Below are 70,019 nucleotides of genomic sequence, written 5' to 3' on the forward strand. Positions count from 1 at the left end.
TTCCCCTAATTACATTTGTAATTAATCTTAACACTCCCCCTAATCTACGCTTGACCATGTAGAATTGTCTCACAATCTTCCAGGTAGGGCTATCATCTTAAAAGATTCTTCTCCAAAAAGTTTTTCATGAAAACTTGATGAGAACTTGGAACATAAACTCACAAAGAGATAGCATAACATGATGTCATAAAATAAGGATATCTCAAGAAGGGACTCCTCCTAATCACCGCTTGTCATAAGAATCCATCATCTTGATTAAGTCTCCTCCAAAAACCCCGTGGGAAAAATATGAGGAGTAGTGTAGGATATGTTGTTAAAACTTCTTCAAACCCAATGGAAAAGAAGAAGAAAAGGATGCAACATATAATGGTTATTGTCTCTTTTAACTCAATACGAGAAAACTCATAGAGTTTAGAGGACAATAATATGCTGCATATACTTTCCTAAAAAAAACCTATGGGGAAAAGAGAAAGTAGGGCACATGATCTTGTGTTGATATTACCTCATTAAAAAACTTTATGAGAACATGTATAATAAACTCATGAAGGGAAAAAGAGTATAATATGATGCATTGAACAGGAACAATTCAGGAAGATACTCCCCCTGATTCTTGCAAATTTCGAAGCCGTCACACACCAATTCCAAGAACATATATCTGGAATGTAGAAGTTGGTAGAGACTTCGTGAACAAATCAGTCATATGGTTTGACTTGCAAGATATGCAATATAGCGATATTGCTTATTATGTAACCTGTTTGCATCCGGATAACACAAGAAACATTATCGTTGAGATAATGGTTGGTGGATGTAGCCATGAGGTCTGTTTCAAAGACTCTTCATGAGGGGCTACCACACCTAGTAGGAACACTAAACTTGTCTACGATCTGTCATATTAGGGATCTAATCGATGTATCCAATGATATCGGTGTTCACATTTCTGTGAAACTGGAAAACCAGGACAAGATGTTTGATGCCTTGGAGATATCGAAAGATATTCTTGAGTACCAACCAATTGTGTTTGGTGGATCCAATGGCATTATGGAACGTTTAGTCCCAATATCTCATTTCCATCATCTCTTGGTCTAAATAGATCTTTCTCTTACGTCTAGAGAATGAACTACCATGAGAGTTATGGATGGATAAGATTTGTCCATAATGAGTTTCTCCAATATAATATGGATATAGACAACATGGTGTACCATAATGTCTGAATGAAGGTGCTCAAGTTGCAGTAACGAGCGGTGTTTTGGTTTACCCAAATCCTTCATTTTAAACTCCGTCATTTAGATGATTATATGTGTTGTCATTGTAGACACACAAACATGGATAATCATCATTATAGGAGTAAGCCTTGTGCATAAGGAACTCACTACGTCGGTTGTACCATATGTACCGACAAGAATAAATCGTATGGTGACTTACTGACTTTACACAATGCATGTTGCATTTTGTATTTCGATTCAGAATTGAGATTCCATCGAGAATCAATCATATATGTCTGAATCTAGTGATCCACATGGATTTGTAATCACTACATCTATCAACTGCAAAGATAGATGATTTTGTGCTGCCAATGATATAAGTTATCAGAAAAAGATTCCACCTCTGGAGAATAGTTGGGTATCTGCGTGAACCCTTGTGCTACAATACTTGCTCTATATTTCACCACCTTGTTGTTCTCAATTCTGTTTCTAGAAGAAAACTGGTGTAGGTATTGCTTATGAATACCTTTCCATTATTGAGTAAGATCATTTCTACCTAGATTATACCCTTTGCTTGAGTTCAGTCCGAGTGTTGTTCACACTTTGCCATGGCCATGGTCTTTGAATCTGAATCACTTGAAAGGTTTTTGCAATCTAGTTAAGAAATGTATGTCGACATTTGTAGACTTCCGATTATATGTTTCTCCAGAATCTATATATCAATATATAGTTGATGGAAATATCGTTACCCATGGTGACTGCTCGCGATTTCCCAATGCGATTGAGTCGGGTATTCTGATGTCCCGGTCATTGTGTGCACTATGACCTGGGTTGGTGGCGGTTTCCCGTCCACTGGGTGTATACTACCCATTAGGTGTCTGTCAACGTGAAGTTGACTTGCATTTACTGATTCACAGGCTTTGATATCCTTGCTTGTGAGAAGCTGAATCCTGATGTGTACTTCTGCCATACATCTCCCCCTGTTGCTTTAAACGGGGAGTGGAGTGGATTTTGTTGGTACCTCCACTCTTTCAGGCGTACTTTTGCAGGATAGTAGGATTGTGTGACACCTTTATAGTCAGTAAATAAATCTGGCAGGTTATTTGCATTGTGTTGCAAATCTTCTGAACGCATGGTTCGGATCTTTGAGTACGTGGATTTGAGGCAGAAATGTGTTGAACATTCCACTATTTCTTGGCATTCTTTATGGCACTTGAAATCTCCCCCTAATGCCTGGAAATGTTCCTCATTGAATCAGCATACTGGCATTGAATAACTCCCCATGGAGGGGCTTGAAGTATTGACAGAGATACAGTTATTCCTCACATAGATCCCAACTATATGTTGAGGGCCAATGATGTATGCCGGGCGGTGATATCGGTATGCAACCGAATTACTACAAATGGGAAATACTTGGTAGATTTCCACGTATCAAAGATAGAGGGGAATAACATTATGCAGTTTGGTCATGAGCGTGTAAGACTGCATGACTCCAACATAAAGTTGGTAAGTTGCAATTTCAAAGTAAAGATCATGTAATGAGCTCAATTCTTCGGATGGGATTCTACCAAACCATTTTGAGTCTAAACATCAGGACAAATTGCTAAACTTCAATCCGAGGGCCATAGAGAAGGCACTCAAGGAGAATTTTGCAATGATATCCATTCGATTTGCTTGAAATCGATGTCAGGATAATGAGCCAATGGTTTCGTGTGAATAAAGCACACACTTAAGACGATCATGTAGATATGTCTTTTAGAACCATGGAATACCTGAACAGTCTACTCAATGGTTGGGAAGAGCCACTTACCTCGACTTGATGCATTCAAGGAGTCTGAGTGGTTCAGCATACACTTTAAGGTGTGCGAGCCTTAAAATTTGCCTCCCTGTGTCACATGTAGTGCACACAAAATCCAAATATTATTAGAATTTAGCATCATAATAATCATAAACCATTGGAATTGCTCATAGTTTCGATTTCAACCCAATGTCAATGATGACCAAAGCTAGAATGCCAAGTTTGTCATGCAAAAGACACTCTGGAAAGCTATCTCGCACGCAACATGTGCTACGGGTTTTGTAGTATGTGTAGTACAACCCGGATGATACATAGAGAATGTGCTTGCCATATCCGTTGCATATGGTAAAGAGAAGTTATTTCTCTTTGTTGTCATCATAAGTTTCGCTATGGAAACTATTTTGACGGATACCTCTATAGTTTAGTAGGGTACGTGTTAAACCTGGGAAGCAATAAAGCATCCCGATGTTACTCGAGTACCCACAGGGATAGTAAATATGACTTGAGTTGAGCCAACAAATACCTCATCGCGTATAGCGATTTTAAAACATCCCCTTTCTCTCAATGAGAGTGGAAACATTGGACTTCCCTAAGTATAGAGTTTGTGGTTCATATGTCCACAAGGCACATCATTTTTCATCAAATTGACTCCCGTGGAAATCTATATACAGACATGAAGATTCTCAATATGAAAATCACTGTCAGATATATAGAATACATACAAATGTATTTGTACCAAAGTGCTGATACAATATATTATGATATACAATATATGATGACAACAATATGTTGTTGTTACAACATCATAAAATGGGTAGTAATAATATTGACCACTCAGGAGATTGAAAGACTATTCATAGTCTCCAAACATGTCGGTTGAGGCATATTCAACCATCACATTCTCCGTGCCCATAGGATCCCGTCATCACTGGTGATGTCGGGTTGAAGGTTGAAGTGAGATTCAAACCTTTGCCCTTGAGTTCATTGTATCCCAGGAATTGCTGATACAGAATAATCAGATGCTGAGATCTGAATCTAATGCCTTATAGTGTATAAGACAACATTTTTCTGTTAGCAGTGTGATGCTAACCAAAAGTGATACCTGGATTGCACAAATTATCCCACGAGACACAAGAGCGATCATGATGTCCATGGCCCAGATAGGTAGTGGTGGCCATTGAGGGCGAATGCCTTAAATTCTATAGCCATATGTTACCGCTATGGGTGAACCAGAGATAATCAATTTATGGTCGGTAAATTGAGGACCATCATGGTTGATGTTGTAATGAACTTAGCAAAATCAATAGGTATTTCAAGAAGTTATCTTGAAACCATTAGTGTGAATCTCAAATTGCCAAGTATGACATCTTGAAGATAATCTTCAAAATGAAGTAGATCTCATAGCACTAGGGAGTATAATCTGATGAAATCAGTAGATACTCACTCGTAGTGCCTTATGTCATGACTTAGTAAAATGTGTGGGAGAGCACTTTGTAAAGCAATCATAATGTCGAAAACGATAAAATGTATGCTTTATCAGTAGTCATCAATAATCTGTGTAGGCAGTAGATCCATATGACTACCTTGTGATCTCAAGCATCAATTTGACGAAATCACTTTGATTGTTGCATCTGTATTTGCAAGAAATTGAAAATTTCAATTGCAAATAGACGTATTAATCTCGACATGGGTTTAACATGGAAATAAATACATCATAGATATATTCCGAAATACATCGTACTCAACGGAGAAATAGTACTGCAGAGGTACTGAATTTATCTTTGCAAGAGATTAAAAATCTCTATTGCAAATGGACATGAACGTAATTAATCTCAACACGTGATAAACGTGGAAATGTATTACATCAACTTAAGATCTGGAATACATCTCAGTACTCAACAGAAAAACACTACTGATGTAGTGAATAATAATACTTGATGTTCAAGTGAAAAACTTGAATTGTATAGACCTCAAATTAAAATGAGATGATCTTGTATCAAGTTGCAAGATAATTCAGCGAGGTGAATTAATAATTTGCGAGAGAAAATTGATCTCAATCGCAATGAGATTGTTTTGCGAGAAAATAATAATTCTCAATCGCAAATTTATATTGTTGTGCGAGAAAACTTAATCTCAATCACAAAAAACATATTCTAGAGAATTTAGTCTAAAACAGGAATGGATCACTGCTAGAACCACTGTTGCTAATAAGTGAACTAGTATTAGTACCAGTGAAACGATCAAGCAACTAGTAGACAATAAACAAATACACGGGCTGCTGGTGATTCCCTGCAGCATGTACATGGCCTGGCCACGTAAGGCAGAGCGCACATGGCCACGTTCGGTAGTGCCCTTGATTTCCTGGTCCACCGCCGCGGCCTCGTCGTCGTCGTCGATTATGACGACCTCGTCCGGCTGGCCAATGCTCAAGTCCCGGCACGGCGGTCGATGGCGGCCATGGTGCGGCCGTAAAGCCTCTCCGCGAGAGTGCTCCAGCCCGCGTTGGCGGGACAGGTGCGCGCGAGGGCACGACAGAGCGCGGGAGCGCGGCGCGGCCAGGCAGCGGCCACGGGCAGGAGGGCGCGCAGCCGGGCGGCCGGGCGCGGGGGCGCGTTGCAGCGCGGAGGCCGTGGTCTGGGGCGCGGCGCGGAGGGCGGCGGCCGGCGCGGCCAGAAGGCGATGGCGCGACGCGCGGCATGGCCAGGCGGAGCCGGCCACGGCCTGGCTCGGGCGGGGCGCAGCACCTACGCGGCCCCGAACGGCCACGGCGCGGGCGGCCGGAGACGAGGGCACGATGCGCGGTCGTGCGGCAAGTTTTGAGGCCTGGTGCTCTCGGTTACGAGTGTGGTGATAACGTGTTTTGAATCTAAGTGATTGATTGATCTCATCGATGGTTACAGGATGCCATTTATATGGTCTGGAGGGATACGACGGTTCGGACAAGATATCGGTTCCAGACCAGATGCGTCTGTGCGGGAGGCAACCGCACGACGGTTGGGCAAGGGGAGATTTCCTCTAATTACATTTGTAATTAATCTTAATCTTAACAATATCTTCCCTTAACAGTAAGCCTTTTCCTTGATTAATCCATGTTTATGTCTCTGAGTTTAGGAATCATTTAAGTTTACAAAAACCACCCTCTTTCCGCCTCATCATTCACGAACTATATTTGAACCCTTCACTTTTGGAGGCTCACACCCTCTTTTTTTATATTAAAACGTTGTGGTACTTTTCTTTTTTTAGGGGTGGTACTCTCTTTTGGTGGAGTTTTAATTTTTTAGGGATAGAGTTTTGAACAGGTGGGCCCAGCATGACATAGCCCAAGGCCCAGGCCCAGTTAAAACGCTCTACGAATCCCTAAAAAAACATAAACGCTTTACGAAGGTGGAAACAGATCCCTCTCCTTCTCTTCCCTCCTGTCCTCCGCGACCTCTCCATGGCGGCCGAGAGGAAGCTCGGCAGGTCGCCGGCGGCAGCGGCGGCGAATGCGAAGGCGTAGGCCAAGGAAGACGATGAGGAGGGGCACTTCTCCTCGCGCTCCTTCGCCGACCTCGGCCTCCACCCCACCATCTGTGCCCGCCTCCAAGGTCCCTCCCTCCCTCGTCTCCTGTTCCTCGTGTCTCTGTGACCCTAGACCCTAGTGATTTGGTTGTCCCCTCGGGAAACTAGGAGCTCATCCCATAATGTTGTCCACATCTTTTTTGAGAAGAATCTGTGCATATGATTTTTAAATTTCCAATTGGAATGATCAAAATTATATGGAGACATGTGCGGGACGTCACCCACCTAGTTGTGATATGGAGAGCGTAATAATTCTCCCTCCACTTCAGTACACAAGACCACTTCATATTTTTATGTCTAACTTTGACCATTAATTTTATCCACCAAATGTGAGTTAGCCACGAAAAGTATGCCATTGGATGCACTTTTGAAAGAACTTTTTGATGATATATTTTTTTATGGCATATAACTCATATTTTGTTGACCAAAATTATAAGTCAAAGTTTGACACGACAAACGAAGAGGCTTTGTATACAAAAATGAAAGGAGTATGTGAACATTAGTGCATTCTATTGGATTCCTATTTAGATTAAGTCCAATTGCCGTCTTCAAATCAGAAATGGCAATCCTCTGATCTTCCATATGGCCAGTTTTGAGAGATATTCAGCGCAATGATCCACTTTACAGCAAATCCAGTGTCTAGGCATGGTATGTCTACCAATCTCATGTCTTCAATCAAGATGGCCACAGGGCCTGAATCCCGCATCCCCGCGGGTTTTTACCTTATTATTAGGGTACGGGGATGGGCTAGTTTCTATCCCCATGTATGGGGTTGCTGTTGAGTAAACTTTAAAACCCATCAGGTTTTGCGGGTGCAAACCCGTTCCAGTACTCCATACCTGAAACTCGTCAAACCTATGAAACAAATGACATATGGGCTAGAAATAGACATGGGCTGGCCAAAACCCTATTATCCCGCCCCTCTCCCTCGAAAATTATACTGCTAATTGCCCGCCCGCCTCATGTAAACCCTAGGCCTAGCCCAAAAAGACCCCGAAAAATGTTTTTTTGCTGGAATGTTGCTGCTAGTTTTGCTTATCGCTCACGGGGACGGGTTCCGCCCGGGTACAAAAAACCCGACGGGGCCGGTGATGGCAAAAAACTATCCCCTTGTACGGGGATGGGACGGGGACGGACTTGGATTTTTGTTACGGGGACAGGCAAGCAAAGCCCGACGGGTTTCGTCCCCGTTGTCATATTTGAGTGTTGAAGGCCCAATACAGTTTGTTCATCACAAATTAAAAGGAACTACAGAAGCAAAGTATTTTATAGTCACCTTTTTGTACACTACACAAAACAATGACCAAGTACACATAGTTAATATTCGTTTAGAAGAACACCAGATTCACTTGTAAAACTGTTCGAATCTTACTTATCATCATATGTTTCATTAGGTTTCCATTTAGATATAGCATAAAGTACTCCCCCTTTCCATCCTTATAGCAGCCAATCGCAATCTTCAACAGCAAAGAATTCCTTATAGAAAGTGAGTTCTTCATTTATACTATGTTCTTTAAGATGGCTGGATCGACAGGAAGCGGCTGGAACACAGCCTTGAGGCACCTTGCTTGCCACTGCCTTTAACTTCCTGGCCTCTCGGTTCTTTCCGCACTCTCACATGCTATGATGTTAAGTGGCTCCTGCCCGAATAGGATCCTCTCAATCATCTTTGTTTCTTTATTGTCCCGTGGAACATTTGCATCAAGCATGTCAAACATTGAAGTGTAATGGAACATAACCTCCTTGAACCGTTGTATGAAGAAGGGAGAACCGCGTAGCCAATTCACGGTGCCAGAGATAAAAATTCTTGGGTTCATCCTCCTCATAATTTTCAGCACCTTATCCCTTGCACTATTTACGGCTTCGGTTTCGTGACTGTGATTCTTCATCCGGAACATGCAGTTGATTATCTGAATTTCGTCCTCGTCAATGTTCAGATCCTCAATTTAATGATCTCCCATCTTGAAGCGGCAATGCCCCCTGGTACTGAAAAGGCACCTTCAACATGTGTGCATAATCAGCCAACCACTTCCCTGTCTCCTCGATCATTCCACAGGGGTGTAAACCTGGCTGGGGAACGTCTATACCTGTGATCCGAAGCTTAGGGGCTCCCTCTTGTTTCTATCCAAACCTCTGAATCATTAATGGCCACTGGATGCCGAAGCCAATGCCAAAATCGACGGTGTGCACCCTTGGTTGCCTTTGTGAGACATCAAGAATAATTTGGTTGGCAAAGTAGTATGACGCCATGTTGAAAGGGCAAGATGCAAGAAAAAGGCTGTAACCCCCTAACCAGTATGCAGTACTTGTTCGCCTCTCCATACCAGCCAAGCATGCCTTGAGACCATCCGCCAAGTAAAATGCCAGTCTATGAGTACAATCACCATCTGCAGAGGAGTGTTGTCTTATATTCTTTAGGAGTTCACTGGCCAACAGGTGGTTTTCTTCTGACCACCAGTTGCATCATTTGGAATTAAATAAATCATTTCACTTTAACTGCTAACTATGTTAATGAATCAAAGCTTCATGTGATGGTCGACCTTAATATATGATGGGAAATGGAACTTGTAGTGACGAGCAGAAGAAAGATTTACCATGGTTAGGCTCAGGTCCAGATTGTGTTCCCCTTTAGACTGCCAGCCATGTTTTCTCTTTGCTGTGACCGGCTGGGTCCACTATGATCCGGCTATATTTTCTTTTTGATGCATACAAGTTATGATCAAGAAGCTTGTTTCATGGTTGCATGAAATGTCTACTAGTACTTGTTTGAATATCCTTCTGTGCTGAATGAACTGAAGAATTGACTTGTCCCTTTATCAAGTTCTTTTTTCTTAGATTACCTGGTGATCTTCTTAATACTAAATATGTAGCCAGTATACTTTGGTTCCCTGTTTCTATGTTTTGTTCTGGCTGACAATGGAATCAGATCCCAGTATCCTAGCAAGTTGAACCTGATTTTCGGAAGAGCTTGGAGCACTGGCTGTTAAATCACGAAGTCCCAGCAAAACGCTCTGTTTCAATTCGTCCTTCTCCTTGTATCCATCACATCTGGTTAGATATTGAAATGTTCACACTCCCAACTGTCAGCCATCTGATCAAGAAGCTTGGTTCTCTGGCTCCTTTCTTCTCCGTAACAATTGGTGGAAAGCAGATTCTCTCAAGCGGGGCATTCATTTTGTTCTCCGGCTCTAGCTTGCGCACATCTGTAACTGGGTTTCCCAACCAGAGGGTGATTTTAAGCCATCAACTGGGTTACTGAAGAAGAGGTAGATGATCATGCCTAAGTTTCTTCTGGATCACACAGCCAAATCACTCCCACTCTACTGGCTTGCCAGCTACTATAAGAAGAAGCGCAAGGGCGAATGTTGATCAAAGTCATGCATATATAGGTAACCTATTTACTGCATAATTTTGTGTGATTAATCTACAGCTAGCATTGTGTTAACCAAGGATTTCTGTGTGCCTTTACCATGTTCATGAATATAGTGTCGAAGGAACTAGGGTTAAGAATTGATGAAGAAAGACACAAAATACCCATTAAGAAAAAAAAACTAGCAATCCCTTTTGTTCCAAAACATAATGATCTCTTTGAATTTTCACTGTCTCTAATGCATGATTAACTTTTTACAATAAAACTACTTTTACCTAGGGTCATTAGAGACATAATTACTTTGATCTTCCGGCTGCACCAAAACAAATATGTAACACAAATGCCAGGCGGATTTTTGCAGGCCATACATCACACAATGATATATAGTTCACACAACTAAGTGGGCACATGGTGTTGCCTCAAAGTAAGCAATAGTACGATCTCACCAAATGTATGTTCAGGCACTTATGCCCCATCATCATGCCTTTGTGAGGGATACAGCCAGCATAGTTCGAGATGTTCTGGCACGCTCCTCTTGCAAGCTCGCATCTAGGCTCCAATACAGCTCCGCGGCCATCGCAAATTCATCCATAACCTTTCCGAAATGCTGGACTATTATCGGCTCAAATAAGGCTCTTAGATTGTTCACAAACCTGGCTGGGGTGCTCAGGGTGGTGGTCATGTCTGTTCTAGGGTCGTGCACCCGCATCTCCCTGATCGAAAAAGAGCCTTCTGCCTCGATGATCTCCCTCAGCTCTTCGCTGAAAGGTCCATACAACGGCACATAGAAAGAATCAAACTTTGCTTTGTCGATCACACCCTGCCAATCATATCATAGACCATGCGTTGAGATAATGGCATGCTGGATCGCAAGAGAAAAAGGTGTTATGCTAGAAATGTACCTCTGCGACCAGGACACTTAGGATCTGAGCTACAATTCCCGGGAAAAGAATGAATTTGGAGGCAATTGCGTTAGAACGCGTCCCTACCAGGGAAATAACCATTCGGCCTCCTGAGACCAATTCCTTGGCTCTCAGCTCCAAGAAAAGTGAGAAATCTTTCCTGAATTGTTGTGCATAGGCCTCGCGGACCATAGGGAGCCTTTCACGCCTAGCATGTTCATCAATGTCGAATGCTGGGATGTGGTTCCTTATTAGATCTTCAGGAGCCTGTGTAAAGGTAAGATTTTGCTTACAATACCCACAATTAATTCAATTGGATCAATTTATCGAGCTCACACCTTTGAGAGCCAATGCAAGCTGTTGGACGAGCAGACAAGATGCAAGGAGTCACTAGTGAACAGTCGCTCGTAAAACGACCCCGGCGCAACACCAGTCACAACAATAGTCTTCTTGCTTTGACGGAGCGTGACCAAGCTCTTCACCACCGTGTTGAAGTCGTTGTCAGGCAAGTCGTTTAATAGCACACACACTTCTGGCGGTGGCTGGTTTATCTGAAGGCAGTGGTTGTGGATGGCGTCGATGGCAGGTGATATGAGTGCTAGCACATTTGGGCCAGAGGAGCAGCCCGCGTCCATGATCATCATCTTTCCATGCAACAAGGTGTTGGTGTTGCTGCATAAGTCAGTGATGGCCGCCTCTATTAGAGGCTTCATCCTCTTCTGCCCAGCATTCTGCAATCAGGCTGTGGTCCTTTAGAAAACCTAGTCTAACATTTTTGTTAAATGGTGTGCTAATTAGCTCCTTCGCTCAGTAGATTGCATATTCCTTTTATCTGCAATTTCAAAATTCTCCATAGTACTAGTTTCCAATGACTTTTCATCAGCACACAAGTACTATCAAGAAACAAATTTGTTTTGTCGTGAAGACATTTCTTTTCTCCTTTCATGTTGTTTAATTCACTCATGATGCAGAGAGGGAAAGAGTTTACTATCCAATAACAAATGCAACGAGCTGCAAAAGGACATACAGCGGAAATACCGAATGGGTCTCCGGTCCCATTGAAACTGATTTGAAAACAATCATTTAGAAATTGTAATAGATGTCAAAACATCCTGAAACATTTTGGAAACAAACTTGATCTAGTGTTATACTCGTATAAAAGTTCCATGAAGGAGTGACTTCGGTGGACTCTAGGACATAAAAAAACAAATCGCGAGTTCAAAGAAGTGTGAATAGTAATCTCTATACAGTGGCAAGAAATAATTCACCTAGAATACCATGGAAGTCATTTGTTCGCAAAACTTTTCACACGAGTATAACACTATAGCCTTCTTGTTTCCAAGAAGTTTCAGCAATTTTTGACTAATTTTGTCGGAAAAGAAAAAACAATTTGGTTGCATTGGCACCTGAGACCCAAAGATCCACGTGCCACATACAACCAATAGTTTACCCAATCATATCCATCCTGATTTCTTATCTAGGTTTCTTTTTCTTGTTCTTTTTTGCATGGATTTCTTATCTAGGGGTGCTCTTCTCCTTTGAATTCTAAGTAATATAAGCTGTATATATCATGAACAAGTTCAGTTTTGGAAGCAAAATGTCAAAGAAAATGTCATCGGAATCACCCAATTAATCGATAGAGAAGGTAAGATGCCACCTGAAAACTGGAGTTGCGTGCATAGCTTGTTTCGCCTTGTCCTGGATTCATATGAATAGCCTGTATGAAGGCCATGGCTTTGCTTGGACGAAGCTAGGCTGATACAAGTTTGATGGAATCTGCAACACGTGTGTACTAACAATGAAGTAGCACTTAAATAAATTTTTTTTGCGGGTCAATAATTTTGTTTTTCTGGGACCATTCACAGTAGCCACTGGTATGGTGTTGTCAACGTCATTGCACCTAAATCTGGCAATGGCTATCAGAAATTCTAGAGTAGCAGCATATCCATAGATACAATCTTTTCTTTCAGAGAGGTATTGTTTTTATTTATTTATTTATTTGTTTGCTTACAGTGACAGTTGTCAAGTTTTCTTCAGTGCATATGCAGAGTGACCTTAAGAATTGCTACACCTTCCAAGGAAATATAATAAGCCATGCCTAGCTAGAGTACATATGTGGGAATTAAGTCTACTTTTTATTAACTCAATTAAATCTACTTTTTGAATAATCCAGAGATTGCTAATTAACCACGCACGTCTGCTATGTGATAAAATCTAGATTTAATTCCACTTTTTACCCTTAAGTTTTTGGTTTACGATGGAGGAAAACTCTCAGTTTATACCTCCATTTAAGCACACTTTTACTGTTTGGTTTCTTCTGGTTGCTCTCACCTTGTCAGATAATGGGTCCCACCTGTCAGTAAGGAAGAGAGAAATACGAATGGAAAAAAGAAAGACATGGCTGGCTGAGGGTCAAACATGAGACACCGTGTGTCTCCGTCGGCTGACTATGCCTTGTTAGAGATTGATGTTCAGTTTTGGAAGTATAGCATTTAAATATTTCGTTTTTCTGGGACCATTCACGATAGCTGCTTGTATGGTGCTCACAACGTTGCTGCACCTACATCTGGCAATGACTTTTCAGAAATTTTAGAGTTGCATATCCATACATGTAATCTTTTCTTCCAGAGAGGTATCGTTTCTTATTTATTTTATTGTTTTACAGTGACAGTCGTTAAGTTTTCTTCAGTGCTTATGCAGAGTAACCTTAACAATTATATATTTTATTTGTTTGACATGAATACGCACTATATTTTGAAATTTTCTGAGACTAGGGATTGGTCTGAGGAGCCTATGAATGATATTGTAAATCTCCTTACTGACGATGTAATCATTATTTCTAATAAATAAAGGGGATGTTTTGTTTAAAAAAACAAAAGAATCACCCACTTCCCTATTACAATGTTCAAATCTAATAAGTGGAAAATCGCACGCCATAAAATAACAATCATCAAACACCGCCGTCGTCGCTCCTGTTGAATGTCCTCCATTCTTCATTATGTCAATTACTTCCATATTGTTGGAATTAACGACCATACGGTTGCATCCCATGATTTTGACATGAATAGGCACTATATTTTATCTGTTTGACATGAATACACACAATTATATATTTTATTTGTTTGACATGAATACCACTAGTGGAAAACGGCTCATTTGTCCCGGTTCCAGAGGCCCATGAGTCCCGGTTCTGGAACCGGGACTAAAGGGTCGGGACTAAAGCCCAAAACTTTTAGTCCCGGTTAGCTTACGAATCAGGACAGAAGGTGCTCCACGTGGCCGCTGCGGCGAGTCCAGGCAGGAGGGCCTTTAGTCCCGGTTGGTAGCACCAACCGGGATCAAAAGACATCCACGTGTCAGCAGCTCTGGAGCTGGGGGTTTTTTTTTTTTAGGGGGGGGGGGTTAGGGGGTTTTGGAGGATTAATTTAGGGGTTTCATATTGTGTTTGCTACCTAATAGAGAGAAGTGTCCTCTCTTTCTCCGTGCTTGGTCGACGCTAGCTACTATACGTATAAAGAGAACTCGACACGCTAGCTAGTAAGCAAATGAAGGAACCATTAAGTACACAAGATCGTCATGAACATATACAGAGAGAAGTGATCGGCTTTTCTTTCTCCGAGAGATTGGTCGAACAACAAGTTTTCGTATATCTATCCGACGCTACTAGCTACATATATACAATATATAAGATCTCTTACAATCCCTAACATCTAATGTCAAATTCCACATGGTATTCTCCGGCTTTACTGATGACGTGGTCAAGAAAGAATCCCGCCAATTCCTCTTGAATTGCCCGTATGTGATCTTGTGGTAGGAGTTCATCCCGCATCAGCCACATCTAAATTGAAGAAGAGAGTCAATACATGTATATGAATGAAACTCAACACAAATGATGGTAATAAAATAAAATTGTGAATATTTTTGCTTTACGCACTTCAAATTGTTTTTCAGAGTAGCCCCGCTTAGAGGACGTCGTGTTGTAGATGAACTCGCAAATGTAGTATCCACAAAAATCATTCCCGGATTCCTGCCACGAACACTTTATGAAAAATAGAGGTCAATCAAACTGATAATTAAGCAAGCATGCTAAATGGTATTGATGAAACTAGCTAGAATCAATGGTAGATGCGTAGAACTAGGTAGTAGTACTTACTTTCGGGTGTACAAATCGCAGCTCGCTCGGTAGTCCCGGAGTAATTACGGTGAACTCTTTCCAAATGCTACCAGACAAAAAAAAAATTTACTTGATATCAGGAAATAAACAAAATTGCCGATATGGTGCGATAATGATGGATTGAACTTACTTCTGGAGCATTTGGGTCATGTCCGCTTAGTTTTCGGGATCTTTTCTTCTCGAGTCTAAAACGGTTACTACTCCCCGCTCAAATTATATTAAGTAGCAGCACGATCAGATTAGAATCTTTGAGGAGGGAGGGAGAGGACGGTTGTCTGTGGACTGTGGTGTTGATGTAAACTACGTAAGTCTTTTGTTCCCAACAATAGCCATGATGATCGTGACAGAGGATGCTCCAGATTGCAACAGTCACCCTCTCGATTAATCCTAGGCCTGGCTACGCGCCAGACATGTAAGAAACAACTGTCATATCTGACAGTCATTCTAATTTTAGGGATAAAACAGAACGCGTCCTAACGTGACTGACGTGGTCGAACGAACAAGCGACGTCTCCAAATTTGCATACGCGCAAACTCTTTCTAATCCCAAGATCGACAGCAAGATACAGCTCCTCCTTCTCCCCTGTATATAGATTAATTTTGCTTCATTGAATACATAGCCTTCAATTTGATTCTTTCTCTATTCTGGATTTTTTATTCATATGTAGATTTCATTTTGCTTGATTCAATACATAGCCTTGCATTTCTCTTTTTTCTTTCCTATTATGGATTTTTGTTTGCTTCATCTAAATCAGAATTTAATCTTGCTTGATTGAATATGTACCATTGCATTTCAACCCTCATTCGGGATGATTAAACAAAAAAGGCATGTCGTCCATCAATAGTTGATTCCGCTCCTCAATCAAACTTAGGTGTTCCATCAAATACTTTTTCTTCCTTACGATGTGTATTGACATCCATTTCATAATCTGCTTCTTCGCATCGATGAAGCAACATCCTCTAGACAGGAACATCTATATCAGACCAAAATGGAAATGAAGAATCGTCCACATCGACATCTCTCTCTCTCTCTCTCTCTCTCTCTCTCTCTCTCTCACACACACACACACACACACACGCACACACACACACACAATCTCATATCTTCCCTTAACAGTAAGCTTTTGCCTTATTTAATCCATGTTTGTGTCTCTGAGTTTAGGAATCATTTAAGTTTACAAAGACCACCCTCTTTCCGCCTCATCATTCAGGAACTATATTTGAACCCTTGACTCTTGGAGGCCCACACACTTTTGTTCATTAAAATGTTGTGGTACTTTCCTTTTTTAGGGGTGGTACTCTCTTTTCATGGAGTTTTATTAGGGATAGAGTTTTGAACAGGTGGGCCCAACATGACATAGCCCAGGGCCCAGTTAAAACACAACTCAACACTTCATCAAGTACGTAAACGCTCTATGAAGGCGGAAACAGACCCCTCTCCTTCTCTTCCTTCCTCTCGTCCGCGACCTCTCCATGGCGGCCGAGAGAAAGCTCGGCAGGTCGGCGGCGGTGGTGAATGCGAAGGTGTATGCCAAGGAAGACGACGAGGAGGGGCACTCCTCCTCCTGCTCCTTCGCCGACCTCGGCCTCCACCCCACCATATGCGCCCGCCTCCAAGGTCCCTCCCTCCCCCGTCTCTTGTTCCCCGTGTCTCTGTGACCCTAGACCCTAGTGATTTGGTTGTCCCCTCGGGGAACTAGGAGCTCACCCCATAATGTTGTCCACATCATTTTTGAGAAGAATATGTGCATATGATTTTTAAATTTTCAGTCGGAATGATCAAAATTATATGGAGACATGGACGAGACGTCACCCACCTAGTTGTGATATGGAGAGAGTAATAATACTCCCTCCATTTCTGTACACAAGACCACTTCATATTTTTATGTCTAACTTTGATCATTAATTTTATCAACCAAATGTGAGTTATATGCCATGAAAAGTATGCCATTGGATGCACTTCTCAAAAAACTTTTTGATGATATATTTTTGATGGCATATAACTCATATTTTGTTGACCAAAATTATAAGTCAAAGTTTGACACGAAAAATGAAGAGGCCTTGTATACAAAAATGGAGGGAGTATGTGAACATTAATGCATTTTATTGGATTCCTGTTTAGATTAAGTCCAATTGCCGTCTTCAAATCAGAAATGACAATCCTCTGATCTTACATATGGCCAGTTTTGAGATATATTCAGCGCGATAATCCACTTTACAGCAAAACCAGTGTCTAGGCATTGTATTTCCACCAATCTCATGTCTTCAATCAAGATGGCCAGGGCCTGAAACCCGCATACCCGTGGGTTTTTACCTTATTATTAGGGTATGGGGATGGGCTACTTTCTATTCCCATGGGGCTGCTGTTGGGTAAACCTTAAAACCCATCAGGTTTTGCGGGTGCAAACCCGTTCGAGTACTCCATACCTGAAACCCGCCAAACCCGTGAAACATATGACATATGGGCTAAAAAAATAGACATGGGCTGGCCAAAACCCTATTATCCCGCCTCTCTCCCTCGAAAATTACACTTCTAATTGCCCACCTGCCTCATCTAAACCCTAGGCCTAGCCCAAAAAGACCCCGAAAAATGATTTTTTGCTGGAATGTTGCTGCTAGTTTTGCTTATCGCTCGTGGGGACGGGTTCCGCCGTACAAAAAAAATGTCGGTGACGGGGATGGCAAAAATCTATTCCCTTGTATGGGGATGGGACGGGAACGGGCTTGGATTTTTGTTACTGGGACGGGCAAGCAAAGCCCGACGAGTTTCGTCCCCATTGCCATCTTTGAGTCTTGAAGGCCCAATACAGTTTGTTCATCAGAAATTAAAAAGAACTACAGAAGCAGAGTATTTACAGTCACATTTTTGTACACTACACAAAACAATGACCAAGTACACATAGTTAATATTCGTTTAAAAGAACACCAAATTCACTTGTAAAACTGTTTGAGTCTTACTTATCATCATATGTTTCATTAGCTTTCCATTAAGATATAGCATAAAGTACCCCCCCCCCCTTCCATCCTTATAGCAGCCAATCGCAATCTTCAACAGCAAAGAATTCCTTGTGAGAAAGTGAGTTCTTCATTTATACTATGTTCTTTAAGATGGCTGGATTGACAGGAAGCGGCTGGAACACAGCCTTGAGGCACCTTGCTTGCCACTGCCTTTAACTTCCTGGCCTCTCAGTTCTTTCCGCACTCTCACATGCTATGATGTTAAGTGCCTCCTGCCCGAATAGGATCCTCTCAATCATCTTTGTATCGTTATTATCCCGTGGAACATTTGCATCAAGCATGTCAAACATTGAAGTGTAATGGAACATAACCTCCTTGAACTGTTGTATGAAGAAAGGAGGACTGCGTAGCCTGCCAGAAATAAAAATTCTTGGGTTCATTCTCCTCCTAGTTTTCAGCACCTTATCCCTTGCACTATTTACGGCTTCGGTTTCATGACTGTGATTCTTCATCCGAAACATGTAGTTGATTATCTGAATTTTGTCCTCGTTAATGTTCAGATCCTCAATTTTAATGATCTCCCATATTGAAGCGGCAATGCCCCCTGGTACTGAAAAGGTACCTTGAACACGTGTGCATAATCGGCCAACCGCTTCCCTGTCTCCTCGATCATTTCACAGGGGTATTACGGCTAATGCAATAAACTGGACATTCATTTTGTTCAAGGCTCCGGTTCTAGCTTGCGCACATCTGTAACTGGGTTTCCCAACCAGAGGGTGATTTTAAGCTATCAATTGGGTTACTGAAGAAGAGGTAGATGATCATGCCTTCGTTTCTTCTGGATCACAAAGCAAAATCACTCCCACTCTACTGGCTTGCCAGCTACTCCCTCCATCCCAAAATAAGTGTCTTAACTTTGTACTAACATTAGTATAAAGTTGTATTAAGATTGAGACACTTATTTTAGGACGGAGGGAGTACTATACGGAAGAAGCGCAAGGGCGAATGTTGATCAAAGTCATGCATATATAGGTACCTATTTGCTGCATAATTTTCTATGATTAATCTACAGCTAGCATTTTGTTAACCAAGGATTTCTGTGTGCCTTTACCATGTTCATGAACATAGTGTTGAAGGAACTAGGGTTAAGAATTGACGAAGAAGACACGAAATAACCGTTAAGAAAAAAACTAGCACTCCCTTTTGTTCCAAAACATAACGAGCTCTTCGAATTGTCACTGTCTCTAATGCATGATTAACTTTTACAATAAAACTACCTTTACTTAGGGTCATTAGGGACATAATTACTTTAATCCAGGGCCAGTCCACATATAAACGGGGCCCAGGGGCAAGACAAGAACATGGGGCCCTTCTTGACACACAAAAGCTCATTTTTTTATTTATTTTTAAAATTAGAAGCAAAGTAAATATCCAGTACATAGTGTACATTGATGGAACAATATAGCTCCAGAGCAGCTCAATTTTCTAATTTGTTACAATGGAGATATATTTTTTCTGCAAAACAAAACAAACAATGAATGATTGTTGTTCATTGACACGCAGTATTTCTGAGTTTGGTGAATGAGCTAGGTTTTTTTAATTGTTTACTACAACTATTATCACCCTCGTTGGTATCATCAGCAGTAGCATAAATATTGTCAGTTTTTGTTCTTCAATATTTATTACAGTCAAGTGCAAAGAATTACTACTTTTGGAAAACTTAGCCATTACCTGCCAAAAAAAGGAAAACTAAGCAATTGATCCTTTCTGGGATTCTACAAGTTCATCTATCCATTTTTCTCCCTTCCTTTAATCACTACCAAGAGAAATACTCACTCTATAAATTAATATAAGAGCGTTTAGATCACTTTAGTTTACGGAGGGAGTACTTTCTTGGAGACATGTCACTAAATAAGCTGCATAAAAATCGTTAATACAGGAGCAGAAGAACTTGGAAACGGATTAGTGCGGATGTAGGTGGCTTGATCCACAGGCCGCAGCAGCCAGAATTAACACGAATAAGACGACACCACCATGAAGTGAATAAAATTTACCCTTTCTCTTCTAATCTCTTGCATGAGTAATCTCTTACATCTGGATCCAATGAAGAGCAGAACAATGTGCAATGTGGAATCGTGACTGATGGAGGGCAGGGCTAATTACCAGTGAATCTTTGAATGGAGGAACGAGGTTACGGGAAGCAAGAACACATACCATCTTGATCTCTCCAACTCCAGTTGATGGGGAGTGACCAGATCGTTGAGAAAGGAAGGAGAGGACCATTGGGGAGTGAATTCACGCCTAGGTATCACGGCCGTGTCCTTGTAATCGGAGAGGCATCAGGCATGCGAGGGGTGGCGCTGTTCAGGAGTCGGGATTTGGGGAAGTGAAGCAGTCACGGAGCTGAAGAGACGAGAACGATGATGGTCCAGTGCGAACAGACCTGACTTTTGCATGGTGGTCCACTTAGTTGTGTGAACTATATATCATTGTGTGATGTATGGCCTGCTACAACTAAGTGGGCCTCAAAGTAAGCAATAGTACGATCTCACCAAATGTATTTCAGGCACCTATGCCTCATCATCATGCCTTTGCGAGGGATACAGCCAGCATAGTTCGAGATGTTCTGGCACGCTCCTCTTGCAAGCTCTCATCTAGGCTCCAATACAGCTCCGCAGCCATCGCAAATTCATCCATAACCTTTCCGAAATGCTAGACTATTATTGTCTCAAATAAGGCTCTTAGATTGTTCACAAACCTGGTTGGGGTGCTCATTGTGGCGGTCATGTCTGTTCTAGGGTCGTGCACCCGCATCTCCCTAATCGCAAAAGAGCCTCCTGCCTCGATGATCTCCCTTAGCTCTTCGTTGGAAGGTCCATACAACGGCACATAGAAAGAATCAAACTTTGCTTTGTCGATCACACCCTGCCAATCATATCATAGACCATGCGGTGAGATAATGGCACGCTGGATCGCAAGAGAAAAAAGTGTTATGCTAGAAATGTACCTCTATGACCAGGACACTTAGGATCTAAACTACAATTCCCGGGAAAAGAATGAATTTGGAGGCAATTGCGTTAGAACGCGTCCCTACCAGGGAAATAACCATTTGGCCTCCTGAGACCAATTCCTTGGCTCTCAGCTCCAAGAAAAGTGAGAGATCTTTCCTGAATTGTTGTGCATAGGCCTCGCGGACCATAGGGAGCCTTTCACGCCTAGCATGTTCATCAATGTCGGATACTGGGATGTGGTTCCTTGTTAGATCTTCGGGAGCCTGTAAAGGTAAGATTTTGCTTACTATACCCACAACTAATTCAATTGGATCAGTTTATCGAGCCCACACCTTTGAGAGCCAAAACAACCTGTTGGACGAGCAGACAAGATGCAAGGAGTTACTAGTGAGCAGCCGCTCGTAAAACAACCCCGGTGCGACACCAGTCACAACAATAGCCTTCTTGCTTTGACGGAGCGTGACCAAGCTCTTCACCACCGTGTTGAAGTCGTTGTCAGGCAAGTCGTTTAGTAGCACACACACTTCCGGTGGTGGTTGGTTTATCTGAAGGCAGTGGCTGTGGATGGCGTCAATGGCAGTTGATCTCAGTGCAACTGCATTGGGGCCAGAGGAGTAGCCCACATCCACCATCATCATCTTTCCATGCAACAAGGTGTTGGTGTTGTTGCATAAATCAGTGATGGCCGCGTCTATCAGAGGCTTCATCCTCTTCTTCTCAGCATTCTGCAATCAGGCTGTGGTCCTTTAGAAAACCTAGTCTAACATTTCTGTTAAATGGTGTGCTAATTAGCTCCTTCGCTCAGTAGGTTGCATATTCCTTTTATCTGCAATTTCCAAATTCTCCATAGTAGTTTCTAATGACTTACTCTTCATCAGCACATAAGTACTATCAAGAAACGAATTTGTTTCGTCTTCAAGACATTTCTTTTCTCCTTTCATGTTGTTTAATTCACTCACGATGCAGAGAGGGAAAGAGTCTAGTATCCAGTAACAAATGCAATGAGCTGCAAAATGACACATACAGCGGAAATACCCGGCTCGGGTCCCATTGCACCTGATTTGAAAATAATCATTTAGAAATTGTAATAAATGTCAAAACATCCCGAATCATTTTGGAAACAAACTTTATCTAGTGTTATACTCATATAAACGTTCCGTAAAGGAGTGACTTCCATGGACTCTGGGACAAAAAAACAAACAAATCCCGAGTTCAAAAAAGTGTGAATAGTAATCTTTATACAGTGTCAAAAATAATTCACCTAGAATACCATGAAAGTCATTTGTTCGCAAAACTTTTCACACAAGTATAACACTATAGCATTGAAGTTTCAGCAATTTTTGACTAATTTTGCGGGAAAAGAAAAAACAATTCGGTTGCATTGGCACCCGAGACCCAAAGATCCACGTACCACATACAACAAATAGTTTACCCAATCATATCCATCCCGATTTCTTATCTAGGTTTTTTTTCTTCTTCTTCTTTGCATGGATTTCTTATCTAGGGTTGCTCTTCTCCTTTGAATTCTAAGTGATATAAGCTGTATATCTCAAGAACAAGTTCAAATTTGGAAGCGAAATGTCAAAGAAAATGTCATCAGAAATTCAGGATCACCCAATTAATCGAGAGAAAAGATAAGATACCACCTGAAAACTGGAGTTGCGTGCATAGCTTGTTTCGTCGTGCCTTGGATTCATATGAATAGCATGTATGAAGGCCATGGCTTTGCTTGGAGGAAGCTAGGCTGATACAAGTTTGATGGAATCTGCAAACACGTAGGTACTAACTATAGAAGTGCATGCTCTAGCCAATGCAACCAAAAGACCGATCTTATGTAAGAGACTAGGCAACACATTATACGTCAACACTCCCCCTCACGTGTGGCTCCCTCGGGCCTAAACATGGACCGAAAGTGGACTGCAATTTAATTGCGCCAGCCGAGTCTTGAACTCAAGACCTCTAGGCAGTACATTATACGTCAACACTAACAATGAAGTAGCACTTAAATATTTTTGTTTTTCTCTGGACCATTCACTGTAGCCACTGGTATGGTGCTGACAACGTCGTTGCACCTAAATGTGGCAATGACTTTTCAGAAATTCTAGAGTAGCATATCCATAGATACAATCCTTTTCTTTCAGAGGGGTATTGTTTTTATTTATTTATTTACAGTGACAGTCATTAAGTTTTCTTTAGTGCTTATGCAGAGCAACCTTAAGAATTGCTATTGTGCAAAGACGCACAATGACAACTTCACCTTCCAAGGAAAGATAATCCGAAGATTAAATCTACTTTTTTTAACTCAATTAAATCTACTTTTTGAATAATCCGAAGATTGCTAACCACATCTGCCATGTGATAAAATCTAGATTTAATTCCACTTTTTACCCTTAAGTTTTTGGTTTACAACAGATGAAAATTCTCAGTTTATACCCCCATTTAAGCACACTTACGGTTTGGTTTCTTCTGGTTGCTCTCAGCTCGGCAGATGATGGGTCCCACCTGTCAGTAGGGAAGAGAGAAATACAAACGGAAAAAAAGAAAGACATGGCTGAGGTTCGAACATGAGACCCCGTGTGTCTCGGTCGCCCGACAATGCCTTGTTAGGCAACGTGGCTAGCAACCGTTGATGTTCAGTTTTGGAAGTATAGCATTTAAAATTTTCGTTTTTCTGGGACCATTCATGATAGCTGCTGGTACGGCGCTGACAACAACGTTGTTGCACCTACATCTGGCAATGACTTTTCAAAAAAATTAAGAGTTGCATATCCATGTATATAATCTTTTCTTTCAGAGAGGTATCGTATTTATTTATTTATTTACGGTGACAGCCGTTAAGTTTTCTTCAGTGCTTATGCGGAGTAACCTTAGGAATTAATATGGTCTATATATTTTATTTATTTTACTTGAATACGCACTATATTTTAAAATGGACATAGTAGGACGGAAGTGAGGTTTTTTTTAGACTATTCTTTTGTTTTCTGCGAGGGGAGGCCTGATAAGGTGGGCCTAGGCTGACACAGCTTAGGGCCCAGATCCAGTTAAAACATGACATCAACTTATGAATAAAGCCTAGTTTGTTGCTCAAAAAAAAAAAAGCAGTGCCGAGTCCCTAAAAAAATCAGCGAGTCCGTAAGCGCTTTACGAAGGCGGAGTTCGTCCCTCTCTCTTCTCTTTTCCGTGACCTCTCCATGGCCGCCAAGAGGAAGCCCGGCAGGTCGAATGCGAAGGAAGACGACGCGTAGGGCCTCTTCTCCTTGCCCTCCTTCGCCGACATCGGCCTCCGCGCGCCCGCCTCCACCCCACTCTCCCTCTCTGATGATTTGGTAGCCCCCTGGGGGAACTAGGAGCTCGCCCCATAATCTCATCCACGTAAGTTTTGAGAAAAAAATCTATACAGATGAATTTGAGAGATAGGCAGTGCAATAATAATCTACTCAAAATCCAGGAGCTCACCCCCTAATGTCGTCCACGTTTTTTTTTTTTTGAGAAACAATCTGTACATATGATTTCTAAATTTCCAATCTGAATGTCCAAAATCGCGTTCGTAGTTTAAGAAGTAGTACAGGTTTTACAGAAGACATGTCCAAAACGTCACCCACCAAGTTGTGATATGTGAACATTGGCGCATCCTGTTGGATTCCTGCATAGGAACCTTGTTTGGATTAAGTACAATCGCCGTCTTCAAATCAGAAATTACAATCCTCTGTTCTCCCACATCGCCAGTTTTGAGAGATATTCAGCGCAATGATCTACTTTACAGCAAATCAGTCTCAAGGTATGGTGTTTCCACTTATACTCATGTCTTGAAGGCCCAATGCAGTTTATTCATCCGAAATAAAAAAAAGAACGATACAAGCAAAGTGTTTCAGTCGCCTTTTTGTTCACTATACAAAACAATGACCAGGTACACATAATTAATATTCGTTTGAAACAACACCAGATTCACTTGAAAAACTGTTTGAATCTTACTGACCATCGTATGTTTCATCAGGTTTCCATTTAGATATTGCATAAATTACTCTCCCTTTCCATCCTTGCAGTAGCCAACCGCAATCTTCAACAGCAAAGAATTCCTCATGATAAAGTGAGTTCTTCTTTTGTACTATTTTCTTTAAAATGGCTGGATCAACAGGAAGCTGCTGGAACCCAGCCTTGAGGAACCTTGCTTGCCACTGCCTGTAACTTTCCCGCCTCTTGGTCCATTCTGCATCCTCACATGCTATGCTCTTAAGTGCATCCCGCCCAAATAGGACCCTCTCAATTGTCTTTCTTGCTTCATTATCCCGTGGAATATTTGCATCAAGCATGTCAAACATTGAAGAGTAATGGAACATAACCTCTTTGAAACGTTGTATGAAGAAGGGAGAACTGCGTAACCCATTCACGGTGCCAGAAATAAAAATCTTTGGGTTCATCCTCATAGTTTTGATTACCTCGTCCCTTGTGCTATTTATGGCTATGGTTTCATGACCAAGATTCTTCATCCGGAACATGCAGTTGATGATGAGGACTTCACCCTCCTCAATGTTAAGATCCTCAATTTTAATGGTCTCCCATCTTGAAGCTGCAATGCCCTGATACTGAAAAGGTACCTTGAACATGTTTGCATAATCAGCCAACCGCTTCCCTGTCTCCTCAATCATTTCGCAGGGGTGTAAACCTGGCTGGGGAATGTCTATACCTGTGATCCGAAGCTTAGGGGCTCCCTCTTCTTGCTGTGAAAACCTCTGAATCATTAATGGCCATTGAAGGCCGAAGCCGATACCGAAATCAACGATGTGCACCCTTGGTTGCCCTTGTGAAACACCAAGAATTGCTTGGCTGGCAAAGTGGTATGACGCCCTGTCGAAAGGGCAGGATGCATGAAAATGGCTGCAAGCGTCTAACCAATCTGTGGTACTTGTTCGCCTCTCCATGAGGTTGCGATAAACCTGACTCCCAATCCCAGCCAAGCGTGCCTCGAGGCCATCCGCCAAGTAAAATGCCAGTCTCTGAGTACAACCACCATCTGCTGAGGAGTGCTGTCTTATCTTCTTTAGGAGTTCACTGGCCACCAGGTGGTCGTGTTCTGCCACAGCTTGTGCGCAATTGACGAGGAGAGTCCTGAGATCAACCAACTCTCTCCTCGGTTGCTTCCTCTGCCATAGCTTCAGACGCCCTTTGCTCCGGCCTTTCAGTGAGTTATTGGTTCCTTCCCCCGCCATCTTTTCTCGCAGTCTTGTTCTTCGGTCGAAACTCTTCCGACCATAGCATAGCAGAACTTGGTCGAAATTTTCGTTTCGAATTATAGCACAAGTTGTGATGGCATGATGTTTGTTGCTCCTTCCTTGAAAGATATCCCAGCCCCTTTGGTCTGCCACCTCAAAGATTGCATTTTCGCTCCTCTCTACTACTTTTACCTTCGTAGTCAGTTGGGAAATATAAAGTACGCCATTCTTTAAATATATCACCAGCTTATCAATACTTGGAGCAAACATCTTTTCCTCCTCGACATCTCTCTGACAATGCAAGGCAGGGAAAAAACCAGATCTAGAAGTCGGTCCAACACTTACCAATGGATGGTCTGGTAGAAAAAGACTCCTGTTGCAGGTATATGGACTCAATGGGGTTGCTAAGGGCTGTAACACATTGTAACTGGAATAGTCATTACTGAAGCCAGTGGTCCCACTCTTATCAGAGTTTTCTGGTTTGTTGTTGCCATGCAATGGCGACCAGTTAGTAGCCGGCACGTATACCTCCCCAAGAATGTCACGAAATGGCTTCTCAGCAGCCTGGAGAGCAGCCTCCCCTTGGCATATGTCGACCCTCTCGTCGACGTCTTCCATGATCATCTGGCTTATGTAGTGAAGAGCATCGTTTGATCTGATCTGGCGGTGCTCCGGGCTACCCCCTGCAGCAATCTGAACTTGGTTTTGTCCAAGGCTGCTGTTGACGCTGCAGAACCCAGGGCTAGTGACTCCACCAAGCAGATATGTGCTTGGTTGGTTGGCTGGGTTAAGAACTGTGGAGTGTGGACCACTCGGGTCGTAGTTGTACACGGTGAGTTGCTGCTGGGAAGAGGAATCACTATCGTTTGGTTGGTCGGTTGCTGCGATACCGTCCAGATTGTCACGGAGAGGTTCAATCGCCATTCTGGAAAGTCTGTTTTCCACCTCAATATGAGATATATGATTCTTCTTTGGCCCGCAGCAAATGCATCAGCTTGTTTCCTGGAAGATGGAAGCTAAATTAGTAAATTATATGAGACAACAGTCCACCTTGCTTATGTGCTACAATCTAGAATGTCCGTAAGACGGAATCCTGCTTCCCTCGCCCTCTGCTTCTTGCTGTTTACTAGATATTCAGCTTATGATTGTTTTGCCATGCCATCAGTGGCGGAGCTTGACAAGGTTAGCAAAAGCAGGGAAGCACAAACCTTGGTTATTGAACAGCAGCACCAGATCCAATGCTTTGAGAGGAGTAGTGAGGATGTGGGCTATGAAAGAAGACTAGTGTGACTGTGGTGTAGATTTATACTGTATTTTTGTTGTTCCTCTACCTTTGTTGCTTCGTTCCCAACGTCAGGCATGGTTATTGTGACAGAGAATGAGTCCAGAATACAGCAGTTATCCTGTCGATTAGTTCTAGGCCTGGCCGCCACCAGACCTATAAAAAAGGGTTTATTAGGAGCGCTTGCATGGGTTTCAACATTATTAAGGTTCCCTAATTGAATTGTTGAAAAATCCGAGGTAATCCAAAGAAGGGATTGACTATTCGTCACCCTGGGTGAGAAATAGTTATTCTCCACCCCCTCTATTTTAACATTAATGCACCGTAATTTTATATTCTGTAAATTTTGTCTTATTTCATATGTAAAAAGAGAATGTAAGAAAATATATAATTGTTGTAAAAAATATTTTATGTTAAGTAAAATTACAAACGTAAAAACATAGTGTAAAATATACATAAAATGCAATTTTTCTAGTCTTATGACCTATATTTTTGTTTTCATATGTCAAATTTTACGTAGTGAATCAATATGAATATAAATATTTGTATTCCAAATGTAATTTATTTTTGAAAGATCGTAAGATTACCTCAGGTGAAGAATAATTTATTCTGCACTCTGGGTGATGAAAATGCTCAATGGAGCTCGGCCTCCATGGAGGCCAAATTTGAAATGATCAAAATTCAAATTTGCATGTTTCAGTTTTTTTAAAATACAGATATACTTAAAGACATAATGCACAAGTATGTAAATTTTCAGAATGAAATAGGTGAAAATGAGTGATACTAAAAAACAAATCTGAGGCTTTTTAGTAGATGCACTATTCATCCTCAAAGTCCATGAATTTATTTCTTTTTCTTGGCACAGATCGTAGTTCAAGGTATTTCATCCTAAAATTTTACACACATACACATCATTCACATCCTTGTTTATGCCTTTGGTCATCACGGTAATATATATTTTGTCGCAATGCACTGACATTCGACTATGATATTAAGTAATCCTTCACCGATTCGTCGGTGAAATTGCTAAGTGTTGCTTGTAGCAACGCATGAGCATTGTCCTAATAATTTGTAAAAGATGTGTAGAATATTAATTTAGTCCTTCGGATTTGAACTATGTGAGAAATTTCTACATCAGCAAAAATTCTTAACATAAAAAGTTGTGTATGTCACAATTAAATGTAGGAGTATATGATAAAGGGTTCTCATGCCTTTGGTCGAACAGATGCTAGTGGATCAAGCTAGTAAATTTAACGGTTATAACAATATTGATGACAAGGAAGCACACCGAGAAGATCACTCTCAGTTTTTTTTTTGAGGAATAAGATCACTCTCAGGTATATAGGGTGATGAGCTGGCATGATCAGGTGGGCCTAACCTGACACAGCCCAGGGCCCAGGCCCAGTTAAAGCACGACCCAGCAGTTCGGCAGGTGCGTAAATGCTCTGGGAAGGCGGAAAGCGCCCCCTCTCTCCTCTTGGATTCTCCCTCCTCTCCATGGCCGCCAAGAGGAAGCTCCGCAGGTCACCGCCGCCGCCGGCGAATGCGAAGGCATAGGCGAAGGAAGAAGACACGGTGGGGCTCTTCTCTGCGCGCTCCTTCGCCCGCCTCCAAGGTCGTCCCCCCTCGGCTCCCTGTCTATGTTTCCTTAGTGATTTGGTAGTCCCCTCCAAAGGCGTAGGCCAAGGAAGAGTACATATGATTCTCCCCAACGTATTTTTTGAAAAAAATCTGTAAATATGGTTTTCTGATTTTCATTCTTAGTTTAAGAAGTACTAGTAGAAGTTTGACACAAGACATGTTCAAAACGTCACCCACCTACCTAGTTGTGATATGGAGAGAGTAATGAGTATGTGAACATTGGTGCATTCTATATATTGGATTCCAGTTTAGATTAAGTCCAATTGCCGTCTTCAAATCAGAACCTAGAAATGACAGTCCTTGTCACCAGTTTTGAGCGGTAGGCAGTGCAATAATCTGCACTTTGCAGCAAATCCAGTGTTTCCACTAATCTCATGTCTGGTGGATCCAATACAGTTTGTTCACCAGGAATTAAAAAGAACGACAGAAGCAAAGTATTTTACAGTCACCTTTTTGTTCACTATACAAAACAATGACCAGCAGACCCAGCTAGGGGCTGAAGAACTAATTCGGAAGCACTCACCCACGACAGTGGAACATGGCGAATTCGGGGCTTGATTGCGAGGAACTTGGGCGAAGCTCAGATAACACCTTCAGGACCAATCAGGAACACTGGCGGCTAGGGTTTACCCCAATACAAGCAGAATAGTCTGGAAGTCTCTCGAACCTTGGGTTTATAGCCTTACAAACGGGGTAAGAACGAAAGATAAGGTAAAACAGAGTGGTTAGCCACTGTAGCCTTTGCCGGAAAGTTGAAGATGTCTTCAACAGCATAAAGTACTTATCATCATATATAATCTCTGGAAAGGTAAAACTGTTTGAATCTTACTTATCATCATATGTTTCATTAGGTTTCCATTTAGATATAGCATAAAGTACCCTCCCTTTCCATCCTTGTAGCAGCCAACCGCGATCTTCGACAACAAAGAATTCCTCATGAGAAAGTTTGTTCTTCATTTGTACTATGTTCTTTAAGATGGCTGGATCGACAGGAAGCGGCTGGAACCCAGCCTTGAGGCACCTTGCCTGCCACTGCCTGTAACTTTCTGGCCTCTCAGTTCTTTCTGCACCTTCACATGCTATGATGTTAAGTGCATCCTGCCCAAATAGGATCTTCTCAATCATCTTTCTTGCTTTGTTATCCCATGGAGGAAAATTTGCATCTAGCATGTCAAACAGTGAAGAGTAATGGAACATAACCTCTTTGAAGCGTTGTATGAAGAAGGGTGAACAGCTTAACCCATTCACGGTGCCCAAAATAAAAATCTTTGGCTTCATCCTCCTCATAGTTTTGAGCACCTTATCCCTACTATTTACGGCTTCGGTTTCATGACCGAGATTCTTCATCCGGAACATGCAGTTGATTATCAGAACCTCATCCTCATCAATGTTAAGATCCTCAATTTTGATGGTCTCCCATCTTGAAGCTGCAATGCCCTGATACTGAAAAGGTACCTTGAACATGTTTGCATAATCAGCCAACCGCTTCCCTGTCTCCTCAATCATTTCGCAGGGGTGTAAACCTGGCTGGGGAATGTCTATACCTGTGATCCGAAGCTTAGGGGCTCCCTCTTCTTGCTGTGAAAACCTCTGAATCATTAATGGCCACTGAAGGCCGAAGCCGATACCGAAATCAACGATGTGCACCCTTGGTTGCCCTTGTGAAACACCAAGAATTGCTTGGCTGGCAAAGTAGTGTGACGTCCTGTCGAAAGGGCAGGATGCATGAAAATGGCTGCAAGCGTCTAACCAATCTGTGGTACTTGTTCGCCTCTCCATGAGGTTGCGATAAACCTGACTCCCAATCCCAGCCAAGCGTGCCTCGAGGCCATCCGCCAAGTAAAATGCCAGTCTCTGAGTACAACCACCATCTGCTGAGGAGTGCTGTCTTATCTTCTTTAGGAGTTCACTGGCCACCAGGTGGTCGTGTTCTGCCACAGCTTGTGCGCAATTGACGAGGAGAGTCCTGAGATCAACCAACTCTCTCCTCGGTTGCTTCCTCTGCCATAACTTCTGATGTCCTTTGCTCCGGCCTTTCATCGAGCTCTTGTTGCCTTCCTCTGCCATCCCTCTTCGTGATCTTGTTATTTGTTCGAAACTCTTCCGACCATAGCATAGCAGAATTCGGTCGAAATTTTCATTCCGGATTATTGCACAAGTAGTGAAGGCAAGATGTTTATTGCTCCTTCCTTCCAAGATATCCCAGTTTTCGCTTGGGTCACTTGGGTCTGCCACCTCAAAGATTGCATTTTCGCTCCTCTCTCCTACTTTCGCATTTGTAGTCAGTTTGGTAATAGAAAGTATGCCATTCTCTAAATATATCACCAGCTTATCAATACTTGGAGCAGCCATTGTTGCCTCCTTGACACCTCTCTGACGATGCAAGGCAGGGAAACCAGATCTAGAAGTCAGTCCAACACTTATAAATGGACGTTTTTGTACAGAGCCAGTATATGGACTCAACGGGTTTGTTAAGGGCTGTAACATGCTGTAACTGTAGTTGTCATTACTGAAGCTAGCGCTCCAGAGCCTCTTGTAACGGCTGGTCCAACTATTATGAAAGTCACCTGTTTCGTTGTTGCTATGCAATGGCGGCCAGTTAGTAGCCGGCGGGCATACAGGCCCAAGGATGTCACGGAATGGTTTCTCGGCAGCCTGGAGAGCAGCCTCCTCTTGGCACACGCCGACCGGGGTCTCATCAACGTCCTCCATTAGCATCTGGCTTATGTAGTGAAGAGCATCGTTTGATCTGATCTGGCGGTGCTCAGGGCTACTACCCCCTGCGGCAATCTGAAATTGGTTTTGTCCAAGGCTGCTATTAAAATTGCACAACCCGGGGCTGGTGGCTGCAGCATGCAGATATGTGCTTGCTCCAGTGGTTGTTGGCTGGGCCAGGAACAGCGGACTACTCAGGCCATAGCTGTCCACGGTAAGTTGCTGCTGGGAAGAGGAAGCGCTGCCCAGATCGTCAAGGAGAGGTTCAATTTCCATTCTGGAAAACCTCCTCCTATTTCCACTTCAAATGGAGGATTTTCCTGGCAGAACTGAGCAAGACGCATGCGATTATTCTTTGCACCACAGTAAATGAATCAGGTTGTTGCCTGCACACACACAAAAAAAAAGAGAGGGAAATTTAAGCTTATTTATGTGAGACAATTTTTTTACTTCACATTGCTCATCTGCTAGTCTGGAGTGACCCAGACTCCAAAACGGAATTCTGCTCGGCGAGCACTTATTATTTTCCATCATCTTCAGCTTATGATTTTTTTGGCATGCCATACTGATGAAAAAGGAATTTTCGAGGGCATGCGGAAACGAGCATGACTAGTTTACCTGGTTATAAACCTAGAATGTTTAGCATCAATATAACAGAAAAAGGACTCACCTGTGGTACTTGTTAAGGCAATTCTGAAATTACGACGCCCCTAATAGCATTGTTCCTTTTTTATGTGCAGGAGGCTCGTCATCTGATCTGAGCAAGTAGCAAAAGCTTTTGGTTATTAAGCAGCAGCAGCAGCAGGATCAGATCAGAAGCTTGGAGAAGGAGGGAGAGGAAGGGGTGTTGTTATTTAACTGAGTACTGAGCTGTGGTGTCGATGTAAACAAAGTGTTTTGTTCCCCAAACACAGCCATGGTGATTGTGACAGAGGATGGTCCAGATTACAGCCGTTATCCTGTCGATTAGCCCTAGGCCCGGCTGCGCATCAAGGTTTTAGTCATTATCAAGGTTCCTAATTGAGCGATACAGTTGTACCAATGTTTTAAGGAGTGTAAACACCTCTGAATTTTGTTTACAACATCGACAGTAGTGTATAGATTGCATCTGGATGTGCATTTTCATGACATGATGGTTAACACTACTGTAATACTGCTAGAAAGGAAAGAGACAAAATCTATAAAAATTCTGAGGTCACTAAAAAAATAAAGGGGACGCACTATTCAAAGTTTTTTTTTCTTTTTTCCTTACACTTGATAGTTGATATAGTATATATAACGCTTTTGGTTGAATTTGTTTTAGGGTTGTTTCTTGTACTTTATCCCATTAAAATAAAATCCCTTTTCTATGATTTTTTTTACTATATTTTGATATTGGTTTCATGGTATCATGTAAAGTGTGGTATCACTATAGTGTATAGATATTCTCTCGGCGCCGTATATGATAAAGTAATCTGAGTTTGTGCTCTTAACAAAACTAGATGATACCCCGCACGTTGTTGCAGGAATATTTTGCAATATATTTTAATGTGATTCGGTGTATGAAACATGAATATTCGAAGTAATAATATAAAAAACTAAAATTGAAAATACATATATTTTATTATGTTAGATTATTATATAGTTGTAAAATATTTATTAAATATAAATAAGATAATAGAATGAAAATTCCCATGTATGTTTGCATATTGAGATGAGTCATTTTTTTCACACATGTTTCATGATGAAATGGCTTGCTTGCATGTTGAGAGGCATATGGTAGTGGAGGTGGGCCATTTCTCATGTATGTTGTGTGATGATGTGGCATGCTTGCATGTTGAGAGAAATAGTTAGTGGAGGCTAGCTATTTAGATATAGAAGATAAATACTGTGTTACCCTGACGAAAATGACAGAAAAGGGCAAGCAATGGTGTATTTTCTTTGATCTCCATAGAGAAAAGCACCATGTGTGCTTGTATGAATAAGGGAGAAAAATATGATCTTTTGTTATACTGTGAAAATGAATCTAGGTTGATGAGATACGCGGGTCACTGAACCTTAAATTTGATCCCTGATGGGATCCGGTGCTCCCAACGGTTAGGTGATACCGTGTTCCCAACTCATGAAAGCCAAATTCAAAAGTTAAAACAAAATCCAAGAACATTTGTGGATGTTTGCAACACATGTTTGTACAATCTCTAAAAGCTCCAAATCAGAAATCGATCTACACATAGGGGCAAAAAAAAGACAAATCGATATGCGTGTAAATCACATTTGAAATCGATTTTGTGAGTTGGGAGCACAGTGTCACCACCTTCGGCAACCACCTCGGTTATGCTTTGGTTCCCGACTAAGGGCCGCGACACAGCGCCCTGTCATTGATGCCTATGTCATTGTAACTTGTTCACCCAATATATAGCTCACATCTTTTTTTAAGGCTACTATATAACTCACATGTTGGTCATTCTCGAAAAGTTGGTCCGGTTTTTCTTAGGGGTTGATTTTATTTTTTGGTGATGGGGGGAGGGTTTTATTTTTCTTGGGTGAATTCTGGGCTTGACAAGGCGGGCCCATCGTGACACAGCCCAGGCCCAGCTAAACCACGACTAATCGAGTACGTAAACGCTCTCGGAAGGCGGAAAAAGGTCTCCCCTGTTTCCTCTTCGGTTCGCCCTAAACCCCTCCGCGACCTCTCTCCATGGCCGCCAAGAGGAGGCTCGGCAAGCCGCCGGCGGCGGCGGCTCCAGCGGCGCCGAAGGCCAAGGCGAAGGCAAATGAAGACGACGCGGAGGGGCTCTTCTCCTCGCGCTCCTTCGCCGACCTCGGGCTCCACCCCACCCTCTGCGCCCACCTCCAAGGTCCCTCCCTCCCTCCCCATGTCTCTGTGGCCCTATTGGTTCGGCAGCCGCCTCCATCTAGTGACTAATTGAGACTCTTAGTCTGTAACCCATCAAATTAGTGTGGAAAGAACAAAATTTCATGCCTTTCTGTCCTAAGCTGGGACGAGTGGGGCGTAGATTCTTGGTTGCCGGGTCAAATCTAGCAGAAGAACTCAGATATTTCGGTGAGATTTTGTGTATGGGATGCCGCGGTAGGATGTATGTCTCTGTATCCTGCCGAGCACAGCCTGCAAGCATAGGGATGGGCTGCCAATACATTCTGCAAGAAACTAATGTACTACTTCTTACTCCCTTCAGCTTGCTTGCTGATAGTTCTGTGGTTTCGTTTCTCTGGTGCAGATAAGATGGGTTTCCAGGGGCCGACGCGGATCCAGGCCCAGGCGATTCCCGTCGCCATGTCAGGACAGCACCTGTATGCACCCATCAGAATCTTATTTTGCTCAACTGCAGAAACTACAGTGCTGCTTCTGTGTTCAAAAGTTTCGTTGTTTTTGCGTCCGCCAACTGCAGGCTTGTGAAGGCGGCGACCGGCACTGGAAAGACACTCGCGTATCTCGCGCCGATCGTCCACCTTCTCCAGATGAGGGAGCCTCGTGTCGAGAGAACTCATGGAACTTTTGGTAATGACTCGTTGCGCTCTGCTCTTGTTCCTTTTTTTGCTGCATATACGTGGTGGATATGCTCTATTTATCATGGGTTTTTTTTTGTCATTAAATCTGGTTGGTGGTTATATCTGATGGGATTCAGCTATGTTACCAGTCTTCATAAGGAAAATTGCGGATAAGCTGATTGATATGTCGGCTGAAACATAACCGAAAGGTCCAAAAGAAACCATATCATATAACTATATAACTGAACTCTTATCAGTTGCTATATGAAGGGTCCCCGATTAAACTCGTCTATCAAATTTCTATGGAACTGCGAAATTGTAAATCACTCTAGTTATCTTGTGAAGAACCCTCAATATTCTGAATGATGTTGCTAATTATTTGACTGCAGCGTTGGTAATTGTTCCGACGCGAGAGCTGTGCTTGCAGGTTTATGGGATTGCACAGCAGTTGGTGCATCGTTTTCACTGGCTTGTCCCTGGGTATGTAATGGGTGGTGAGAGTAGATCAAAAGAGAAAGCAAGACTGCGGAAAGGTATATCTTGTCCCATCAAGATGTTGATGCAACTTCTCATATAGAATCTTGCCTTTATACAATCTTGTATTTTGACTCCACATATTTTCTATATAGGAATATCGATCCTAATTGCCACTCCTGGGCGCCTTCTGGACCACTTACAGCATACTTCATCATTTGTTTATTCAAATTTGCGCTGGATAGTTTTCGATGAAGCTGACAGGTCTGCTAGTCATAAACTCATCATTTTCTTCCATACAAGATATCTTATCCTATGGACACAGCTCTTACTGCAATGGTGTTTACTTGTATTCATGCAGCATTCTTGAGCTTGGTTTTGGAAAAGCAGTCGAGGATATACTAGGGCTCTTGGGTTCCAGGACCGATGCTTCTGATGAGAATAAAAGCAAAACCGACCCTATGCAAAGGCAAAACCTTCTCTTATCAGCAACTCTCAACGAAAAGGTGAACCGCTTAGCCAACATTAGTTTGAAGAACCCAGTGATGATTGGACTTGATGAACAAAAGAAGCCTTCTGAGAGGTCCAGTGCCCTAGGGAAGAAGCACACTTCCTTATTATCCGACGATGAGGAGGAAATACCTGACAAGCACAACAATATAGCGGAACCCGCGGTTGATGATTTTAAGCTTCCTGCACAATTGGTTCAAAGATATGTTAAAGGTAGCGGAAATCTGCTCGCTTGGAACTTTGCATGCTTGCCATGTGTTGCTTTGGTAGTTACTGCAATGTTTTCTGTTTTATGCAGTTTCATGTGGTTCGAGGCTTGCAGTTCTTCTGACCATTCTGAAATCTCAATTCGAAAGACAAGTGTCCCAGAAGGTAACTTGATACACCATGAAGCTGCTTAACTTTCACTACACTAATTTTTTCCACTGCAAATTTTGCTTGTCATCCTGTATGCTCTGTTCGTCCTGAGAATTGAACTATTTTGAGTTAGTTTTCATCTTCCTTCTGCAGGTTGTTGTTTTCATGTCAACATGTGACGCTGTAGATTTCCACCACACTGTACTCAGCCAGCTTGAGTGGAGCCGTGGCCTCGCATTAGATACAGATAAGAAGCAAAAATTTCTTGGCTGCAAAGTGTTCCGTTTACATGGTAACATGGACCAGGAAGACCGCAAAAAGTCATACTTGGGATTCAGTTCTGATAAATCTGCAATTCTTGTGTGTACTGATGTTGCTGCCAGAGGCTTAGACATTCCGAAAGTTAGGTGCATCATACAGTATGATTCACCTGGGGAAGCTTCTGAATATGTTCACAGGTACCTTAAACATCTCATGTCATGCATTTTTAGGTTACTGGTCTCATACTTTCTCCATAACTGTTGCCAGATTCTTTGTTCATATGCAACTGAATGAAGCAAACACGCATAGTTCTTTCTCTTCATTACTGTCAATTTTGTACACTGTTTAGCTCTTTCTTGTGAATGCTATGCCTTTTGTAGTTTTTCTTTTAGGAAGATTTGATATTATAAGCTAATAAAGACAGTTTACCTCGTACTTCGTCTGCACTAGCATCTTCTTCTGGGCATGCTTCAGTTTCAATAACATTAGTTGTTTGTTATAGGGTTGGAAGAACTGCAAGGATTGGTGAAAAGGGGGAGGCCCTCCTGTTTCTCCAACCTGTTGAACTTGACTACTTGAAAGACCTAGAGCTACATGGTGTATCTCTGACAGAATACCCCTTCCAAAAGGTTTTAGACGGTTTCCCTGTGAATGGGGAGAAGCCTCTCAAGAGGAAGCCAATATCTTTAGATATGCACCCATGGATACTCTCTGTACAGAGAACGCTGGAAAATTACGTCGCATCCGAGGTAACACACTTTTTTTTTCTTCCTTCGGTGGACTCTTGCCGTCTTGAGTAGCTAGAAGAACAGCTCCGATTGCTTGTTTATTGTAAATATTGTGCTTTTGCCCATCTCAACAAATGCGCTATCATATACTCTTTCTTATCCAGGCCACAACAAATAAGCTTGCCAGGGATGCCTTCTGTTCCTGGCTTCGCGCTTACACCGCCCACCGAGGCGAGCTGAAGAAGATCTTCATGGTGAAGAAGCTCCACCTGGGGCATGTGGCGAGAAGCTTTGGGCTGAAGGAGCAGCCCTCGCTGGTCGGGAGGTCGCACCAGGTGCAACTCAAGAAGAGGAAGAAAGAACAGAAACGCGAAGGGCAAGGACCAACCAAACGGAGAAAATTCCCCACCAAGAAGTGAATCCCCATATGGCAATAGAAGATCGTCACACAGTGAGACAGGACCTGATGGATGGTGGATCATGAAACTAACAGCAGCAGCGATTTTGCAAGAAACTCACCAGAGCTAGACAACTAATTTACTGTGCAACCACAGGATTTTGTTACGTTTCCTTGGATGTAAAATGTTTGATTATCTTTGATCATAACTCTTGTTTGTCAAATCCTCATGCTTGTCTGTTCATACGTTTGGAAGCAAGTGCTCGCTCGAAATCACAAAATAACAAAATCTCACGATGATCTACATGTTAAAACGTTTTATTGAATCGATGCAAGAGAATGATATCCAATAGTTACATGTCAAGCATACTGAACATGTTCTGCCAACAACTGATATGCTAAGATGTTCTATCAAAATTACACTGGGATTCAGAAACAACATTACTGCCTGAACCGATTTGATACAATGCTGTTCTAGGGCTCTTTGATAATCTACAGAGTTCTGGTGAATTTTTTTCCGCCAATCCGATCCCAAATCACGGTATGTTCAACAAAGGAGCTTCTCATCAAAAGTGAACCAAACTGTACACAAGGATCCATGAAAGCTGCAACAAGCAACAACAATCATCTTGTCAGTAACCATCATCTGCTGATTGAATATGCATTGCCAAATAAGTAATGTGATTGCTACGTGCTACCACTACTTAAAGCTTTTATGTACTTGCTACTGCAGATGCACATGGCAGTCTGGATTTCAGAATGGTTACAGAGATCAGCAACATCAGCATGGTAGAAAGAACCAATAGACACAGTCTGGGTTTAAGAATGATTTCAGATTTGCTTGGGATGCAACTAGATTGGAACTGATGAAACAAAAACTGTTGAATGAATCACTTACCAGGAAAAGGGTGAAAGATGCGAACATCCCCTCCTGAAGCAGCGCGCCATGGCCTCCGAATTCTTCCTCGTCGACCTTCAATAGGTGCGCATAGTACCAGTAAATTATGCCAGAAGAAATGGCCACGAACCTGTGAGAAATCAGGCATTATAACCATCAAGAGCTCGCATACAGGTAGCCAAAACAGGGTCCTAATAACCGAAAACATATTCCAACAAAAAATACATCTCAATGGGCTCATGGCAGCAACACTGGGTCTCAATTTTGTACGAAAACGTTGCCCGCATTCCAAATTTGAAAACAGCTATTATTACTTACAATACCAAAAATAACTGAAACGGCAAGAGCCATACACTCCATCGAGGCCCAAAAAAAAGGAGATCCCAATTGAGGTACTACAAGAACATGTGTGCTGTGCTCAGGCCTTGCAAATCCAGCAACTCCCTGAACAAACATATTCCCCCTAAACTTTGTTCAACTCCAGCAGCACCCCCAAATGGCACCCCCTAAACAACATTTGTAACAGCTAGTTCTCCAATGAAGGGGCGCCTTGGGGCAGCGGTAAAACTGTTGACCATGAGGTCACGGGTTCGAGTCCTAGAAACAGCCACTTGTACTGCACCCTGCAGTTGGGCCACTGACATGTGAGCACGTCACGGGAGCCACCTCCGTACCAAAGACCACCCAAAGTGGTCGGGCCCTTCCCCGGACCCTGCGTGAGCGGGAGCTATGTGCACCGGTCTGTCCTTTTTTTATAGTGCTCCAACGGCTAGTTTTTGCGTCCATATACACAAGTTCATCTCCCTTATGTCTCTCTCTCTCACACACACACTCACACACCCCTGGCTCTGTCTCTATTCCACATCCCATTCCCCATCTCTCCGTTGTCTCCCCGCAACGAGATGAGCCGCCGCCGTCGCAGCTTGGCCTGGCAATACTTCCTGGATTCCTCGTCCGACGAAGAGGAGCTACTCTACATGGCCGCAATCATAGCGCAAGAAGAGCAAGAGCGGCTGGATGCCCCACCACTCCATGACAGTTCTGTGCCGGCAAGTCTCTGCTCCTCTGTCGCCGCCGCATCCGCTACAACCTCCCGCGTCCGCCAGCCCATCGCATCCACCACATCCACTGCGACCTCCAGCATCCGCCGCGCCCGCTGCCCGGCCTCTACTCCCCGGTCAGCGCCGCGGCCGCGCCACGGATCACCTGCGCGGACGGCGGTGACCACCTCTCCCGCTCCACCACGCCTCCCTCCGGCCGAATTCGTTGCACGGACCGGGAAGGGGTCGGAGGAGGAGCTCGAGGAGAGCGGATAGCCGGTGAGGCGAGAGGGGAGCCGCAGCCGGGCACGACTCCACGGGCAAGAGAGAAAGCCAGACAAAGAAAGAAAAAGGGGGGCTGGAGATTCGGGGCGCTTACAGGACGATCCAGGGGGCGCCGACGAGCGGGACGGCGCCCCAGAGGAGGCCGCAGGCGAGCGCCACGGCCTGGCGGATCCAGTGCACGGCGTCCAGCAGCTGGTCCTTGTCCCACGGCGCCTCCGGGTCGAGGTACCGCGCGAGCCCGGACGGCGCCGCGTGCCCGGCCCCGCCGCCCTGCTGAGCCCCCTGGCTCTTCGCCGCCTGCTTCTTCGCCGCCGACGACGGCTTCGCCTTCGCCATGGCGCGACGGCGGCGAGATCGAGGGAGGAGGGGGCAGCGATGGGATCGAGGCGGAGGAAAATAGTCGTCTTTCCCTCCTTTGGACTGAAAAGAAGATCTCGTGCGTGTATGGTTGGTGGTTGGGAGTTTTGCGCGCAGCCCCTCGAATGATGTCAAATATCGCGTGTATGCCCCTAGAAAAGCGAAAGGCAAATCATTGACCCATCATGAGTGAACTTTTTTTTAGAGAAATCATTAGTGGCCTTGATTGGCATTGTTCGGTTCAGAGCCGGATTTTGCAACAACGACAAAAAAAATGGAAAAAAAGGAAATCTTGTTTTTCGATAATGGCCATTTTGTTTCGCGGGATTTTTAACACGCGTGAATATAAAGAACACATGATCCAAGTGGATCTCAATACGATTTAGAAAACCACATGAATTTTGAACCAGAGAGTGCTTGACAACACAAGAACAAAAACAAAAATTAATTTTTACCAAGATGTCCGTGCCGATGAAATTTTCCCTCCAAACAGAGTGGCAGAACGATTTCCCTAGAGATTCCGTTCTTGCAGATCAAACGATCAACATATATGAACAACAAAAGGCTGGTCACCATTTTGGCAAAGCATAACACAAATTTATATGCTACTACAAAAGTGTGGCACGACACAAGTATGGTGGCATTAGCCATAAACAGATGCAAGCGGGCGAAATGGCTATGAACTGAACATACGCCGAAGATCTCGACCGGTAGGGAACAACATTGCACGGCACTACATAGGCTCAACAATAGATCCTACATTGCAGACAGAGCAAACCACACCCAAAATTACATCCACCTTCGGCACCAAGCCTCCCCGCAACAAAAACCATGTCCAAAATCACACCAACGCTTCGGAGGCCACACCAAACTCTGTTCTAAACGATCGACAAACGATTCCGCAGGCTTTCTGCGAGCCAAGCCATCGGTGCTAGTTAAAGGGGACTGAAGAATAGCATTTGGGGAGTTAATGGGGATTGAACAATAGCCGAGTCTGCTGCGCAACGACGTTTACAGGGGGAAGAGCGGGATGGCCAAGGCCAAATCATCGGTTAAGAATTAGTTTGGCCAGGTCAGGGTACGCATCAGCTGGTGACTCCCTCGTTCCCCTGCGCAAAACAATGGGGGCAAATTGTGTTATTTGCATAACTGCGTATGAGGTTTGCATAAGCAGAGCGCAAAACTGGACAGAAATTAGTACATAAAGCCCAGTTTTTCATGGCACTTTTTCTCTCAAGAAAAACCACACCTCAGTTTTCATTGCCTTATTCTTAATACCAAGTAAATGTGCACACTGCAAAGAAAATATTGGTTGCCTGACACTGGCTATCCAACAGTGCAACAAAAACTGGAAGGCCACAGATTTGTCGTTCTTACTGACAGGATACTAGCCCTATGTCATACCAAATTTTGTGGTGTTTTAAAATTTAGCGAGAAATCATTGCTAGATCAATTAGTGGTAAATCTCTAAGTTCCGGAAGGCCTATGAAGGGAGTAGTCTGGCAGTGATTCATTATACGCAGAAACTGATCTAGCCCTCTGAAACATTTATTACTTGCTCCACGGAAACCACATGCGCAAAGAAGCAATATCGAACAAAAAGTAGGTACATCCGACTTGCTAGTGTATTATCTGCAACATGGGAATAATAATCAGAATTGATATTTTGGTGTACAAGCTGTTTTCCTCCAGAGTATTTTCTAGACCAAAGGCCAGACGGTCCCGATTTATAGAAAGCTATCATAAGCACGGGGTGGCAGTTTAAGAATTCCAGGTTTCATGTTCCTCTAGATAATGCTAAACTGAAAATAGGGGTGTTCAGACGGTTACCACAAAACGCGTGGAGCGACGCACAGAACCAGGAGATGCTGCCGATAGGACAGAAGCTTTTCTCTTAGCAGGAAGAGCCGGCTTCCTGTTCTTACTTTGAGAATTACTTCTATCTCTATCATTTTTGCTTCTGGAGTCAACTGACTTTATCACCGGAGTTGAGATGGGTATAGCGGAAGCATCTGAACAAACAGATGGGCTTACAGGAAGATCCCCTGTGAAAGAAAAAGAAATAAAAAAAAATTAAAGATTACATGACAAAGGACAAAAGCTTATGTGAATAAACAAGCAAAGGAAGGTTCAGTTCCATGAAAAGAAAATAGAAGACCCAGTCTTGTATGTGAAGATCATACACTGGATTATTTGGAACATTTGACATATGGTTTGGGCAATTCTCAAACGCCAGAACCAAAAAGTCATCAACTTATAGAATCTCTGTAATGTTGACATCAGATACAGTTTGGAGTTCCAGGAAATAAGCCTCATATGGTTACTGGGGGAAAACAGACCTGATGAAGCTTATAGGCTTATTGCGCCTTACTAGCACGCAGAAGTAAAGTAAGGAAATACAGATTGTTTATTGTACTAATATAAGATGCTTATAAACTTGATGCTTGTTCGTACAAAAAAAAAAGAAAAATATATTTGGTACCATTCAAAGCAGCAGCCTGGAACCTCTGTCGGATTATTCTTACAAACTTGACTAGATCGTTAGTGAGGTTCAAATCCTTCATCAGTTCCTCAGAATCTTCCACGGGTGGACTACATCGAAGTACTGCTACGAATAAAAAGAGTGTGTTTTACGACCAACCATGTGAAACGAAATATATAAGGTATAAATTTAAGACGAAATCCATGTGAAATTCCAACTCACAGGTATATCTATCACTGTCAAACTTTAACGAAAATGAAAACTCCTTCTCAGGACTTTGCAAGTCAACCTTGTCAAATACAAATTTCACGCCTTAAGAAGAAAAGAAAAAAGTAGGGAAATCAGGAGGAATCATGATGTTAACGTAATTCACTTAAGCATAGCAGCAAATTATCAATTACCTTCTCCTCCATCGACAGCCTGGAAGCCAAGCAAGTTTTGATACCAGCATAGAGATTTTTCTATGTCTTTCCTCCATGTATCATCTTCATCGCTCGTTGCTTCAAGAGCCTCGACAGCTGCCATGGCATGTGAGAATTACATCAGTGTCATATAAACTACGTCGGCGCAGTTCAATGAAGGAAACAAGCGTGACAAGAGATATAAAGCCACGCTGTATCGACAAGATACGGCAACACCATAACTCCCCCAAATGCCAAACTAACAGTCTTTTTAGTTACCCTCGAGCACATTCGATATGACCGTGGCAAGCCACTCTCTCCTGTTCCTTTGCTCGGTAATCAGGCTACTGAGCTGCTCACTCGTACCAGCCGAGGCTGAAATCGACTCCCTGACGCGCTCGCATTTCGACTCAGCGCGTAGTTTGTCTGCAAAAGTTTGACACGCAGATTTCAGGCACAGCACGAACCAATCAAAGAACTGCACAGATTGCAACATTAAAGCAAAGGTGCAGATTCCAGGGCCTGCAGTCTGCACTTACCGGACAGGGCTTGCCCTAGGTCAGCTCCCAGGTCCCGCAGCCGCTTCTTGAATCCATCGAGGTCCTCTGCAACACGGAGAATCTCATCAATCGGAGGGAAAACCGCCTAATCGAGTCCGAAATCTGAAGGATTTCGCCCGCATTTGGCGCATTTCGTTTCGCCGGCTGGAAAGAGGGCCCCTTGGAGAAAGATTGGGGTTTTCAGTTTGGACTGAGACGAGGGGGGAGGGAGGGGGGCGTGCCTCGGCGGGAGTGGAACTGGCGGGCGCCGGATCGGGCGGAGAGGGCGGCGGTGCGGACGGCCGCCGAGGCGGAGGCGAAGCGGTCTCGGCCGGCGGAGATCCGCCGCTCGCACGCCGCCCGCTGCGCCGCCAGGTCCTCCGCCATCCTCGACCGCGGCTGGTCCATACCTGCCGCCGTATCCTCGCGGCGGCAGAGGGCCTTGGGCCGCCGGCGAGGAGAGCAAGGCGCCGACGGTGAGACACACCAACCAACCCCGCCCGCTGCTCTCTGCTGAAGGTTGTTGAAGTGGGACACACCAACCAACCCCGCCTCGCTTCTCTCTGTTTTGGGGGTATTCCCGGTTTTGCCCCTCCCAGGGTTTAAGCAGTTCTCTTTGCCAATCTCTTCGTGGGCCCGCCATGCAGTGAGAGAGAACCTAATTGCAAAATTCACTTTTCTTTCATATTTGTTTTTTAACATGAGTTCAGGCCCAGGAGTATCCTTTATACCGTCTCACTGTCGCTGAGGATGAAACCACTCCCCACTCCATTTTGCCTCGGCTGGTGGATGAGAATGAAAGCGGAAGGACTTTATTGAGGCGAGTCTCAAGGGGACTCGAGTGAGAGAAAGGACCATTAAAGTATTGGCTACCGAGTGGTTGTTCTTTTATTTGTTGAGGTGAGTATCATGTCATGATTTCTTCTTCTCGTGCCTCTGAGCTAAATCTAGCAGATCCTTCGACAGGGTACCTTAACTAGGCGGTTTGGCACGTTGGTAACAGAAGCATGGTTTTACCTAGGTTCGGACTCTCCGGAGGAGATAATACCTAGCATCCTGCGTGTACTTATTTGTGTGGGAGTGTGCACAAAATACATGTAAAATACCAAGAGATTGTACTTTGTCTATCTACTAGCCAACCCTTAGCTTATATAGTGCACTGATGGTTGTAGGGTTACATATTCTAGTCGGCTATGTAGGTGGCGGTAGATTTCTTCATGGCCCCGTCTTATAGTCTTGTATGTCAAGTCCGCCAACGTCTCTATAGAATTCATCATGGGCCGCCTGATATGGCCCGGGACTGAAGACTTAGGGGTCCACAGCCTGGCCCATCAGGCCGGGGACTGACGTGGCACAGACCCCCTCAACCGGGAAATCAACAGTAGCCCCTGAACTAATCTTCAAGCTTGGTCGCACCTAGGTCATATCAGTTGCACGCTGTCTTTGATCGCATCCTTGAAGTTGGTTCAACAAAACTTCCCTCGAGTCATCTCACAGCCGGGCCACCTCTGAGGTGACGTAAATCACCTTAGTCTTGGAAATGTTGAAGGTATTTGCCAACCTACGCACAAGAAGGGCTTTCCGTTCAGCCAACTGCTTAGCAGGCTAAGTTTCCACGTCGTGTAGTAAAAGGTCGTCCGGCTAGCTCTGACAAGTCAAACCAGTCTCATTAGATGGCCTCACAAGACCATGTGTCGCCTCTGATATTATGGTAAAAGTGTTGTGAGGGGGTAGGCTAGAGACCCACTTATGTCACGTCCCATCAAGGGTGAATGTGCGCCTAGGTTCCCGCACAAGCCTTAACGGCATCACATATGTTGAACATATTATCGAATCTAACTTGCAATACATTTACAAATGGTGCAATTTATACTCTATAAGGTTCTAGAAATATGAACATCTAATAATACACTAGAAACCACTATAAGATATTAGTTGGATATTATTATTTTAAAACTTATAACATAATATTTAATTAAACTAAATTATAAATGAACATATGCACATGCATACAAATATGTAAATATGCAATATATAATTTGTGGAATTGTCACACAATTTTTTTAAAATATAACTTATGTTATATCACTAATTTAAATTTAGCATAAATAAAGTGATCTGTGACATATGTTACAACCGATAAGAAAAACATTGGTTATTACCAACTAAATAATAAAATGTATACTCTTTAATATTGTTGTATGATAAAAAAATAAGTATAAAAGTTTGGTATAAAAAAATTTATTTGATTTTGCCCTAATTCATAAATTTTTCCTATCCACACCTGCATGATTTGCTAGAAGCTACCAGTTATGGCAGCGTTTATGGGACATTGATCACCTGAAGGAGCAAGTGCGCCAACCACACTTACGCTGGCGATAGAGCGCCAGATACACCAGTTGCACTTATGCCGACGGCTCCCAAGCTCACCCACGATGAGCAGGTTCAGTTGTTCGTGCACGATGATGTGTGTGGTGATGGGTGGTAGAAATGCCGACTATGATGACATGGAGGAGCCACCGCCGAGCTGCTGATGTATCGACAGGGTGAGCTGCAGTATGCCACAATGATGTAGACATCATTTCACACCGTCATAACAAGCCAAATGGGCCGCGAGATCGGCATGTGTCCTATCTAATGCGATACAAATGGTCTTTGACGACACCGCTTGCGAGAAAACAATGCGCACGACCACAGAAGCATGACGTCATGTGGCCAAAAAAACAACAACGCCGCTCTCGAGTGTAGAAACTAGGGTGCGTCTTCATGGCAGACCAATTGCGCACTCAGGTCGAACCATGTACCTATTTGTGGCAGCAGAGGAAGAAAAGAGGGTGACACAGTCAGCATATCGTCTCCGTTGTCGTGGTCGTCGAGTGCGCATGACATTGAGGCAAGCGGGAGCGATGCACGAGATGTCGTTGATCAGACTCCAAAAGACGACGAGTGGGTCGTCGTGCTCTGTTATGCTCATCCATGTTCTGTTCCTAAAGTGTTTATGGTCTGCTTCTCTTATTGTGAGTTAATCAATGGTAGTTTAAAAGCTTCAGTTAAGCTATATGTGTTATGGGCACCGTCGGCAGTTTCGGTTTTGATTATCTGAAAGTGTTATGCTTATCTAAAATAATTTTTTCGGAAAGTGTTCGGTTATCTGAAAGTTTGTGTATGAAAATATACCCGCAAAGCAAGTTTATGTAATTAACTCTTATATTTGGGCTACTTGAATTTGATATGATCTACTCAAGTCTCTAAGGCATCTTATATTTTATACTCCCTCCGCTTTGGTCAAAGTCAAGATTTCTAAACTTTGACAAAGTTTATAAACAAAAATATCGACATATACAATAATAAATCAATACCATTAGATTCATTATTGAATGTACTTTTAGATTCAGATCATATAGATTTGTTATGGTAAATGTTTAATTTTTTTTATAAACCTGGTCAAACTTTACGAAATTTGACTTCGGTTAAACCTAATACGCAGAGTAAATAAAAATGGAGAGTACTATTCGTTGATAGATGAGTAAATAAAGGTTGTGCTACCTTTTGAGCACTGCGTTGGTTTTCCCTTGAAGAAAAAAGGGTGATGTAGCAAAGTAGCGCAAGTATTCCCCTCAGTTTTTGAGAACTAAGTTATCAATCCAGTAGGAGGCCACGCACGAGTCCCTCGCACCTACACAAACAAATAAAATCCTCGCAACCAACGTAATAAAGGGGTTGTCAATCCCTTCACGGTCACTTATGAAAGTGAGATCTGATAGATATGATAAGATAATATTTTTGGTATTTTTATGATAAAGATGCAAAGTAAATAAAGCAAAATAAAACAACAAAAGAAATAGCTTGTTGACGGAAGATTAATATGATGGAAAATAGACCCGGGGGCCATAGGTTTCACTAGTGGCTTCTCCCGAGAGCATAAGTGTTACGGTGGGTAAACAAATTACTGTTGAGCAATTGACAGAATTGAGCATAGTTATGAGAATATCTAGGTATGATCATGTATATAGACATCACGTCCGAGACAAGTAGACCGACTCCTGCCTGCATCTACTACTATTACTCCACACATCGACCGCTATCCAGCATGCATCTAAAGTATTAAGTTCAAAAGAACAGAGTAACGCCTTAAGTAAGATTACGTGATGTAGAGGAATAAACTCATGCAATATGATATAAACCCCATCTTGTTATCCTCGATGGCAACAATACAATACGTGCCTTGCTGCCTCTACTGTCACTGGGAAAGGACACCGCAAGATTGAACCCAAAGCTAAGCACTTCTCCCATTGCAAGAAAGATCAATCTAGTAGGCCAAACCAAACTGATAACTCGAAGAGACTTGCAAAGATAACCAATCATACATAAAAGAATTCAGAGAAGATTCAAATATTGTTCATAGATAAACTTGATCATAAACCCACAATTCATCGGTCTCAACAAACACACCACAAAAGAAGATTACATCGAATAGATCTCCACAAGAGAGGGGGAGAACATTGTATTGAGATCCAAAAAGAGAGAAGAAGTCATCTAGCTAATAACTATGGACCCGAAGGTCTGAAGTAAACTACTCACACATCATCGGAGAGGCTATGGTGTTGATGTAGAAGCCCTCCGTGATCGATGCCCCCTCTGGTGGAGCTCCGGAAAAGGCCCCAAGATGGGATCTCACAGGTACAGAAGGTTGTGGCGGTGGAATTAGGTTTTTGGCTCTGTATCTGATAGTTTGGGGGTACGTAGGTATATATAGGAGGAAGGAGTACGTCGGTGAAGCAACTTGGGCCCCACGAGGGTGGAGGGCGCGCCTCCCTACCTCGTGCCTTCCTGGTTGCTTTCTTGACATAGGGTCCAAGTCCTCTGGATCACGTTCGTTCCGAAAATCACGTTCCCGAAGGTTTCATTCCGTTTGGACTCTGTTTGATATTCTTTTTCTGAGAAACTCTGAAATAGGCAAAAAAAAACAGCAATTCTGGGTTGGGCCCCCAGTTAGTAGGTTAGTCCCAAAAATAATATAAAAGTTTATAATAAAGCCCAATAATGTCCAAAACAGAATATAATATAGCATGGAACAATAAAAAATTATAGATACGTTGGAGACGTATCAAGCATCCCCAAGCTTTAATTCCTGCTCGTCCTCGAGTAGGTAAATGATAAAAACAGAATTTTTGATGTGGAATGTTACTTGGCATAATTTCAATGTAATTCTCTTAATTGTGGTATGAATATTCAGATCCGAAAGTTTCAAGACTAAAGTTTAATATTGACATAAAAATAATAATACTTCAAGCATACTAACTAAGCAATTATGTCTTCTCAAAATAACATGGCCAAAGAAAGTTATCGCTACAAAACATATAGTCTGGCTATGCTCTATCTTCATCACACAAAGTATTTAAATCATGCACAACCCCGATGACAAGCCAAGCAATTGTTTCATACTTTTGGTGTTCTCAAACTTTTTCAATCTTCACGCAATACATGAGTGTGAGCCATAGATATAGCACTATATGTGGAATAGAATGGTGGTTGTGGAGAAGACAAAAGAGGAGAAGATAGTCTCACATCAACTAGGCGTATCAATGGGTTATGAAGATACCCATTGATAGATATCAATGTGAGTGAGTAGGGATTGCCATGCAACGGATGCACTAGAGCTATAAGTATATGAAAGCTCAACAACTAAGTGGGTGTGCATCCAACTCGCTTGCTCACGAAGACCTGGGGCATTTTGAGGAAGCCCATCATTGGAATATACAAGCCAAGTTCTATAATGAAAAATTCCCACTAGTATATGAAAGTGATATCATAGGAGACTCTCTATCATGAAGATCATGGTGCTACTTTGAAGCACAAGTGTGGTAAAAGGATAGTAGCATTGTCCCTTCTCTCTTTTTCTCTCATTTTTTTATTTGGGCCTTTTTTATGGCCTCTTTTTTTAGTCTGGAGTCTCATCCCGACTTGTGCGGGAATCATAGTCTCCATCATCCTTTCCTCACTTGGGACAATGCTCTAAAAATGATGATCATCACACTTTTATTTACTTACAACTCAACAATTACAACTCGATACTTAGAACAAAATATGACTCTATGTGAATGCCTCTGGCGGTGTACCGGGATATGCAATGAATCAAGAGTGACATGTATGAAAGAATTATGAACGGTGGCTTTGCCACAAATACAATGTCAACTACATGATCATGCAAAGCAATATGACAATGATGGAGCGTGTCATAATAAACGGAACAGTGATAAGTTGCATGGCAATATATCTCGGAATGGCTATGAAAATGCCATGATAGGTAGGTATGGTGGCTCTTTTGAGGAAGGTATTTGGTGGGTTTATGATACCGGCGAAAAAAAGTGCGCGGTATTAGAGAGGCTAGCAATGGTGGAAGGAAGAAAGTGCATATAATACATGAACTCAACATTAGTCCTAAAGAACTCATATACTTATTGCAAAAATCTACAAGATATCGAAGCAAAGTATTATGCGCATGCTCCTAGGGGGGTAGATTGGTAGGAAAAGACCATAGCTCGTCCCCGACCGCCACTCATAAGGAAGACAATCAATAAATAAATCATGCTCTGACTGCATCACATAACGGTTCACCATACGTGCATGCCACGGGAATCACAAACTTCAACACAAGTATTCCTCAAATTCACAACTACTCAACTAGCATGACTCTAATATCACCATCTCCATATCTCAAAATAATTATCAAGTATCAAACTTCTCATAGTATTCAACACACTCATAAGAAAAAAATTACTAATCTTGAATGCCTATCATGATTAAAGCAAATTACCACGCTGTTTTGTAGGACTCTCAAAATAATCTAAGTGAAGCATGAGAGAACAATTGTTTCTATAAAACAAATCCACCACCGTGCTCTAAAAGATATAAGTGAAGCACTAGAGCAAAAACTATATAGCTCGAAAGATATAAGTGAAGCACATAGAGTATTCTAATAATTTTCAAATCATGTGAGTCTCTCTCAAAATGTGTGTACAGCAAGGATGATTGTGGTAAACTAACAAATAAAGACTCAAATAATACAAGATGCTCCAAGCAAAACACATATCATGTGGTGAATAAAAATATAGCTCCAAGTAAAGTTACCAATGGAAGTAGACGAAAGAGGGGATGCCTTCCGGGGCATCCCCAAGCTTTGGCTTTTACGTGTCCATAGATTATCTTGGGGTGCCATGGGCATCCCCAAGCTTAGGCTCTTGCCACTCCTTGTTCCATAATCCATCAAATCTTTTACCCAAAACTTGAAAACTTCACAATGCAAAACTTAAAGTAGAAAATTTCGTGAGCTCCGTTAGCGAAAGAAAATGAAACATCACTTCAAGGTACTGTAATGAACTCATTCTAAATTCATATTTGTGTAATATCTACTGTATTATAACTTATCTATGGTTCATACCCTCCGATACTACTCATAGATTCATCAAAATAAGCAAACAACACATAGAAAACAGAATCTGTCAAAAATAGAACAGTCTGTAGTAATGTGGATCAGACGTATACTTATGGAACTCATAAAATTATAAAATAAATTGCTGGATGTGAGGAATTTATCTATTAATCATATTCAAAAAGAATTAACTAAATAGCACCTTCTAAATAAAAATGGCAGCAGTTCTCGTAAGCGCTAAAGTTTCTGTTTTTTACAGCAAGATCAAAAAGACTTTCCCCAAGTCTTCCCAACGGTTCTACTTGGCACAAACACTAATTAAACACAAAAAACACAACCAGAACAGAGGATAGATAAATTATTTATTACTAAACAGGAGCAAAAAGCAAGGAATACAAATAAAATTGGGTTGCCTCCCAACAAGCGCTATCGTTTAACGCCCCTAGCTAGGCATAAAAGCGAAGATAGATCTAGGTATTGCCATCTTTGGTAGGCAATCCATAAGTGGCTCTCATAATAGATTCATAAGGTAATTTTATGGACGCCGATAAGTGCCACACGTGTGGGTGTTAGGGAGTCCGCCCACACATTTTGTGTCGTGTATAAGAGGAACAGCCCACACACCTACGTGTGGGCAAAACAATTAGCGCCCACACGTCTCTTTTTTCCCTCCCGATCCCTCTCACACGCGTGCGTGTGGGCGAAGTTGATAACGCCCACGCGCCCATATGTCAGGCCTCGTACCTCCTGGTCCCGCACGCCACGCGTCACGGTCACCGCGCGCCCGCAGTTGCCATGGTCCAGACCCTCGTCCATGTTCGTTTAATTGCAGTTGCCATGTCGCTGAACTATGGTTGCCATGTCGGACAACTGCAGTTGCCATGGTTGCTCAACTGCAGTTGCCATGTATGGTCTGATCTAATGTAGTTGTCATGATTTCATAACTTTAGGAGTTGCCACATACTAACACTAGGCAGTTGAGAGAGTTGCCATGTGCTCACAAGCATGCTAGGGCAGTTGCCATGTAAAAAGGAAGAGTTGCCATCTGCTTACGTGCACGTTAGGGCAGTTGCCATGTACATGCACGTTAGGGCAGTTGCCATGTACCATGCAAAAACATATGGCAACCCGGTAAAAGAGAGTTGCCATCTGCTTACGTGCACACTAGGCAGTTGCCATGTACCCTGCAAAACACATGGCAAATTTGGGTAAAAAAAGAGAGTTGCCACCTGCTTATAAAAGCACACTAGGGGCAGTTGCCATGTGCAGTGCAAAAACACATGGCAACTAGCAGCTTGGGTGTGGGAGAGGAGAAGGGCGTGCAGGCAAGATGCCAAATGCCCACACACTAGCCCTTGTGTGTGCGTGCAAAGTGGCGTGTGGGCGAACTGCTGAACGCCCACACACACCAGCCCCTCCTATGTGGTGAAACGGCCGTGTGGGCGACCGGCTGAACGCCCACACACCAGGCCAGTCCTACGTGGCACTAGAAACATGCCAAGATTCGTGCGCTCACGAACGGACACGGATCCACGCGTGTGGGCGAGATGCAAACGCCCACACGTGTGGGCGTTAACATTTCCGAATTTTATTTTCTTTCTAGGGAAGTGTTCCATGCCTTTCCTTAACGGAAATTGGAATCTAATATTCCCTTCATTCATATCAATAATTGCACCAATCGTTCTAAGGAAAGGTATACCAACAATAATAGGACATGAAGGGTTGCAATCTATATCAAGAACAATAAAATCTACGGGTACATAATTCCTATTTGCAACAATAAGAACATCATTAATTCTTCCCATAGGTTTCTTAATAGTGGAATCAGCAAAGTGCAAATTTAAAGAGCAATCATCAAAATTCACGGAAACCTAGCAAATCACACAAAGTCTTTGGAATCGTGGAAACACTAGCACCCAAATCACACAAAGGATAGCACTCATGATCTTTAATTTTAATTTTTATTGTAGGTTCCCACTCATCATAAAGTTTTCTAGGGATAGAAACTTCCAACTCAAGTTTTTCTTCATAAGATTGCATCAAAGCATCAACGATATGTTTAGTAAAAGCTTTATTTTGACTATAAGCATGAGGAGAATTTAACACGGATTGCAACAAGGAAATACAATCTATCAAAGAGCAATTATCATAATTAAATTCCTTGGAATCCAAAATAGTGGGTTCATTGATATTTAAAGTTTTGACCTCTTCAATCCCACTTTTAACAATTTTAGCATCAAGATCTAAAGACTCCGAATTTTTGGAACGCCTTCTAGGTAAAGGTGGATCATATTCAGTCCCATCATTATCAAGATTCATATTGCAAAACAAAGATTTAATAGGGGACACATCAATAACTTTTAGATCTTCATCTTTATTTTCATGGAAACTAGAAGAACACGCTTTTATAAAGCAATCTTTCTTAGCACGCATCCTAGCAGTTCTTTCTTTGCACTCATCAATGGAAATTCTCATGGCTTTGAGAGACTCATTGATATCATGCTTAGGTGGAATAGATCTAAGTTTCAAAGAATCAACATCAAGAGAAATTCTATCAACGTTCCTAGGCAACTCAGCAATCTTAAGCAATTTTTCTTCAACCAAAGCATTGAAACTCTTTTGCGAGGTAATAAATTCTTTAATATTAGATTCAAAATCAGAGGGAATCTTATTATAATTTCCATAGGAATTGTTGTAGGAATTACCATAATTATTAGAGGAATTACTAGGGAACGGCCTAGAACTAAAATTACTTCCATGCGCGTTATTACCAAAATTGTTCCTACCAACAAAATTCACATCCATAGATTCATTATTATTCTCAATCAAGGTAGACAAAGGCATATCATTAGGATCAGTAGGAGCACTCTTGTTAGCAAACAATTTCATAAGTTCATCCATCTTTCCACTCAAAACATTAATCTCTTCAATTGCATGCACTTTTTTATGAGTAGATCTTTCGGTGTGCCATTGAGAATAATTAACCATAATATTATCTAGGAGTTTAGTAGCTTCTCCTAAAGTGATTTCCATAAAAGTGCCTCCCGCGGCCGAATCTAAAAGATTTCTAGAAGCAAAATTCAATCCAGCATAAAAGTTTTGTATAATCATCCAAAGATTCAAACCATGTGTAGGGCAATTACGTATCATTAATTTCATCCTCTCCCAAGATTGTGCAACATGTTCATGATCAAGTTGCTTAAAATTCATAATATCGTTTCTAAGAGAGATGATCTTAGCGGGAGGAAAATACTTAGAGATAAAAGCATCTTTGCACTTATTCCATGAATCAATACTATTTTTAGGCAAAGACGAAAACCAAGCTTTAGCACGATCTCTAAGCGAAAACGGAAATAGCCTCAATTTAACAATATAATTATCCACATCTTTCTTCTTTTGCATATCACACAAATCAACAAAGTTGTTTAGATGGGTAGCAACATCTTCACTAGGAAGGCCGGAAAACGGATCTTTCATGACAAGATTCAACAAAGCAGCATTAATTTCACAAGATTCAGCATCGGTAAGAGGAGCAATCGGAGTGCTAATAAAATCATTGTTGTTGGTATTGGTAAAGTCACACAATTTAGTATTATCTTGAGCCATCGTGACAGGCAAGCAATCCAACACACAAGCAAACAAGAAACGGGCAAAACGAGGCAAATAGGGAAAGAGAAGGAGGACGGAGAGAGAGAGGGCAAATAAAACGGCAAGGGTGAAGTGGGGGAGAGGAAAACGAGAGACAAATGGCAAATAATGTAATGCGGGAGATAAGGGTTTGTGATGGGTACTTGGTATGTTGACTTTTGCGTACACTCCCCGGCAACGGCGCCAGAAATCCTTCTTGCTACCTCTTGAGCACTGCGTTGTTTTTCCCTTGAAGAAAAAAGGATGATGTAGCAAAGTAGCGTAAGTATTTCCCTCAGTTTTTGAGAACCAAGGTATCAATCCAGTAGGAGGCCACACGCGAGTCCCTCGCACCTACACAAACAAATAAAATCCTCGCAACCAACGCAATAAAGGGGTTGTCAATCCCTTCACGGTCACTTACGAAAGTGAGATCTGATAGATATGATAAGATAATATTTTTGGTATTTTTATGATAAAGATGCAAAGTAAATAAAGCAAAATAAAACGGCAAAAGAAATAGCTTGTTGACGGAAGATTAATATGATGGAAAATAGACCCGGGGGCCATAGGTTTCACTAGTGGCTTCTCCCGAGAGCATAAGTATTACGGTGGGTAAACAAATTACTGTTGAGCAATTGACATAATTGAGCATAGTTATGAGAATATCTAGGTATGATCATGTATATAGGAATCACATCCGAGACAAGTAGACCGACTCCTGCCTGCATCTACTACTATTACTCCACACATCGACCGCTATCCAGCATGCATCTAAAGTATTAAGTTCAAAAGAACAGAGTAACGCCTTAAATAAGATTACGTGATGTAGAGGAATAAACTCATGCAATATGATATAAACCCCATCTTGTTATCCTCGATGGCAACAATACAATACGTGCCTTGCTGCCTCTACTGTCACTGGGAAAGGACACCGCAAGATTGAACCCAAAGCTAAGCACTTCTCCCATTGCAAGAAAGATCAATCTAGTAGGCCAAACCAAACTGATAACTCGAAGAGACTTGCAAAGTTAACCAATCATACATAAAAGAATTCAGAGAAGATTCAAATATTGTTCATAGATAAACTTGATCATAAACCCACAATTCATCGGTCTCAACAAACACACCACAAAAGAAGATTACATCGAATAGATCTCCACAAGAGAGGGGGAGAACATTGTATTGAGATCCAAAAAGAGAGAAGAAGCCATCTAGCTAATAACTATGGACCCGAAGGTCTGAAGTAAACTACTCACACATCATCGGAGAGGCTATGGTGTTGATGTAGAAGCCCTCCGTGATCGATGCCCCTCCAGCAGAGCACCGGAAAAGGCCCCAAGATGGGATCTCACGGGTACAAAAGGTTGCGGCGGTGGAATTAGGTTTTTGGCTCCGTATCTGGTAGTTTGGGGGTACGTAGGTATATATAGGAGGAAGGAGTACGTCGGTGGAGCAACGTGGGCCCCACGAGGGTGGAGGGCGCGCCTGGGGGGAGGGGGGTAGGCGCTCCCCCTACCTCGTGCCTTCCTGGTTGCTTTCTTGACGTAGGGTCCAAGTCCTCTGGATCACGTTTGTTCCGAAAATCACGTCCCGAAGGTTTCATTCTGTTTGGACTCTGTTTGATATTCTTTTTCTGCGAAACTCTGAAATAGGCAAAAAACAGCAATTTTGGGCTGGCCCCCCGGTTAGTAGGTTAGTCCCAAAAATAATATAAAAGTGTATAATAAAGCCCAATAATGTCCAAAACAGGATATAATATAGCATGGAACAATTAAAAATTATAGATACGTTGGAGACGTATCAGGCTGCTAAGCGTCGGTTGGCGGATCTTTTTAATTGATCCACCGCCTCGCGAGCTAGAGAATCTGGGAAAATCAAGTGGCTAAACGTCTTCCACTACTTCGCAACAGAGATTTTGTTGCGGAAACACTTGTAATAAAGATTGTCTTGTGTTGCAGATTTTTTCGCAACATTGGTCATGTTGCGAAATTTATTTTTCTGTCTTCACTTTTTTTGTAACAGAGGTATTGTTGCAGAAAAACTGTGCAACTGAGGTGATGAGATTTGTTTTCTTTGTCTTCTCCTTTATACACGATGTTATAGAAGAAATATTTACAATATGACTTATGTTGCAGAAATCTTCCTTGCAACAGACCGGGCGCTGCAAAAAAAAAGACCATTGTCGTTCGTCACGAGCTCCCACCGGACGATGATGAGGGCGAGTGGCACCACCAATTCCCGCCATCGCGATGCCATCGGCGAGCGCTAGAGCTCTGACCACTCACCATCCTACTCATCGGCGAGATGTACGCCATTGTCATGCACTTTTATACGGGACAGAGAGGTTGGGAAAGAGATCAGATGAGGGAGAGAGACGAAGAGATAAGATGAGGGAGAGAGACGAAGAGATAAGACGAGGGAGAAAACATGAGTGGTCTAGTGGGCCACGTGTCAAGCGCACGGAGCGGCGGCCGTGTAATCAGCCGGCTGGTGGGGATTTTTTCCGGTAAAGATAATCACGCTCGCATCCGTCGTCTCGGTTGCATGCCATGCGTCCATTCTGGACCCCACCACCACATTATTTGCAACAGCCACGCCTCGCCTCGTACCTTATCCTCTTCTCCCGAATCTCCTTCCTCATGAATCAGCGCTGCCAAGCGAAGCGGTTCCCCGTGCCACTCACATCTTTCCTTCCCCGGGCGTGAATTTGGCTCGAGCTCGCCGAGAAAGCAGTCGGAGGCGAAGGACTCGACTGCCGCTAGCATGGTTCCTGTGAAGAGAAGGAGATGGAGGTGAGAGAGAGGGGAGGTCATGGGAGGGGAAAGGCGCGGCGCCGGAGAAAGGGCTCGCCGGCGGGCAGCGGGGTCGCTAGGCAGCGCAGAAGCTTCAGGCGCGAGCCCTCCTGGTGTTTGTGGCGCCATGTTATCTCCGCAACAACAGCGTTGTTGCAGAATAGTGGCAGACCGCGCAAGTACGCGAGCGGCCGGGGATGCTGTTGCAAATTTTGCAACATGGGCCCTGTTGCAGAAAATTAGATGCGGCGAAGATGTTGTTTTAATTTTTGCAACAAGGATCTTGTTGCAGAAAATTAGACGCGTGAAAGATGTTGCGGAAAATTATACGCATGAAAGATATTGTTGCAAAAAATTAGACGCGTGAAAATGTTGTTGCAGAAAATTAGATGCGGTGGGAGATGTTATTGCAATTTTTCTAAGAGTCTTGTTGTAGAAAACTAAAGAAGAAGAGGTTTTGCAACATGGGTCTTGTTGCAGAAAATTGTAGAAGATGAGGTTTCGCAACAAAGGTCTTGTTGCAGGAAATCAAAGAAGACCAGATCTTGCAATAAGAGCATTACTGCAGGAAATTAGAGAGGAGGATTGAATGGCGCGTGTCACGCAATCGAATGGTTCGCGAGGCGGCGGATCTTTTTAAAAGAGCCACCGGCCGACGCGTAGCAGCTCCCTAAAAGTAGGTGAAAAACATGCAAACATGTGGGAATTTTGGGCGGAATTTCCCTGCACTGGATAGGATCACAGATAAACCTGGCCATGGGATACCCGGCCCGGCCTAGCCGTCAAAAGCCCGACCCGGCGGACTTTTCCTCTGATGGGCTGAGGCTGGGTCTGGAATCTAGGCCCGATGACCAGGCCAAGTTGGGCCCAGGCCTGGGGTTTCTACTTCAGGCTTTGTTAGGCCTAGCCCAACGCATGGGTACAGACAGGGAAGCAAATGAAATCTCTGCTCTTGGATCTCTCCTCTCTGCGGCTGACCGGAAATCAGCAGCTAGCATCCACTGGTCGTTTCAGCCACACACTCTTCCTCCTCCGGCGTTTCTTTGTCGAGCTTATTTGTTGAGCTTTAGCCATGTCCATATCGGAAAGCCTTCCTCTGCCATCAAAACAGCTTGGAGACAAAGGAGACATATCTAGGCACTGCTTGAAGGCACCAAAAGTAAGTTCAAAACCAACATAAAGCCAAAAACTGATCAAATGCATCCTAAACTAAACCTACGGTTGCCATCTGTAGCACCATCCCCACTTCGGTTTGCCTCACTGGTGGATGAGAAGGGAAAAGAGGAATGGCTTCGCCAAGGTGAGTCTCAACGGGACTCGAGGGACAGGAGAACGGGACCATGGAAGTAATGGCTACTGAGTGGTTATCCTTCTTTTATTTGCTGAGGTATCGACCATGCCATGAGCCATAGTGGCAAAACCACCCCCCCACCCCAAAAAAACCATTTTAGGGGTTATTTCTCTTGCTTTCTAAATTTAAGTGGGTAGATACTTTGTTTTATAGCCAAAAGGGTTATGTAAATTCTTCGTAGTTGTTTTGGACTTAACCATTTCTTATTCCATAGAATCGATTCCGTAAAACTTCATATACACGGGTTCCCCTCATTTGCGGCGACACTCTAGCCGCTCCGAGATGAGGGAATGGTCTTTTGTATTAGGTTTATGTGTCATTTATGGCGGAGTCTCGCCGGTGGAGCTAGTGGCGTGTTGTCACCCGGCTCAATCTCTGCTTAGCTTTGGTGTCTTATGATGTTGGTTTCTATTTGGTCACATCTTCATCATGATATTCTCTTTCGTGGTACGGTAATGAAGCCACAATATCATAGCCCAGTTGCAAGGGTCGTGCCCCCCTCCACGTGTGCGGTCAAAAGGCTCCTTGCCCTGATTGTGGCGGGTGACTCGGGCGGCTATTCATGACCTTCGCGGTTAGCCAAGCTGTACAAGTTTGATTTCACCCGAAGAAAAAAAAGAATACAAGTTTGATTTCTATGCGGATTATTTACCAGGTGCATGGAAGAAGATCAGGTCGCGACCAGGAAATTGCAAGACTCCATTTGTTGGGGTTGATTTTTCAAGAGTTTGTCAATGCTCTCTGTTGGTTGCTTTTTTATTTGGGTTACTTGGATCTGATCTTGCTCTCTTTGGGGAAAAAATGCTGATATTTTGTGCCAAAGCCCATCCAGATACGGACAGAGAATGAGATGAGATGAGATGAGATGGCTGACCGGCAAATGAGCAGCTAGCATCCACCAGTCTCCGGTCACCGCAGCCACACACTCTTCCTCCTCCGGCGTTTCTTGCCCCCAAGCAACCACCACCGGAAATCTCTTCCCATTTTTGTCCGCTTCCCGCCGTGCGTGAGGCCTCCACGAATCCCCCGCTCCCCCCTCGCCGGATTCTTTTCCTTGCACGCCCAGCCTCCCTCCCCACCTCGCGCTATCTACCACCACCACCACCAGCAGAGGTCCGTACGGGAGGAGGACGAGGGGGAGAGCACGCGCCGGCTGGATACGCGCAGACAGTGTGCACCGTCCATGGCCGCCGCCGCCGCGGCCCCGGTGGCCCCCGGGAACGGGCGCCTCGGCCGGCCGCGGGCGCCCCGGGTGGGGCTGCGCATCTGTGCGGCGGCGGCGGCGGGGGCGGGGGAGGGGCCGTCGTGCCTCTACGTCGGGCCCATCGAGACCGCCAGCCAGGAGATGCTCGAGGCGCTCTACCGCCAGGTAATTCCAGTCCCACTCTTGCTCACCTTCCATGCCATCAGATTGCACACAGTTAATCATGAACCTGAAGAAATTAACTCAAAGTCTGCAATCTTTCTGTATCTCATACTGTGCCCTTTGGTGCTGTAAGCAATGTTGTCTGCCGCGCAATCTTTTTGATACTACCGCCTGCAGGTTCGATCGAGTTCGCCATCCCATCAGATTACACACCGGCTTGTTATTAGTAGCCTCAGCCACAGTTCAACATGAACCTGAAATTAACTGAAAGCCTGCAATCTCTTTGTACTATTCCATACTGCACCTTTTGATGCTGTAACCTGTAAACAATGTTGCCTGCTGCACGGTCTTTTTTATACTGCCGCCTGCAGGTTCGATCGAGTTCGCTATTGCCCATGTCCCATTCCATCAGATTACACACCGGCTTGTTAGCAGCTTCAGCTACAGTTCATCATGAACCTGAAATTAACTAAAAGTTGCAGTTTTCTTTTCTTTTTAAAGATTAACCTTAATACCAGTATAACTAACTGAAAGTTGCAATCTTTTTGTGTTTCATACTGTACCTTTTGATGTTGTACAATTCATGTTGCCTGCTGTACATTATTAGGCGAGCCAAGCTCATCACCATGTCTACTTGTATATAATCTAGTACCATCTTTCATGGCAGGCCAGGGATTCCTACTACAGTGGCCAGCCTCTGATTGTCGACGACATGTTCGACAAAGTTGAGGTGAACAAAACAGGCCTACAATCAGCTAACTTACGTATATCCACATTAGCACACACCACCTGATCCAAACCCCATTCGCTGTCGCGTATTTGCATCCGCATCCTAACAGTACATGTGTCCTTGACCTTGCTAGTTGAAGCTCCGGGTCTACGGCTCCCCGTCGGTCATAAAATACCCCCGCTGCAGCCTCAAGCGACAGTCGGCGTACGCGGACGCCGAGGTAAACCTTTCTGTGAAAATTCACCCCTGTTTCTTCTAGCCAAATCTACCCAGTGTTCCATTTACTTACAGACTCACAATTCAGTGTTTTGGTTGACATTTGGGTATAGGGCAGGAGGACCACTCGATGTTTATGGCACTGTCGAGCATCTGGACACTGCTGCTCCTGCTTGGTACCTCGGCGTTCCTGGTTCCAAGCTTCTACACTCTGAGCCTGGCGTTCGGGGACGCATTCGGAGCAAGGTCTCTCTTCTCTGCTGCTAAGTCGCTTGACGGGATAACAAGGGTGAACCACATGGTTTTGATCGGACTAGGCTATCTGATTGGCTATCCGGTTGCATCCGCGTCAGGTAAGGAAAGTTCTTCAGTAGATATTGTTTCTATGTTATATCAGTAGTATCATGATTTTCGTGTTCAGTTTGCGAAATTGTGTTCTCCACGCATCTTAAATCATCTTTTTGTTTTTTAAGTTGGTGCATTGCAAGGCCTGTTGACAAACAATGTGGTTGCACTAAAAGGCTCTTGCCCCAATTGCGGTGAGCAGGTTAGTTTTGCTTCTAGTAGTTGCCCATCATGGCTCCTTTTAGTGTTGAAAATTGATCCATATTTCTTTGAGTACAACATTTTGGTCATCTGAGTAAGCAAAGCATGTTCTTGCTAGGTGTTTGCATTTGTGAAGACGGATAAATCCATTAAAGCACCCCACAAGGCAGAATGCCATGTCTGCGAGTGTCCATTGGAGTACCGTACTAAAGTCGAGGTATGTGGAATACCTGTAGTTTTTTACAGCCTTTACAGCTGTTGTGTTTTTTGTCAGATTATGATCTTGCTAAATCTACATCAAGTTCTTGCACAGTGACATACTCTGCAATCCCTTCACTGATAAGATGATAGATAAGCACGTTCAGGCCCCTATACCACATTTGACACACAAGATCAACACACTGTTGCAGGACACATACTTGAATGAAAATTTCAAATTTATAACTGAGACAAAATTCAGATTTGGAAGTCTTGGTGAGAATTTGCAGTTCTACATGTAGATATCGTGACAGTGTAAAACAACACCTACCATGGCTTCACTTTTTGACATTGCTCTGCAGAGATCTCTTTCTGGACCTAGAAGAAGTTGGGTTTATGGCCGGGTTTATATGGTGAAGCAAGGACATCTTAGGAAAAGGAGATGGATCAAAGACTAGAAATCCAGTGATAGCTGTTGAAGAGATCCACATCTAGTGCGTTCTTATTGGCTGAAAGCCGGAAACTACTTTTTGAAGATAGTAGTCTTGTTGCTCTGTAGTGCATATTTCCATTGTCCATTGATCAAACCAAGCATTTTGTAAAGCAGTCCATTCTTTCCCGAGATATCCAAACTCTGCACATGAACAGATGATAAAATTATTGGCGAATATTATAGTGGTTTGCTTGTCAAATATTTGCTCAACTAAAATTTGATTTGCCTAATTGATGTAAGTGCTTGAAAGATGCTTAATTATGCTATGCAATCGCTGGGAATGTTGTCAAGTGCATATTGTTTCGTCATTTATGGGCCTAAAGGAAAGCATTATGTTATTATGAATTTATTAGGAGAGACCGGAATGACAAAAAACGGCTCCCCTAAGTCTTGGATTTATAGTACAAGGAATTAATAGGACCTAGAACTTAAAGATATGGTTAGCATTTGTTTTAATTATACTTCTGATAAATAGACGGACTGCCTGTTGGGGACATATAATCGTGAAAACATACGAAATAACAAATATAAGTCTTTCTAGAAATTCCACCAAATGACTACATACGAAGCAAAATGAGTGAATCTACACTTTAAAATATGTCTACATACATCCTTATGTTATATTCGATTTGAAATGTCTAAAAGGACTTACATTTAGGAACGAAGGGAGTAGTATGTTAGCTTAGGCTCTATATACTGACAACGATCGAACAGCAAAAAGCACAATTATTTAACTTGACAACTACTCTCTCTGTTCCGAATTACTTGTCTTGGATTTGTCTAGATACGGATGTTTCTAGACTCATTTTAGTGCTAGATACCTCCGTATCTAGACAAACCTAAGACAAGTAATTCGGAACGGAGGGAGTACTAGCTACCCCCTCCGTCTCCGTTTGTTACACTCCGTCCCCGAGAACAATCTAGTCTTTGTAAGAATCACCAACAGTTTGTCACAATTAAGAACTGGTCCACTTTTAAATTTAATTAACTTTATTATTATGTTATTAGTCACGAAACACACCACCGTCACATTATCAACAGTTTTCGGGATATTCCCAGCTATTTTGTGCTCACTAATTCCACTCACTTATCAAGAGAGCTTATCAATGATTGCTCGTTTGTCATTGATTGCCGGTCTGGAAAGATCATTTTGCAGTAGTGAGTAATGTGAAATCAAAGAAATATCCGTTGCTCATAATTAATGGCTCAAGTCCAATGCACCTAGAGATGTGCATAATGGCTTCAAGATGACAAAAACATATTCTCCAAGGTGGAGCTTATTGGGTTTGTCAAAGTATGTTTACGTGTTAAACTATTATTGACCATGTAATTGAAGAGGGTTATGTGTTTGAGTGAAATATGCGCAAATCAGACCTATTGTATAAAATGATATGTGTACTAGACACGGATCACAAGAGGGACGGTCCGTGCTTGTGGCAAATGTAACCAAATCACTCGTGGCGGATGGCCAAAGATGTTGTCCGATGGCCTCGACGGGCTTTATTGTTTTTGTACTATGTCAAAATAACAAATTTTGATGGCGTGCTACATTGTACGTTTGAGTTTTTTTAAGCATTTGAGCTGTAGGAGGTTCCGGCCTAGTCTTGCCGCTATTTGGCGTTATCTCATTAGGCATCTCCAACTCAACGCGTAAAAATCCTCCCGCATTCATTTGCGGACATGAGGACCGATCGGTGAACACGAATGCGGAAGGATGCCATCCAACCGTAGTCGGATATATTTGGCCTTCCTCATTTTTTCCAAGTTCGCACGATCAAATAGCCGCACGCAACACTATTTTAAATTTAAAAATGTTTAAATATTACATTCTAACATGTTGTCCCCTTTTCACCGTCCACTGATGCTCAATCAGATCTTTCTTCAGCTGCTTGTGAGTTGGTCGATGCCGAATTTGTTGATGCATTTGAATAAATTCCTCAAATGTGGCCAGATTCTGGTCTGGAAGTTGGATAGGATCACCATGTTCTCAAATTTCAGAGCTGCGGCAGCATCGTCACTCTCATCCTCGATAGTCATGTTGTGCATGATCACGCAACATGTCATCACCCTCATAAGGTTTCTGGATCCCATTGTTTAGCAGGTCCATGAACAACTGCAAAACGGGCCTGCAGAACTCCAAATGCTCTCTCGACATCCTTTCTACCTGCTTCTTGTCTTTGAGTAAAGTGAGCCTTTTTTCTGGCCAACTGGGTTTGAGATGGTGCTGACAAAGGTAGCCCAAGGAGGATAGATACCATCACTGGCGGAGCTACGGCTGGGCAAAACCATGCCATGGCCCGCCCAGTCAGATAAGATTACAGTGTCGAGTGGTGCTGAATTGAGGCTCTCGGAGCAAAATTTCAGACATATTTCCTAAGCTAGCTGGTTATGGCCCGCTCAATGAAGCGTGTGTAGCTCCGCCACTGGATACCATCAACCAGATAGTAGCTCATGTTGTACTCATGTCCATTGACAGTATAGTGGCAAGGAGAAGCTTTTCCTTCAGTCAGCCTCACAAACAACGAGGATCGTTGCAGCACATTGATGTCATTATGAAACCCGGGCATGCCAAAGAAAATGTGCCAAATCCAAAAATCGTGTGATGCAACTTCTTCAAGAATGATGGTGGACTTCTTAACATGACCCTGATATTGCCCTTGTAAAGCCTTCGGGAAGTTCTTCCATTTCCAATGCATGTAGTCAAGAGATCTAAGCAAGCCTGGCAACCCTCTTGCTTCTGAGATTGCCAAGAGCCTCTCGGTGTCTGCCACAGTTGGTTCTCTCAAGTACTAAGGTCCGAACAACTTGACCACGACAGTTGCAAACCTGACCATGGCATCTCCGCATGTGCTCTCAGACATCTGTAGGTACTCATCCCACGAATCAGCGGTCGTTCCATATGCAACCATCCGAAGAGCGGCCATGTACTTCTGGTAACCAGAGAAGCCGATCGTTCTCATGGCGTCCTTCTTCAGAATGAAGTAGTCATCGTAGGACCGGACGACATGGTACAAATGATCGAAGATAGTATTGCCCATCCAAAAATGCCGACGAAAATGGTCAGCGAAGGGTTCATTGGGGGCAAAGTAGTCGGTCATCGGTGTCAAATGCCCCCGCATGCTAGCTGTTGCGGTTGGGAAATCGATGACCCTTGATCGAGCCCTTGAAATTGAGAACATGCTCTTCCGCACGCTCCGTGTCTTTAAGGACCGTGTGCATCATCGCCGTCTCATCGGAGTACTCGTCCAACGAGCCGTTGGACGGCTCAATATGATGTTCATATATGTACTCCAAATCGAAATCCATTGCTAGAAAGAACAAGGGACAACTGTTTTTAGCTCCAGCGATTCATCGAACAGTTGCCTGGCATGATGAGAATAGCAGTAGCGAATGGTACCTGGCGGGGTGGTCGGACGACAGGGGTTGATTGGAGACGGAGGAGAAGAAGGGTGGAGGCCTGCTGGAGCGCCGGAGGTGACGGACACACAGAGTTTCGGTAGGGGTGTGGCGTGGTGGCCGAGATGGTGGAGCGGCGGTGAAGGAAGAGAGAAAATAAGGAGGATGGACTCGTGAGGTCTGGAAAGGGTTTTGGGTGAGCCCGGGGTGTCGGATTTCTATGTTCCACATCCGGATTCCCACAAACCTTCTCCATTTTTGTCTTTGTTTTGACGGAGAAATTGAGTCCGGAACGTCCCGCGGGTCGATACAAGCCCGCGTTGAATGACTCCCGCAGTCCAAACAGCGCAGTGCAGACGGTTGCAGGTCCATCTTGAAGATGCCCTTAGGATGAAGTCGCCGGTACTTGTAAAGAAGTTTTGTTTGCAAAACTCAACGAATGGGTCCGCAAAAGGCCATGTGAACGACGAAAATGCCTAGGAGCTCTCGACGACTCGCCCCACTGTAATCCATCCCATCCACCAGCATTGGGATTCGCACTCACTATATTAGCTCCGCCGTATTCACAACATTTAACGTGTAGTATTCATTTCTACAGTACGGTATATAAACTGAACAGTGCAACACGCTTTCTCCTTCGTCCAGGCAATTTCACATCATCCTGTCCTTCTCCCCACTCGCCCGCCAACTCCCAACCACCCATCTGGATTTAATGCTCACGCTTCACAATCTCCTGCAACGGCTCAATCCAAAGCTACAACGGTCATCGGCTCAATCCAAAGCTACAACGGTCATCTTCCTCCTCTCGTCAGATATAAAATGCTTGCAGCTAGCAGCTTCCTCACTACTCCATATCATACCGTCAAGAACATTTCATACCACCCATTCAGAACAGCTTCCTCCCTTGTACATGGTTCTCATTGCCATGTCTAGCTCAACCCATCCCATGTCAAGCTCCAGCTCCCCCCTTGTTTCTCTTGAGGAGCAGCCACCACTTCCACTCATCATCTGCCCTTTCTGCAACAATGGTATGGTTCAGTGGTGGGTCTCTCGCACGTCAAACAATCCAGGCAAGCACTTTTACAAGTGCGAGCACGAGTGGGTATGTCCTAATTCTTTTTCCACTATCTCTGTACTATCCTGTTCTATCCTGTAACCATCTTCCTTTTTTCTTCCGATTTTGCCAAACTCACAAATGCAACTTTTGGAAATGGGAAGAGAACTACATCAACATCATACGAGCCAAGTGGCCGAGGCTATTCACCGCCCCTTCCCGCGAAGACAGGAAATTCCACTGCATCATCATCGTTCTCCTTCTGGTCAATCTGCTTGCTCTGCTCTTTGTATGCTGCAAGGTCGCATGAAGCCGCCGGGAGCTCTCCCGACTAATGCATGTCCATCAAGTTCAAGCCGCTCTTTATTGAATAAATTTGTTTATCTGTATTGTCTGTAACCAGTTGCCATCCACTTGCAAATTCTATTTTTTATTTTAATCCACCTTATGATTAGATGTTGTAATCATGTATCAGAACTAGTACCCCTTTCACGCATTCGTAATCAGATGTATGATGTATGAATTTTTAATTATCCACCTTCTCCATTACCTCTGTCATTATTGTTCATTATTTACGTCCATCCCACACCACATTGTACCATATCTCAATAAATAGCCTCTCCCCCCAAAGTCAACATTCCTTACCCAAAAGGCTGCTTCAACAGGCATAAATGCTCCTATGCAACCATCAATATCGTCCACCAGCTGTCCCAACACGCTTGCTTCCTCCAATTATAAACCCCCCTACACATATCTGCACAAATGTATTCCATCCCAACCAGACACCCAATCCGTCCACCCACGCCATAGGCTTCACCACGCATAGCAAGACCTGCTTTTATCTAAAGATTTCATATCTTCATCATTTAACCAAGGTATGTCTCAAACAAGCGTACATGCTTTCCCATCGGTTGCATCTTATTTCATCCCTAAAAGGAGAAAACTAACTACTTTATCAATTTTTCCATGTTCCAGGATGTCATATTCACGCCCTAGTTCATCACGCTTGATCGAAGAGGTGCTAGATGCAGCTGACCAACTCGATGACAGCTCAGATTCTCATCCGGGAGGTTTAGCACCAACTTCACGCACGTCCATAACAAAGGTTGTTTCTATTGTTTCGTCTTTCGACGAGTACAAAAGATTTCTTGTTAATGAAATTGGTTGGGGAGGGATTCTTAAACTCCCAGCACTCGCCCGACTTAATCTACGTTTTAGCAAGTGGTGCATGAGTCGTCTTGATGGGCCTTCCATGTCTGTACACCTAAATGCCACTAAAAGGCTTCGTTTCTAGCCTGGAGATGTTCACAAAGTATTTGGTGTGCCATGTGGGCCCAAAAATATTCTTGGGCCGGATGACCAATGCTCAGAAACGACTATACAGTTCCTACGTTTTGTTCTTGGAATGCTAGAGAAGGGAAATCAAGTTCTAAAAGCTGCTGAATCCAACCTCACTCGTCCTTTGTCTGAGCATTGTTCTAGTAATTTAGAGAAAGATTGTTTCAAGATGGCATTCGTTATTTTCGTTATCGGCCACCTTCTTGCTCCTTCTAACAAGCACGACACATCAATAATTGACTATTGGGGAGCAATAGCAAACACTGATAGGATAGCTGACTTTGATTGGTGCAACTACATTCTATCCGGTTTGATTTCTGCATCACAACAAGTTCAATCAGACATGCGCAATAACAAGTTAAAGACCCATCTTCAAGGATGTCACGTATTCCTCCAGCTACGACCCGTAGATCTACATATGTTATTATTACTTGTTGTTTTTAACCGATTCCATGCGCTACAATTATAATTATACTTCACACTATCCAGGTATTTGTTCTTGACAACCTAAACCTCGGAATTAACAACATCCCTCACGATACTTATCCAAGAGTTGCCTCCTTCGACGATAACAAATTACGGCGCATGATATTGGCTACCACAAGTACCGACAAATTGACGTGGGACTACTCTTGTGCTCTGGTACAACAATTCGCGTCCTTTTTTTCAATCTCACAACAATGCCATTGAATTATATATATCCACCAAACCTCCGGTTTATTATTACTATATACAAATTGTTATTCATGCAAATTCACTTAATATATTCTACTATATTTTATTCCCTTTCAGAACTGGGGCATCGTTCAATTCAATTTATAATGCAACATGGCCATCAACCGCCAATCATGCTCATGTTTTTTTATTCACGCGTTCTAATTATCTTACTTATATACATATATTTGTACACATTTTCCAATTTTTACACAATGTAATCATTTTCCAATGCCAAATAACATACGTCTTTTCCAATGAATTTTAGTATATTGCACTTTTAATCCAATAATTAACCTGTACATTTCTCATCAAAAAATAACATGCTTTCTTTCACATGTTGTCCTTTTCCAATGCAAAATAAAAAAAGTATTTTTCTAACCACAAATGACAAAAAACTTTGCCCATTAATGTTTTTTTTCATTGCACACTAACATAAAAACTTTTCACATGCAAAAAAACTAATGTACTTATCAATTGAACAATAAGAGTTTCTTCAACCATATTTTAAAACCATTCACACATTTCACATTGAATTAGTCAATAATCAACATTTTATCACATTCATTTTATACATCCCTTTTTTCATCTCCACTTTCATGTACTCCCTCCGTTCCGAATTACTTGTCTTGGATTTGTCTAGATATGGATGTAGACTCATTTTAGTGCTAGATACCTCCGTATCTAGACAAATCCAAGACAAGTAATTCGGAATGGAGGGA

General features: G+C 43.0%; 7 protein-coding genes, 1 long non-coding RNA gene and 2 pseudogenes across 9 annotated transcripts; 3 read left to right on the forward strand and 7 right to left on the reverse strand.

The window, feature by feature from the left end:
- Positions 1–7,878: 7,878 nt before the first annotated feature.
- On the reverse strand, positions 7,879–9,158 carry LOC125532577 (annotated as a pseudogene).
- Positions 9,159–10,098: 940 nt separating this feature from the next.
- On the reverse strand, positions 10,099–12,645 carry LOC125543497 (probable jasmonic acid carboxyl methyltransferase 1). The gene is made up of 4 exons (XM_048706870.1): positions 12,491–12,645; positions 11,172–11,564; positions 10,834–11,100; positions 10,099–10,751 (listed from the first exon to the last, which is right to left on the reverse strand). Exons 1-4 carry the CDS (start codon positions 12,563–12,565, stop codon positions 10,410–10,412), a joined length of 1,077 nt encoding a protein of 358 aa, XP_048562827.1. The 5' UTR covers positions 12,566–12,645; the 3' UTR covers positions 10,099–10,409.
- Positions 12,646–19,762: 7,117 nt separating this feature from the next.
- LOC125541778 lies at positions 19,763–22,744 on the reverse strand (annotated as a pseudogene).
- A 2,029-nt stretch (positions 22,745–24,773) lies between these two features.
- On the reverse strand, positions 24,774–27,109 carry LOC125543513 (scarecrow-like protein 9). The gene has a single exon (XM_048706886.1). The coding sequence runs from the start codon at positions 27,107–27,109 to the stop codon at positions 24,944–24,946; it is 2,166 nt and encodes a 721-aa protein (XP_048562843.1). The 3' UTR covers positions 24,774–24,943.
- A 1,796-nt stretch (positions 27,110–28,905) lies between these two features.
- Positions 28,906–33,056, forward strand: LOC125543551. The gene is made up of 2 exons (XR_007298560.1): positions 28,906–29,082; positions 32,564–33,056. It is a non-coding gene; the product is annotated as an uncharacterized LOC125543551 (long non-coding RNA).
- Positions 29,094–32,551, reverse strand: LOC125543506 (scarecrow-like protein 30). Its single transcript, XM_048706879.1, has one exon. It carries the CDS (start codon positions 32,097–32,099, stop codon positions 29,934–29,936), a length of 2,166 nt encoding a protein of 721 aa, XP_048562836.1. The 5' UTR covers positions 32,100–32,551; the 3' UTR covers positions 29,094–29,933.
- Positions 33,057–34,455: 1,399 nt separating the features above from the next.
- Positions 34,456–38,269, forward strand: LOC125543523 (DEAD-box ATP-dependent RNA helicase 17). The gene is made up of 10 exons (XM_048706897.1): positions 34,456–34,660; positions 35,042–35,114; positions 35,213–35,322; positions 35,702–35,845; positions 35,942–36,050; positions 36,148–36,509; positions 36,595–36,668; positions 36,807–37,111; positions 37,417–37,663; positions 37,807–38,269. Exons 1-10 carry the CDS (start codon positions 34,501–34,503, stop codon positions 38,059–38,061), a joined length of 1,839 nt encoding a protein of 612 aa, XP_048562854.1. The 5' UTR covers positions 34,456–34,500; the 3' UTR covers positions 38,062–38,269.
- Positions 38,270–38,341: 72 nt separating this feature from the next.
- LOC125543541 (respirasome Complex Assembly Factor 1-like) lies at positions 38,342–40,699 on the reverse strand. The gene is made up of 3 exons (XM_048706918.1): positions 40,357–40,699; positions 38,938–39,067; positions 38,342–38,644 (listed from the first exon to the last, which is right to left on the reverse strand). Exons 1-3 carry the CDS (start codon positions 40,596–40,598, stop codon positions 38,606–38,608), a joined length of 411 nt encoding a protein of 136 aa, XP_048562875.1. The 5' UTR covers positions 40,599–40,699; the 3' UTR covers positions 38,342–38,605.
- Positions 40,700–41,194: 495 nt separating this feature from the next.
- Positions 41,195–44,614, reverse strand: LOC125543530 (kinetochore protein SPC25 homolog). The gene is made up of 8 exons (XM_048706908.1): positions 44,284–44,614; positions 44,042–44,107; positions 43,782–43,928; positions 43,503–43,619; positions 43,324–43,413; positions 43,102–43,227; positions 42,450–42,664; positions 41,195–41,728 (listed from the first exon to the last, which is right to left on the reverse strand). The coding sequence occupies exons 1-8, from the start codon at positions 44,447–44,449 to the stop codon at positions 41,705–41,707; spliced, it is 951 nt and encodes a 316-aa protein (XP_048562865.1). The 5' UTR covers positions 44,450–44,614; the 3' UTR covers positions 41,195–41,704.
- A 15,497-nt stretch (positions 44,615–60,111) lies between these two features.
- Positions 60,112–62,994, forward strand: LOC125543556 (PGR5-like protein 1A, chloroplastic). 2 transcript variants are annotated; one of them, XM_048706940.1, is made up of 8 exons: positions 60,112–60,615; positions 61,280–61,342; positions 61,476–61,562; positions 61,677–61,911; positions 62,032–62,105; positions 62,223–62,321; positions 62,515–62,578; positions 62,665–62,994. In XM_048706940.1, exons 1-8 carry the CDS (start codon positions 60,430–60,432, stop codon positions 62,682–62,684), a joined length of 828 nt encoding a protein of 275 aa, XP_048562897.1. In that variant the 5' UTR covers positions 60,112–60,429; the 3' UTR covers positions 62,685–62,994. The 2 variants fall into 2 exon arrangements, with proteins under 2 accessions (XP_048562897.1, XP_048562891.1); XM_048706934.1 differs by lacking the exon at positions 62,515–62,578 and having other exon boundaries at positions 60,121–60,615.
- Positions 62,995–70,019: the final 7,025 nt, after the last annotated feature.

Source organism: Triticum urartu, chromosome 1, assembly GCF_003073215.2.
Source record: "Triticum urartu cultivar G1812 chromosome 1, Tu2.1, whole genome shotgun sequence".
NCBI lineage: Eukaryota > Viridiplantae > Streptophyta > Magnoliopsida > Poales > Poaceae > Triticum > Triticum urartu.

Bases quoted from the DNA above. Each gene is read 5' to 3' on its own strand.
- LOC125543497 (XM_048706870.1), bottom strand. From the start codon at position 12,565: ATGGCCTTCATACAGGCTATTCATATGAATCCAGGACAAGGCGAAACA. The intron at 11,565-12,490 runs GTGGCATCTTAC...GCCTGATTGCAG, and splicing joins CACGCAACTCCAGTTTTCAG to AATGCTGGGCAGAAGAGGAT. The intron at 10,752-10,833 runs GTACATTTCTAG...TATGATTGGCAG, and splicing joins TAAGTGTCCTGGTCGCAGAG to GGTGTGATCGACAAAGCAAA.
- LOC125543513 (XM_048706886.1), bottom strand. From the start codon at position 27,109: ATGGCGATTGAACCTCTCCGTGACAATCTGGACGGTATCGCAGCAACC.
- LOC125543506 (XM_048706879.1), bottom strand. From the start codon at position 32,099: ATGGAAATTGAACCTCTCCTTGACGATCTGGGCAGCGCTTCCTCTTCC.
- LOC125543523 (XM_048706897.1), top strand. From the start codon at position 34,501: ATGGCCGCCAAGAGGAGGCTCGGCAAGCCGCCGGCGGCGGCGGCTCCA. The intron at 35,846-35,941 runs GTATATCTTGTC...TTTTCTATATAG, and splicing joins GAAAGCAAGACTGCGGAAAG to GAATATCGATCCTAATTGCC. The intron at 37,112-37,416 runs GTACCTTAAACA...TGTTTGTTATAG, and splicing joins GCTTCTGAATATGTTCACAG to GGTTGGAAGAACTGCAAGGA.
- LOC125543541 (XM_048706918.1), bottom strand. From the start codon at position 40,598: ATGGCGAAGGCGAAGCCGTCGTCGGCGGCGAAGAAGCAGGCGGCGAAG. The intron at 39,068-40,356 runs GTAAGCGCCCCG...GATTTCTCACAG, and splicing joins GGCGCCCCCTGGATCGTCCT to GTTCGTGGCCATTTCTTCTG. The intron at 38,645-38,937 runs GTAAGTGATTCA...TGCTTGTTGCAG, and splicing joins CATCTTTCACCCTTTTCCTG to CTTTCATGGATCCTTGTGTA.
- LOC125543530 (XM_048706908.1), bottom strand. From the start codon at position 44,449: ATGGACCAGCCGCGGTCGAGGATGGCGGAGGACCTGGCGGCGCAGCGG. The intron at 44,108-44,283 runs GCACGCCCCCCT...TCCGTGTTGCAG, and splicing joins CCAGTTCCACTCCCGCCGAG to AGGACCTCGATGGATTCAAG. The intron at 43,620-43,781 runs GTAACTAAAAAG...ATGCCATGGCAG, and splicing joins CATATCGAATGTGCTCGAGG to CTGTCGAGGCTCTTGAAGCA.
- LOC125543556 (XM_048706934.1), top strand. From the start codon at position 60,430: ATGGCCGCCGCCGCCGCGGCCCCGGTGGCCCCCGGGAACGGGCGCCTC. The intron at 61,912-62,031 runs GTAAGGAAAGTT...TTGTTTTTTAAG, and splicing joins TCCGGTTGCATCCGCGTCAG to TTGGTGCATTGCAAGGCCTG. The intron at 62,322-62,664 runs GTATGTGGAATA...ATTGCTCTGCAG, and splicing joins AGTACCGTACTAAAGTCGAG to AGATCTCTTTCTGGACCTAG.